Here is a 72,089-nt window from a genome sequence, read left to right as displayed (position 1 = left end):
TTGCTCGAGTGGGGAGAAAACTTCTGGCAAGCTTCGCAAGGCCTCGTGACTCGATTGGCCGCACAGATTATCACGGGCCAATAAAATCCTTGACGGATCACCTTGGCAGCAAGGGCCCTGGGCCCTGAGTGGGAGCCGCAAATTCCGCTGTGGACTTCGCGAAGGATTTGAATGCCTTCAGTTTCGGTCACGCATTTTAGCATGGGTTGACTGATCCCCTTCTTGTATAGCTAGCCCCCAAAAAGTACGAAGTCCCGGCTTCGGTGCTTGAGGCGCTTGGCCTCATTGACGTCGCTTGGGTCGTAATATCCTTGCAGAAATAGGGTTATTGGGGCCTGCCAATCTTCAGTCATGATGAGGTTGACGATTCGATGGCATTCGACATCGTTGGTTACTTGTAAGCCCTCTGGGTTGCGGACGGCTGGTGTGCAGACGACGTGATAGAACACGTCGGAGGGCAAGGTCTCGCCTCTGGCCGCTCCCTTAGCCAACGCGTCGGCCTCTTCGTTCCTGGCGCGGTCCACATGCTGTAAGGTGAAGCCCTTGAACTGTCTCTCGAGGCTGCGAACAACCGTGAGATACTGCATGAGTGCGGGGTCTTTTGCTGAATATTCTTTTTCGACCTGGCCGGCAACTACTTTGGAATCTGTCTTGACTATGCAGGTGGTGACACCGAGCGCTCTCAGCTTGCGAAGGCCCAGGATGACGGCTTCGTATTCTGCTATGTTGTTTGTGCATCTGTCGTACTCCAAAGCGAAGCTAAGGCGTGCTGCGTATTTGTGCTTGACGCCTGTGGGTGACATGATAATTGCAGCTGCGCCTGCCCCCGCATGGCACCATGCGCCGTCGCAGTGGATGGTCCACACCTTCTCTGGAGGTTCTTCTTGTTGCCGTGTCGGCCAGTCCAGTCGACGATGAAGTCTGCTAGGACCTGCGACTTAATTGTTGTCCTGGGTTCGAAGGTGATGTGGTACCCGGAGAGTTCGGCTGCCCATTTGGCAATTCGGACGGACGCCTCCGAGTTTCTGAACAGTTCTCCCAGTCCCCTGTCCGAGGTGACCCACACCTTGAAGGCCTCGAAGTAGTACGCAGCTTGCTCGATGCCATGACGACTGCGTAAGAGATTTTTTCCAATTCAATCATGTTGCACTTGGAGGTCGTGAGGACTTCGGAGACATAGTAGACTGGACACTGGCGGGTCGTGCCCTCTCTGTCTTGCTCTTGGACTAGCGCTGCGCTGACTGCATATGGTGAGGCTGCGATGTAGAGCAGTAGAGGCAGCGTGGGGTCTGGACTGGTGAGAATTGCCATGTCTGACAGGTGTTGCTTGAGTGATGCAAAGGTTGCCGCCTGTTCTGGTCCCCATGCGAAGTCTTTTGCGCCACGTAGTGTCTTGAGGAATGGTAGACTCCACTCTGCGGACTTGGAAATGAATCTATTAAGGGCGGCTAATCTGCCTGTTAGACGCTAGACATCCCTGGTTGACTGCGGGGGTGTCATGTTGATGATTGTTTGAATCTTGGTCGGGTTGGCCTCAATCCTGCGGTGCAACACTAGGTAGCCCAGTATCTTCCCCTGGCGAACTCCAAAGACGCACTTCTCGGTGTTGAGAACGTCTCTGCGAGGTCAGCCAGGTGGTCTTCTTTATTTTTGCTTGCGACAACGATGTCGTCCACGTACGTGAAAATGTTGTGGCCCACTTGGCTCTCAAGCACCGTCTTGGTGAGGCGAGAGAAGGTTGACCCAGCATTCTTGAGTCCCTCCGGCATCCTAATGAAGCAGTACGTGCCGAAGGGTGTGATGAAACTAGTGCTGGCCTTGTCTTCCTCCATGTATATCTAGTGGTAGCCGGAGAAACAGTCGAGAAGTGACATGACTTCGCATCCGGCCGCACTATCGACTATCTTGTCGATCCGTGGTAGCGGAAATTGTCCTTGGGATAGGCCTTATTGAGGCTGGTGATGTCAATGCACATGCGCCACTTGCCGCTTTTCTTTTGTACCATGACTACGTTGGTGAGCCACGTAGGGTAGGCGATTGGTTCAAGGAAATTGGCCTCCAGCAGGCGGTGCACTTCGGCTTTGGCGGCTTCCATTTTTCATTGGACATTTTGCGCAGCCGCTGCTTTTTTGGGTGCATCGAAGGGTCGATGCCTAGACTGTGCTCGATGACGGTGCGACTGACTCCGACCAGGTCGAGGGCGGACCAGGCGAAGACGTCCTTGTTTCTGGAGAGACAGGAGATGAGTTTCTCCTCGTCTTGCGAAGTCAGGTCTTCGCTTATTACGACCGTTTGCTTGGGTGTCGCCGGATCGAGGGGAACTGTCTTCGTTCCATCGTTGCTCTGCAGCTGTGATTTTACTTTTTCGTCGGTGGTTGGGCAGGTCGCCTCGGAGACTTCGCGCTGTGTTGTAAGGCAGTGTACGTTTCGTTGACCTAGAACGAAGTCTCTCTCGATATTGCGCGCAGTCTGCTGGTTACCGTAAACCGTTATCACACCTTGTGGGCCCGGAATTTTCATGCAGAGGTACAATCTGTGAATGGCCGCTTCAAATTTATTGATGGAGCCCCGACCCATTATAGCGTTGTAGGGATAGACCATGTCAATGATGTCGAAGGTGACCTGTTCTCTTCGTGTATTGGGTGCTACGCCGAACGACAGGGGTAGCTCTATCTTGCCCACAGGGAAAGTGCCTTTGCCGCTGAAGCCATATAAGGGCTTGTCCGAAGGCTTGAGTAAGCTGTGGCTGATGCCCATGCGGTCGAAGGCGTGCATGAAGATGATGTCCGCTTGGCTGCCGTTGTCGACTAGGACTTTGTGCAGGTCCCAGCTTGCTATGCTGCAATTGATCACCATAGGGTCGACGTGGGGTGCGCTGTGCAGATCGACATCTCTGGCGTCGAAGGTTAGTGGCACATGTGACCACTACGTTTGTACGACTGGGCCGGTGAGGGCGACGTGGTTGACACTTCGGTAATGATCTCTCTTTTGCCGCTTCGTCTCAAAGTTGACGTTGGACCCTTCGGTGATCATGTGGATGACTCCGCGATATGGCTGATCGGTGAAGTCTTCTTGTTTTGGTGCTTGGGGTGATTTTGGTGGTGTGGATTTGGTTGATGCGGAGGCGGGAGCGGGGGTGGTACAATTTGTACCTCCTGATGGTGCTAATATGCGTGGTTGGGTGGATGTTGGGCATGACCGCCGTTGTATGGTTGTGGGTGGTGTTGGTGATATGTGTGCGTGACAACCCTTTGGTTGTTGGCTGGTTGCGCTCGAGACATCCTGTCCCTGGTGGCCTTTGTTTCCGGGCAATCCCTTGTTGGGTGTGCACAATCCTCGCCATGGAATAGGCAGTAATATCTGCGCGGTTGTTGCGCCCATCCCCGGCCCTGGCCTCGCGCGCCATTGCTGCGGCCCTGGGGGGATATTCTTGGTGGCGAGCGGTCTCGCCGGTGGGGTGCTGGTTGGCTATGTTGTGCACCTGCTGCTGACTGCGGTTGTCCCGTCCGGAGTCTGACTGCGAAGGCCTTGTCCAGGTTCGGCTGGACTGCGGAGGGTCCTTGGGGTTTCTCTGAGACTCGATCTTGCGCTGATGGAGCTCTTTGGATCTGGCGTATTTCTCGAACAGCTGATAGAGCTCTTGGAGATTTTTGGGTGGGTCCCTGATGTAGTGACTGTATAGGACGCCAGCCCGAAGGCCACTGATGGCGTAGTGTACGGCGATGTGGTCGTCGACCGAAGGCAGTTGTGACTTGAGAGTCAGGAACTTGCGGTAGTACTCCCACAGGGTTTCCTTCTCTTGCTGTTTGCAGAGTGATAGCCCGGCCAAAGCATCGGTGTCGGGTCGGTATCCTTGGAAGTTGAGTAGAAACTTGTCTCGGAGTCCTTTCCAGGAGTCGATGAACAATGGGGGCATCCTGGTGTACCAGGTCAAGGCCGGACCCTCGAGGGCGATGATGAAAGACTTGGCCATTGTGGCATCGTCCCCTCCGTATGATGCGACGGCGACTTGGTAGCTCATGATGTATTGTGCTGGGTCAGTGCTGCCATTGTACTTGGGGTAGGTCCCTGCCCTAAAGTTGGCGGGCCACAGTGACACTTGGAGTTGTGGAGCCAGGGGGCTTCGCTCATCAAGGTAGTTGATGCCGTGGAAAGCTGTGGCATGCGGGATGAAGGGCCCGACCTTGGGTATGAATAAGTCTCTAGCTGGCGCGCGCTGTTGGAGGGGCGGGCCATGCTGCACATCATGCTGGCCTTCGCCCTGCATGAGCGCAATCTCTTGCTCGAGTTCCCGGGCTCTCTGCTCCTCGTCTCGTATCATCTGGCGCACCATGGCTTGCACGGTGACACGTTGGCTCTTGGCCTCGAGGAAGTCTTTCTGTTTTTGGAGATTGCTGTTCTTGATGCGCAGGGCCCGTAGTTGTAGCTGTTCTTCGGCTGAGACGCTGATGACTTCGATGTCCTCTGTTGTGTCTTCGCCCTTTGGTGGAGCAAAGCCTGGTGGTGGTACTTGTGGTTGTCCTCCAAAGCTGCAGGTGCGTAGGGTGCCTTCGGGGATGGGTTTCTCGTGGCGCTGTCTCTTGCTGAGAGCTTCGTCTTCGCAGGCTTCTTGGTCGGTGTTGTCTGCAAGGGCCTTGCCTTTTTTCTCGGCTAGCAGTGCTGCCTTCGCTGCTTTGTCGACGGATGGGGCTGCCTTCAAACTAGCTCTCTTGGGTGCCATCGCGGGTGGTTTGTTCGTAGCACGAACAGTGGGCGCCAAATGTTGGAACTTGCTCTCCTGGGCAAGTTGATCCAATGGGGGAATGGAAAGGGTGCAAGCAAAGTTTAGCGTGGGATGGCAGTTGCTCTATTAATCTGGCCTCTCAAGGGCACTGTACGGGGGTATTTATAGGTACTCGAGCAGCCAACGTCTCAAGGCATGTACGTTTATGCACTCGGGTACCCGGGTTATCCCCAGAATATTCCCATAAAGGGAGGTTACAGACCGTTATTACAGAAAAGCTATTACAGATTAGGCCTGTAACATGCTCATCCACGCGGGACCCGTTACAGTGGGCCGAATTCCACGTGGGCCTCTGGGCGAGATGAACACGCGGGATTAGCAGACTTCGCCGGAGTCTGGCCTTCGTCTTGAAGTGGATAGGACGAAGGGCAACCGTGCCGATCATCTCGCCTTCGTTGGTGTAGCAAGGCGACGAAGGCTTCGCGCGAAGGGTAGCATCTTCGCCTTCGCCCCAACAACCATCTCTCCTTCTCGCCAGCCAGTATCTCAAAAGAGGCCCACTCCTTAATCATTTGTTTGAACTCCCCTCCACGATCTCCACTTCCCCTAGCACGGCCCATGACAGTCGTGCGATATTGGAGACAAGTGCGTGTAGAGAAGGGCGAAGGAACCAGTCGAGTTTGAGTGCTTAGAGGAGGGAGAAATTGAGCCACCACGTGCACCCTCGCCACAGCACCGACGCCGACGAGGACGTAGGTGAATGTGAGCGCTGAGAGGACGGGTCGCTCGTCGTTCATCGACCTACAGCTGAAAGGTCTACCTCTCTCACGTGTCACCCAATCCAATTCCCGAGGTACGTCCGCGTGTGTGCCGACATGTCCATAGCTATGTCGTGTTCGGTGAAGGGATGCCGCAGCCCACTCAAACTGCGCACCTCCCACCTCGCTGGACTGACACAGGATGCCGCTCGCCCGCGACTCCGTGGCAAGGTCCCGCCATGCATGTCGCGCTTGTCCGCCACCCATCTCCAACAAGCCTTCGTGCATGCCGCGCCTGGCCGCCACCCCGCTCTAACAAACATATGTGCATGCCTCCACTCTTAGCCATAAGAAGGTCCCCTCCAGCACTAAGATCTTGTTCCACACCCCGCATGGCTCGGACACGCCTTCCCCATCATCGCCTTCTAGCTTAAGCCGGTGGCCAAGGGGGAACTCAAGGAGGCGTAGGGGGGCCGTGGACGTAGACACTACCAACTGATCAACTTAGCTTTTGACGCTAGCGGCGGGGCATGGTCTGCTCGATCTAGCCATGTCATCGCAAGCTCCGATAATTTATGACTATTTTCTCAAGCTCTGCAAGTTTCTGGACGATTCTAGTTTTGGTTCCATCAGTTTTCCTACCTTCATCATTTGTTGATTTAATTTCCATAGATTCACCCAAAATCCTAGATCCTAAAGCCTAGGATTACCGCATTGATGCTCGTCATAACGTCGTGGACAACTGACTTGGTTACTTACATGTAACATGTATATGAATTTCTTGAATGCAAGTGAGAATGGAAATAGTATGTATCATTGGTCGTTGTCAAAGAATTTTTTAGATTGAGATCAATAATATATGTGGTATTTGTTTTTATGTAATCATTGTGCACTAACGTTTTGTTAAATATTTTGTATATCGTCGCTACTCACGGGCACTCCCACTATAATTATTTACAGTTATGTTCTCATCAATGCATGCACAATTATGTTAAATTGATGGACCTAATAGTATCTTTTTTTGCACTGTACTTTGTTTCACCTGGTTACTTATTATTGGATAGATTTGCTATTGCTATATTTGATTATGGAATAACGATTCATGTGAAACATTGATAATGATTTATTATTGTTGAGTTATTTATTATGCATAAGATCAATTTGTTTAATTGAAACTTGGAGGGCTAACCCGAGCAAACATTGCATGATGTTAGTTTAGTCTTAATTTTTCTTTATATATATTATGTTGATGTTTGTCGAAGGTCTATAGGTGGCTACACTTTAAAAAGTGATTAATGTAGTTATATTTGAAAAGCTTTAAAGTTATTGGTTGAAACATTATATTGTCAGGATTATAACAAATTCATTAACTTAGTAATTCAATATTACATCATTTTATTTGTAATGTATGTAGGACTGTTTTACCTTTATGGATTCTTCAGAGGAGAGAAATGAAGTACCAGTTGATGATAGCCAATTGGACAAGCATTCAACAGTTGATAATGAATCACCTCTCGATGCAAAAATAGATAAGCATATCAGACTTCCTATACATCACAATGAAGAAGATATATCTGGAACAAAGATAAAACATCTGGCGCAATTAGATGAATGCAAATTTGAATTGCAGCATAATAAACCAAAAAAGGACATGTCAAGTGTAACTATTCAAAAAGGTATTACAATTGTATAATACTTATCTCTACTATTACTATTTGATCATTTTGTGCGTTTTAAACTAATAATAATAAATTTCGACCATTCTATGTCTGATTGGTTTTATAGATTATATGTGTAATCAAGGTGATCTGGCCCTTATTGAATCAATTAAAAACATTCCTTATGCGATAATGGATGTAGAACTTGTATGGCTTGGCTCTCAAGTAATTTCTAAAACCTTTATGGAATGTCTATTTCAACCAGATACTTATTTGGGTGACAAGGTAACATAATTTTTTGGTACGCATGTGTAAAGCCCAAAATTGATAAATATATTTATAATGGTGTTTTGGGAATTCTTGAAACCTTGGAAAATTTATTAGGATCCTTCGTTTCGTAATCAACCAATGGTATTAAACTAATTAAGTAACTAAGTGTTGGGGGCCTTCTTCTCCACCGAAGGTCCTCTAAGCAAAAACACCTTCGGAAAGATAATATGCAAGCAGGCGTGACATGAAGATGTATGCCGAAGCTGTTACTAAAAGAGCTTCGGCATGATGACACGCTTGAGACGAAGGGTGGCACCGACTTAAAGAGGAAAAGACTACATAGTCCTGATAGTTTGAGTCATAGTCATGATTACTTATCAAGGACATGAATATAATTTTGTCTGGGCTGTGTCTCGTGCCTATAAATAGATGAACAATACCTCGTACTATTCACACTGACTTGTATTCACTCGCACGTCACTCTTGGATTCTTACCTTCTGTCAAGCCGAAGGTACAAATGTAATTTAATGTCATTAGTATTCGTTCATGATCATATAATAAAGAACATAGATAATCTAATGATTTGATATGGTTCTTCATGTTCTTTATATGTCTCATATGTCCCTGCTCTTCATTATATATTGAGATGATGACGGTTTGTCCTTCATAACCTTCGTCTGAGGATCATTATATCCTAAGGGAGATAATTCTTCGAAGGACGAATGTCTTTAACCATTAACATTTGTGTTGCCTTGTTCTTAACTCATAGCATTTGAGAACAAGTGACCAACATTGGCGTCCACCTCCGGTGAACTCACTTCCATTGTTGTGACAATGGCTTCGTACAACGATCAAGCTGTAGCACCTTCGGTCACGAAGCTGGTGCTCCCAATCACAGACGATTCAATCTCAGATCCAGCTAACAAGAAGCAGAAGAAGGAATCACAAAGAAGAGTGCAGCATGTTGGGGTGCAAGGACCCTTCATCAGATCCAAGTGGTCTCACATCCCAATCACCTTCTCCCAGGAGGATCTTCAGCTTAAAGATTATCCTCACAATGATGCCATGGTTATATTTTATGTCATCAAGGGATTTCTGGTCCACAATGTTCTGGTTGATACAGGCAGTGCAACGGACATCATATTTGCAAAGGCTTTCACACAGATGCAAGAACCAGAAGACAAGATTCATGATGCAACACACCCTCTTTGTGGCTTCGGAGGGAGGCAGATTGTGGCACTTGGCAAAATGACAATGTCAGTTACCTTCGGTTACATCCACAACACAAGGTCTGAACAAGTTGTCTTTGACATCGTTGACATGGAATACCCATACAATGCAACCATTGGTCGAGGGACGCTTAATGCCTTCGAAGCCATACTCCACCCAGCGTACTTATGCATGAAGATACCTTCGGAACAAGGGCCCATTGCTGTTCACGGGAGTCAAGAAGCTGCCAGGAGAGCTAAAGGGAGTTGGATGGATTCAAAGGCGATCCATAATATAGATGGAGCCGAAGCTTGTAAACAATATAAGCACAAAAGAGAGAAGGCTGCTTCGGCAGATCAGCTGAAGCCTATGCTCCTGTGTGAAGATATAGCAGATCAAAAGGTACTGTCGGGATCTCAGTTATCTGATGAACAAGAAAAGACTCTGCTAAGATTTTTGTTCAACAACAAAGATGTCTTTGCTTGGACAGCTAACGATCTCTGTGGTGTTAACAGAGATGTCATTGAGCATTCACTCAGCGTGGATCCATCTTTCAGGCCAGGGAAGCAAAGACTTCGGAAAATGTCTGAGGATAAAGCCGAAGGTGCTCGAAATGAAGTAAAGAGACTTCTTAGTGCTGGTGTTATCAGAGAAGCAACATATCCAGAGTGGCTAGCCAACATTGTTATGGTGAAGAAGGCTAATGGGAAATGGAGAATGTGTATTGATTTTATAGATCTCAACAAGGCATGTCTGAAGGATGAGTTCCCTTAACCAAGAATAGACTCCCTTGCAGATGCAGCAGCTTCTTCGGAACTCATGAGCCTATTGGACTGCTACTCGGGCTATCACCAAATTTGGATGAAGAAAAAAGATGAGCCAAAGACAAGCTTCATAACACCCAGTGGTACTTATTGTTACCTTCACATGCCCGAGGGGCTCAAGAATGCTGGAGGAAGCTTCAGCAGAATGACAACCAAGGTTCTTCACTCTCAAATAGGCAGGAATGTGCCGACTTATGTTGATGACATCATAGTAAAAATAACAAAACAATAGAATCATATTGCCGACTTGCAAGAGACGTTTGCCAATTTCTCGCAAGCTAGTCTTAAGTTAAATCCAGAAAAGTGTGTTTTTGGAGTAAAGAAGGGCAAGTTCCTTGGCTGTCTGGTATCAACGAAGGGAATCAAAGCTAACCCAAGTAAGATCGAAGCTATCCTCCGGATGGAGCCACCAAATTCAAAGAAGGGGGCTCAACGATTGGCAGGAAGGCTGGCATCGTTAAATAGATTTATATCAAGATCAGCAGAAAGGAATCTGCCATTCTTTGAAATACTGAAGTCAGCCGAAGTTTTTCAATGGGGTCCGACTCAACAAAAGGCTTTTTAAGAGTTAAAGCAATACTTGATAGACTTGACAACTCTAACTCCACCTTCATCAGGAACTCTGTTACTCCTGTATGTGGCAGCCTCTCATTCCGCAGTCAGTGCGGCACTTGTACAGGAGAAGCAAGATGGCTAAGTAAAAAGACAAGCACCAGTATACTTTGTCTCCAAAGTACTCAGTTTATCAAAGAAAAATTACACAAAATTGGAGAAGGTGCTATATGCTGTGCTAATGGCCTCCAGAAAGCTTCGGCATTACTTTCAAGCCTATCATATAATAGTCCCTTCATCACAACCTCTGAAAGACATAATGAGAAACAGAGAAGCTACAGGAAGAATTGGAAAATGGGCTGCAGAGCTCAATGAATTTACTATTGATTATGTACATAGATCCTCAATTCAGTCTCAGGCGTTAGCAGATTTCATTGCTGATTGGATGCCAGGGGCTTAGGGAGAAGAAGCAACAAAAGACGTCGAAGCCTGGACAGTATTTTGTGACGATTCTTAGGGAATCTTCGGAGTAGGAGCGGCTGCTGTTCTAGTAGCACCCTCTAAAGTCAGGATATGCTACGCAACAAGGCTGGACTTTAGTTGTACAAATAATATTGCTGAATACGAAGCCCTTCTGTTAGGGCTTCGGAAGCTAAAGGCAATGGGAATAAGAAGGGAAGTCCTTAAAATTGATTCTCAAGTTATTTCTGGTCATGTAGACAAAAGCAGCAAAGCAAGGGATCCGAAGCATGAAAAAATATTTGGATACAGTCCGAAGATTGGAGGCCTCTTTTGAAGGATTTTCTGTAAAAAATATTCCAAGAGGGGAAATGAGCATGCACATTGGAGGCCCCTTTGCCTTCGGAAGTGTTTTTTGGGACAATAAAATCACCTTCAGTCGAACTTATGGAGAGGGAAGTGCTTACAATATCACCTATACATAGTAAAGATTGGAGGACTGAAATTATATCTTTCCTCCAAGGTAACTGTCTTTCGGATGATGAAGTTTATAATAAAAGAATGGAAGCAAGGACAAGACCATATGTGATAATAAAAGGGGAGTTATATAAACATGGAGTCTGCTCTCCATTACTCAAGTGTTTATCCAGAACCGAAGGTCAAGAGCTAATGAAGGAAATACATGCAGATTTATGTGGATCTCATATTGGGTCTAGGCCTTTGCTGGGGAAGGTTTTCAGACAAGGATTTTATTGGCCGAAGGCATCTTCGGAAGTAGCAGATCTGGTTCAAAAGTGTGAAAATTGTCAAAGATGTGCAAAAGATCAGAAACAACCTTCATCTCTAACCCATTTAATATAGCCAACTTGGCCACTGCAAAGGTGGGGTCTGGATTTGCTAGGTCCACTTCCACCTGCACAAGGAAATTTGAAATATGTCGTTGTAGCAGTGGAATATTTCTCTAAGTGGATCGAAGCAAAACCTTTTGCCACAATAACTTCAGCCACAATACAAAAATTCTTTTGGCAAAACATTGTTTGCCGCTTCGGCGTGCCTAAGGCAATAACTGTGGACAATGGAACACAATTTGATGCCGAAACATTCAAAGATTTATGTGATCGAATTGGTACAAAAATTCATTTTGCATCAGTAAGGTATCCAGAATCAAATGGGCTAGTAGGAAGAGCAAATGGCATTATAATGACAGGAATAATGAAGTTAATCTTCAACCAGCCCAGAGGAAAGTGGCCAGATGAGTTGACTAAAGTGGTGTGGAGCCACAACACAACTGTGTCAAGGTCAACAGGTTTTACACCCTTCAAGCATCTATTTGGTGATGAAGCAATAACACCAGAAGAAGCAAAGACAGGATCAATAAGAACAACAGCCTCGGCGGAAGACGAAGCTGATTATCAAACATCAAAAGATACTATAGAAGGGACCAGACTTTAGGCCATAGAACACACCAATAAATATCAAGCCAAAACAATAAGATGGCGTGATAGGAAAGTTCGATTGAAAAACATCAAGCAAGGGCTTTGGTGCTTCGGAGAGTGTCCAACTGTAACACCCCGTCCAATCCCTGGACCGGCGGTACTTACTCCTGGCAGCTCTCTAGGATCAAATATTGTCCCCACAGACCAACACAAGTCTTTTGTGCGCGCTTTGTCCTCACTCATGCGCACCCGAGAAAACTTCCCAGTCGGTCACCCATCCCAAATTGCTCTAAGCCAAACACGCTTAACTTGGAGGTTCTTTCGAGATAGGCTTCCGAAAAAGAAGATGCACCTTATTGGTATGGATACTCTATTAATTCTATTAATTCTATTAATTCTTGGGCCAGGATATCCCATCCCAGGGGCTAGGATATCACAATCCACCCCAAGATGCACCTTGTTGGTATGAATACTCTATTAATTTTATTAAGCCTTGGGCCAAGATATCCCATCCCAGGGGCCAGGATATCACAATCCACCCCCCTTAGAAGACCGACGTCCTCGTCGGTCAACCCCAATCAAGGAACCTCCCATCTTAGCCATGTCTGTGTGTCCAGTGTCGTCATATGCCATGCCATGTGACCACTCCGAGCCCACATGCGCCATGCACCATATATCCAAACCCCCTAGCCCACACACGCCCATGAAACCTCGAGGGTCGGCTCTGATACCACTTGTAACACCCCATCCAATCTTTGGACCGGCGGTACTTACTCCTGGCAGCTCTCTAGGATCATATATTTTCCCCACAGACCAACACAAGTCTTTCATGCGCACTTTGTCCTCACTCATGCGCACCCCAGAAAACTTCCCAATCGGTCACTCATCCCAAATTGCTCTAAGCCAAGCACGCTTAACTTGGAGGTTCTTTCGAGATAGGCTTCCGAAAAAGAAGATGCACCTTGTTGGTATGGATACTCTATTAATTCTATTAACCCTTGGGCTAGGATATCCCATCCCAGGGGCTAGGATATCACACCAACTCAGATACAGTGGGCAATTTACAACTGAAGTGGGAAGGTCCTTTTCTAGTAGTATCTTCGTCAAGACCCGGTTCTTACAGATTAAAGGATATGGACGACAACGACATACCCAGATCTTGGAATGCGGATGAGCTTCGACGATACTATGTGTAATTTGATGTAATCTTTTTTCATTCTTTTTCTATGGCACCCTTTTCCTTTCAGGAGGAGAGAAAGGTTTTTAATGGGGCCATAACTTGTAATTTTTTCATTCTTATTTAGCCCTATGCAATACAAGGGCCAAAATCCCCCAAAGATGTAATATGTAAAATCACTGCTTGCACCATCAAGTGCAAAAAGAAAATAGGGAGAAGCTCGAAAGTCATCCCTAAGGGGATGTAGAGCATGACGAAGCTACAAAAAGTCGTTCCTAGGTGAGCGCAACGTAAGTTCCGAAGCTCAGAAGTCGTTCCTAAGGGAATGCAGAGCCAAATACCACTAAAATAGAAGGTGAAGAAGCTCCAAAGTCGTTCCTAAGGAGATGCAGAGCTTAAATACCACCGAAATAGAAGGTGAAGAAGCTCCAAAGTCGTTCCTAAGGGGATGTAGAGCTTAAATGCCACCAAAATATAAGGTGAAGAAGCTCCAAAGTCGTTCCTATGGGGATGCAGAGCTTAAGACTCCAAAGTCGTTCCTAAGGGGATGCAGAGTCTGGGTGTGGCTTCGTGTGTGTTCGGGACATTCATTTGCACATTACATTACATCATTCATTCCATTCATACACATTCATTTGGACATTTGTAGGATCATCATCATCATAACATGAAGCATGAACAGAAATACTCCATCTTCGACGACAGTGCTTCGATGAACACAAAGAAGCTTCGTTTCAAACGTATACATGTGACGCAACAGCATGCTTCATTGTGTACGAAAAGAAGGGAAGGTGTTTTTCGCCTTCGCCTCTAAAAATACAAGTTTCGTCCACAGCAAAGCAACTTGTATATGGATGAAAAGGTAAAAATATATTACAAGGTATGGACAGTTATACATAGCATTGTTCAATCCTAGATTACAGTTTTTTCTACAAAGTTAATACAAATGTTACTAAGCTCTACAAAGGCAGGCCTAAAGAGAAGCTTCAATAGCCTTCGGAACGTGCTTCGGATTATCAATCTTCGGCACCACCATCCTGCAGATAAACAAATGGTATAAGGTAAAACAGAAAAATTACAAGACATAAAGCAAGCATCAGGTATAAGTTCTATACCGACTTAAGAAAGTTTCAGGCTTCGTCACCAGCCAACTCTCGCCCACCCTTAGCCCAAATCTGAGTTATGAACATGTTCCCGATGCTTCGGGCTTCACTGGGATATCAACCAAATCTGTTGGAGATAGACTGAAGGTTGGTCTATTTACCGTTTTTGCGTGCGTGCAATAGCCTTCATAAATAATGCTGTTGTGCCGCGAGAAGCTAGCAAGGCACAGAAGTCACTGTGTCCGGCTATCACTTCATCAAGCGCCTCAACTTCATTTTCAATATGTTCGAAGGTGTTTGGTATGTCTTCAGCCGAAGGGGTAATGTCTTCGGAGCTGGCCCCAACCGAGCTGAAGACCTTTTTCAACAGTTGCACGCAACGGCTACCGAATTCTAGACACTTATTCTGAAGCTCTTTCAAAGACTACTGCAGCTTCATATTTTTATCAGCTTCGACTTTGCATTTTGTTTGCAGTTCTTGTTTCTCTTGCTCGAAGCGTTCTGAATTTTTCTTTAAAGTTTCTTGAGCCTGGAGAAGCTCCTCGTTTAATCTGGCATTTTCAGTATGAAGTTACACGAGGGAACCCTCTGTTGCCTGAAGCAGGAAGTCTTTCTTCTCAAAAGAAGCTTCATAGTCTTCAATTTTGTTTTCCAAGCCCTCGATTATGATTTTGTTCTTCTTGTCTTCGAGGTCTTATTGCATTCTTAGTGTCTTACTTAGCAGCATACTCTGTAGAAATAAGTCGACATCAGAAAACCATGCTTCATCACAAAAATAAAAGAAATTCAGACAAAAGAATTTTACCTTGAAGTTGGAATAAAACAAACTGCCCACGATATGTTGTTGCCGGTAGCCGCTGATATCATCTTCAAGCTTCGGGAAACCTACACTCTTCGATAGAGTGCCGATTATCTTTGCCCCGACGCGGTCGTGAATGCATCCTAAGGCTCCTTCGTCGATTCCACCAAAGAGCATAGCTCCTGGCTGGTAGGCACAGGATATCCCATACTCCTGTAGCTCCTTATTTTCAGCCTCGGATAATTCTTGACCAACCAGGTTCCGAAGGTCGAAGTCCTTTTCTTCTGAAGCAGCATTGGCAATCTTTTTCCCTTTGTTAGGCACTGTGGCCATGACCTTCTCTGCAGCCGCAGCTGTTTCTTCTGCAGCCATATCCGAGAGCATTTTATGAAATCTAGACAGTGTACTCTCAAGGTTGGCATCTTCGGCAGAGGTATTAGCTTCGGCAATGGCCTCGGCGCTTACAATGGGTGTTATTTTGGATGCCGAGGCTAACGGTGGAGTCCGTTCAATGGCTTGCATAACAGTAATGATTCTTCATTTTTCTGCCCATCCGCCTTCTTTGTAGCCGAAGGCTCATCCTTCTTCTGTAAAAGTTTTGTCAGTTCTAGCCCTAGAGGACTTAGCAGCTTGATGGGTAAAGATTCAGTCATTACCTTTAAAATTTCTAATATTTCGATAGCAGGAGGCGTCGAAGGAGTCTCCTCTGCTGCCTCGGTTATCTTCGACTCTAGACTTTCAGCCTTCCTCTTCTTCGAAGCAGCAGCCTTCGGCTCAGGAGTGGATTTTCTTTTCTTTGAAGCTTTTTCATCCTCCTTTACCATTCTAGCAGCTTGCCTACTCAGAATACTGACAATTCTCTTTCTTTTCACACCTTCGACACCTTTATCAAGCCTTTCATAATCAGGATATTCAAATTTCAAGGCATCCATCACCCAGTTCAACCTTTGTTTGGGTCGGGTGCCGAAGGCTGCGGTCATCAGTTGGTCTTCCTTTTTGGTATAATTTCCAAGTATTTCATTACACATCATCTCGATCATGTCCAGCCACTCTTTGCACGGCTTTTTGAATTGTTTTTCAAACTTGAAACGATAAGCTAGTCGAACAAGTTCATGCTTCTGCTTCGTTTCTTTCATCTTCGGCATTCCCCAGCCACTTGACGTTGGATATGTCCGGTTGGCCAGATATTTCTGCACCAGGTCCCTGGTACTGATTGGCTCGGCCACCACTCAGAACTCTACTTCGGCCAGCTGGCATGGCGACCCCAGTTGCATGTTGCACAGGGGCCTGGTCATTTCGAAGTTTAAAGACAGCGCGCTCATGACCATGGTCATCAGCTTCTCTCTCTTTTTCTCATGAGCCTTAATATAGAACCATTCATTTTTTCAGCCGGTTGGCCACTTTGTACGGTAGCTCAGGACTGGTGCCTTCGTATCCTTGCAATACGTAAAATTGTAACAACCAAAATTTTTGTGAAGACCATCTGCCCTGGCCTTTGTCTGATAGTGCAGCTCGTGCACTCGGCAGAACGCTTCGGCATCTGGGCTCATTCCTTGGCTTCGGAGGGCCCAGATGAAGACACTGAGCCTAATGGTAGCGTTAGGAGTCAGCTGATGAATGTATATTTCGAAATTTTTTAGGACTTCCCCTATCATCTCATTCAGGGGAATCACAACCCCGCTCTGAAGAAGCTCTTGAAAACCGCAACTTCATCCTTCTTCGGCACTGGGGTAGTTTCTTCTCCAGCGAATCGAACAAGTTTGCTTTCAGCTTCTCCAAAATAGCCCAGTTTCATCATCATGGGCATGTCGTCTTCGGACACAGTAGATTTCTCAAAATCTAAATGGCTGGGCTTTGTGGGGATCAAAATACTATAATCTTCTTCATCTTCATCAACATTTTCTCCTTCAATAACAGTCTGTTCAGCTTCGGCATCAGGAGTACCTTCGTCAATAGTTCCCTCTTTCACAACTAGACCTGATCGTTCCATGACTTCTGAAATTGGTGTTGTCCCAGCGACCACGGTTTCTTCTCCCTCACGAGACACCCTTGCAGTTGATCGCATTTTGGCCATTTTGATGGATTTTTCTGCAGTTTGACGAAGCTAACCCGTTTGACGAAGTTAACCTTAAACGATGAAAACGTTCGCTTCAAGGCGCAGCACACAAAGCTTCGGCTATGGTTAAATTTTTTAACAACACAACTGTGCAATGACAATGAATGTTGTGGTAACTCTTCACCAACCTGTCTGTTTATATAGTGCTGCAGGTGGGAAGGCGAACCGACACTTCGCCTGCACTGGCTGAACGGTGTTCCACTCAGCGCCTGGAATATTATAATCGTTTCTCGGCAACGAGCTCAGGGAAGGTGTTTTTCGGACCTTCGGCATTCCGAAGCCTTCGAGTTTTTTGCGGATCGAGCTCGTTACGAAAAACAATCTAGCACCACGAAGGGGCTACTATTAGGGGCCTTCTTCTCCATCGAAGGTCCTCTAAGCAAAAACACCTTCGGAAAGATACTATGCAAGCAGGCGTGACATGAAGATGTATGCCGAAGCTGTTACTAAAAGAGCTTCGGCATGATGACACGCTTGAGACGAAGGTGGCACCGACTTAAAGAGGAAAATACTACATAGTCCGTGATAGTTTGAGTCATAGTCATTGTTGGGGACTTGTTCTCAAATGCTATGAATTAAGAACAAGGCAACACAAAAGTTAATGATTAAAGACCTTTCGTCCTTCGAAGCATTATTTCCCTTAGGATATAATGATCTTCAGACGAAAGTCATGAAGGACGTACCTTCATCATCTCAATATACAATGGAAAGCATGATCATATGACACATAAAAACATGAATAATCATATGATATTATTCAGACATTTTTATTATATAATCATGAATAAACATGAATAATATTGAATTACATTTATACCTTCGGCTTGACAGAAGGTGTGAATCCGAGTGTGACGTGTGAGTGAATACAAGCCAGCGTGAACAGTACGGGGGTACTGTTCATCTATTTATAGGCATAGGGCACAGCCTGTGAGATATTACATTCATGCCCTTTACAAAAGATTACAATTATGACACATACTCTCATGGATCAATCGGTCATTTCATCTTTAAGTCGGTGCAGTCCTTCGTCTTGAGACATGCCACTATGCCGAAGCTTTATGGATGATAGCTTCGGCACTGCTTTTGAGAGGATCTGCCGAAGGTGTTTCTTCTTACAGGATCTTCGGCAACGAAGCATACCCCCAACAGTAGCCCCTTCGTGGTGCTAGATCGTTTTTCGTAACGAGCTTGATCCGTGAAAAAAAATCCTAGGCTTCGGAATGCCGAAGGTCCGAAAAACACCTTCCCTAAGCTCGTTGCTGAGAAACGATTAAAATATTCCAAGCGTGAGGTGGCCCCACTATGAGGCGGGTACACGCGTCCTGGCGATTCACCTTCTCGGGTTCTGTGGCCCACCATTCAGTGGGTGCGGGCGACTGTTCGTCCGTTGCGGAAGACTTAGCGATTCACCTTCCCACCTGCAGCACTTTATAAACAGACAGGTAGGTGTGAAATTACCACAACATTCATTGCTATTGCACTATTTTGCTACCAAAAATTTGACCATAGCCGAAGCTTGTTCATCGCACTCAACCAAAGCACCGCTGTTGGTTTTGCTTCGTCACAAGAGGAAGAGCTTCGGGAAAATTAAAAAAGTTAACAACTTCATCAAAAATTGTGAGGAATTCATCATCAAATGGCAAGGGTACGTTCCACTGCTAGGGTTACACGTGACGGAGAAGAAGCCAAAGCCCTGAAACCACTCCGATTTCTGAAGTGATGAAACGGTCGGGGCTGGTAGTGTCGGAGGATGTTTCTGACGAAGGTGCACCTGCCACTGAAGCTGAGCAGGTTGATGCTGAGGAAGGTGAATCTGAAGATCATTACAGTGCCATGCCATCTAAACCCAGCCACCTAGAGTTTGGGAGGTCCACTGTTATCGATGATGATATGCCTAAGTTGATGAAGTTAGGCTATTTCAGTGAAGCCAAAAAGAAGCTGATTCGCTTTGGCGGAGATGAAATTACTCCGAAGCCAGAAAAGGATGAGGTTGTAGTCTTTAAAAGCTTCTTTAAAGTAGGATTAAGATTTCCTTTGAATGAGATAATTGTGTATGTTTTAGAGAAGTTTGGGATTTATCTTCATCAGCTAACTCTTAACGCCATCGCTAGGCTTAGCGTCTACATCTGGGCTCTCTGAAGCCAGGGGCAGAACCGCTTGCCGAAGGCTTCTGCCAGGCACATGAGCTTCATTATCAGACAAAAGCTAGAGAAGATGGGCTGCACGAGAACTTCGGCTGCTACAATTTTGCTTAACGCAAAGATGCAAAGTCTCCTGTTATCAGCTACCATACCAAATGGTCTGCTGGCTGGAAGATTGAATGGTTTTATGTCAAAGTTGATGAGAAAAAGGAGAAACTGGTTCAAAGCCCATTAGAATTAATCTTCGGAGAGACTAGGCCCCGGTGCGACATGAAACCGAAGAGTCCATGCCAAGTTGCACTAGGCGAATTTCGAGTTATGGCGGAGCACATTGGTACTAGGGATCTGGTGCAAGAATTCTTAGCTTTTAGAGTATTCCCAACTTTGAAAGAAACTTGCCAAGAATGGTTAGACACGATTGAAGTTATGTGCAACGAGATCCTTGGCAACTATTCTAAAAAGACAATCAATTAATGACTGCAGCCTTCGGCACACGACCGAAGCGAAGGTTGAACCGGGTGATGGATGCCTTGAATTTTGAGTATCCTGACTATGAGTGATTGGACAGAGGTGCCGAAGGAGAAAAGAGGAAAAGAGTTGCTAGCGTCCTGGATAAAGAAGCTGCTAAATTGGTGAAAAAGGATGAAGAAACTTTGAAGAAAAGAAAATTAAGCCCTGAGCCAAAGATAGCTGCTTCGAAGAAAAAGAAAGCTGCGGCTTCGAAGCAAAAAACGACTGATACTGAGGATGAAGCTCCTTCAACACCTCCTGCTGCCGATGTGGAAGAAATTTTAAAGGTAATGACTGAATCTTTGCCTGTCAAGCTAAGTCCACTAGGGCCACATCTGACGAAGCTTTTTCAGAAGGAAAAGGAGCCTTCGGTGGCGAAGAAGCCAGATGAGCCAAAAAAACGAAGAATTATTCATGTAGTTGAAGTTATCGAGCAGACACCGCCGCTGGTATCGGCATCAAAAACTCCAGCTATTGAGAGCACTGCTGCTGCCGAAGCTGCACCCGCTGAAGCCGAAAGTGCTGAAGGTGAAACCGCTGAAGATGTAAAGCTAGAGGCCACACTCTCTGAAATTGATACCATGATTCTGGATGCGGCCACAGAAGAAGCTGCTGCAGCTGCTGAAGAGATCCCAGGCACAGTGGCTGGAAAAGGAAAGGAGAAAGCCGAGGATATTTCGGAAGAAGAGGACTTCAATTTCCAAGATATACTTGGGCAAGAATTGTCAAAGGCTGAAAAAGAAGAACTGAAAGAGTATGCTATATCTTGCGGGTACAGACCAGGTGCGTTACTCTTCGGGGGAGTCAACGAAGAAAGCTTAGGATGCCTTCGGGATCACACTGGGGCGAAGGTTGTCGGCACTCTATCGAAGAGTGTTGGCTTCCCGAAGGTTGAGGCAGACCTCAGCAGGTACCGGTGGCAGCATATCGCCGGTAGCCTATTTTATGCTAACTTTAAAGTAAAATTCTTAACTTTTTATTGCTTTGATATGGAGATTGTTTTCTGATGAAGCTTATTTTATCAGAGCTTACTGCTGAGCAAAGTCCTGAAGATGCAACAAGACCTCGAGGACAAAAAGAACAAAATTATAATTGAGGGCCTGGAGAAAATGATTAAAGACCATGAGGCTACCCTCGAGAAAAAAAGACTTCGTACTTCAAACCATGGAAGGTTCACTGGTGGAGGCCCAGGCTGAAATTGCTAGATTGAATAGTGAACTCTCCATGGAGAAGAAAAATTTTGAAGCCAAACTCGAAGCTGAAGCTGAGAAAAATTCAAATTTGCGGAAATCGCTGAAAGAACTTCAAGAAAAATGCGTAGACTTCGGCAACCAGTGCCTGCAGCGGCTAAAGCAGGTTTCAACTCGATTGGAGCCAGCACTGAGAAATTCAGTCCTTCGGTTGAAAACCTGCCGGAAACCTTCGAACACATTGAGGGCGAAGTTGATGCACTTGACGAAGTTATAGCTGGAACGTAGATTTCTGCGCTCTGCTAGCTTCTCGGGGCACAGCTGCTGCCTTCATGAAATCTGGCTGCACACATGGAAATATTGTTAACAGACCCAATTTTAGCTTATCACTGGTAGATTTAATTGATATCCCTAGCCTAGCTCGGAGTATAGGAAATAGATTCATAACTCAAATATGGGTAAAAGGCGGGCGAAAAATGGCTGGCGACGAAGCTCGAAGCCACCTTAAGCCGGTAAAAAAATTGTGCCTGTTACTTTACCTTCTTCTTGAACTCTGCACTTCTCTCATACCGTTTTAATATGTACAGGATGACGATGCTGAGAAACAAGAGTCGAAGCTTGACAGGTGATCCGAAGCTCAGATGATCCGAAGCTCAATGATGTCAAAGCTGAAGACCTTGCTAAAAAAGTTCTAGAGAAAATCTTGTAATATCGTTGTAAAAATATTTGTAATTTAAGAATCAAATACTAATTCTGTAAATTTGTACATACTTTGTAATATATTTTTACCTTTTTGTCCATGTATAAGCTGCTTTGATGTGGACGAAACTAGTATTTTTTGAGCCGAAGGCGAAAAACACCTTCCCTTCTTTTCGTACACAACGAAGCATGAAACTGCTTCTTTTTCCTTTTTGCCGAAGCCTTATCTTTATAGCCGAAGCATCTGCCTGTGTCTGTATGTTATGATGATGATGATCCTATGTATGTCTAAATGAATGTTTATGAATGCAAATGTATGATGTAATGTGTCGTGCGAATGAATGCCCAAACACACACACATCTGAAGCTTCATCCACAACCTTCATTCCCTAAGGAATGACTGGAATCTCTTTGTCGTTTATTTTTCGGCTACACCGTTTATTTTTCGGTGTAAGTTCTGCATTCCCTAAGGAACATCTTTTGAACTTCTTCGCCTTCTATTTTGGTGGTATTCGCGTTGACTTTTCGCGCTTCGCCTTATATTTCGGCGGTATCAGCGTTGACTTTTCGCTGTAAGCTCTGCATTCCCTTGGCAACGACTTTTGAGCAGAAAACTTACGCTGCGCTCCCTTAGGAACGACTTTTTGTAGCTTCGTCGTGCTCTGCATCCCCTTAGGGACGACTTTCGAGCTTCTCCCAGTTTTTTCCTTTTTCCCTGCACTCGATGGTGCATGCTCAACTTTTACATTTACATTTGGGATTTTGCTCTCGTAGAGCTGAATAAGAAAAAGAGAAATTACATGCTATGGCCCCATTAAAAACCTTTCTCCCCCTTTGGAAAGGAAAAGGGTGCCATAGGAAAAATAAAAAGATTACATCAAACTAGACATAATATCGTCGAAGCTCATCCGCATTCCAAGATCTAGGAATGTCGTTGCCATCCATATCCTTCAATCTGTAAGAACCGGGTCTTGACGAAGATACTACTAGAAAAGGTCCTTCCCACTTCAGTTGTAGCTTGCCTACTGTATCTGGGCTGGCCACTCTCCGAAGTACCAAATGCCCTGGCTTAATGTTCTTTAGCCGAACTTTTCTGTCATGTCATTTTATTGTTTTGGCTTGGTATTTATTGATATTCTCCACGGCCTGAAGCCTGATCCCTTCTATAGCATCTTTTGCCACAGAATAATCAGCTTCGTCCTCTGCCGAAGCCACTGTTCTTATTGATCCTGCCTTAGCTTCTTCTGGGTTATTGCTTCATCACCAAACAATAGTTTGAATGGTGTAAAACCTATTGACCTTGATTTTATTGTGTTGTGGCTCCACACCACTTTGATCAATTCATCTAGCCACTTTCCTCTAGGCTGATTGAAGATTAACTTCATTATTCCCGTCATTATAATGCCATTAGCTCTTTCAACAAGTCCATTTGACTCCGGATGTCTGACCGATGCAAAATGAATCTTTGTGCCAATTTGTTCACAGAATTCCTCGAAAGCTTCAGCATCGAACTGTGTTCCGTTGTCTACAGTAATATCCTTCGGCACTCTTAAACGACAAACAATGTTTTGCCAGAAGAATTTCTGGACGGTGACCGAAGTTATTGTGGGTAAAGACTTCGCCTCAATCCACTTGGAAAAATACTCTACCGCCACCACAACATATTTTAGATTTCATTGTGCTGGTGGAAGTGGGCCTAGCAAATCGAGGCCCCACCTTTGCAATGGCCAAGTGGGCTGTATTAATTGAGTGAGAGAAGAAGGTTGCTTCTGGTCTTTTGCACATTTTTGACAGCCTTCACATTTTGAACTAATTCTGCTGCATCCAAAGTTGTCTTCGGCCAGTAAAATCCTTGTCGAAAAACTTTTCCCAACAAGGGCCTAGATCTAATGTGAGATCCACACAGACCTGCATGTATCTCTTTCATTAATTCCATACCTTCAGTTCTTGATAAACACTTGAGGAGTGGTGAACAAACTCCATGTTTATACAATTCCCCTTCTATTATCACATATGGTCTTGTTCTTGCCTCCATTCTCTTGTTATAAGCTTCGTCACATGAAAGACAATTGCCTTGGAGGAAAGATATTATTTCAGTTCTCCAGTCTTCATTGTGTACTGGAGAAATAGTAAGCACTGCTCTCTCCATGAGCTCAACCGAAGGTGCTTTTATTGTTTCAAAAAATACTTCCGAGGGTAGGGGGAGCCCCTGAGCCGCTGATTTGGCTAGCAAATCTTCATGATCATTTTTGCCACTTGGAATATTCTTGACAGAAAAACCTTCGAATGAAGCTTCCAACCTTCGAACTGTATCCAGATATCTTTCAAGCTTCGGATCTCATGCCTTGCTACTTTTGTCCATGTGGCCAACAATAACTGGAGAATCAGTCTTTAAGATGGCCCTTCTTATTCCCATTGCCCTTAATTTCCAAAGCCCCAAAAGAAGTGCTTTGTACTCAGCAATATTATTTGTGCAACTGAAATCCAGTTTGACTACATAACATGTTTTGACTTTTGAAGGTGCCACTAGGACCGCAGCTGCTCCTGCACCGAAGGCTCCCCAAGAACCATCGCAAAACACTGTCCAAGCTTTGGCATCTTTGCTTGTCCCCTCTTCGTGAGCCCCTGGCGTCCAATCAGCGATGAAATCTGCTAGCGCTTGGGATTGAATTGAAGATCTGTGCACATAGTCAATAGTGAATTCATTAAGCTCCGTGGCCCACTTTCCAATCCTTCCAGTAGCTTCTCTATTCCTCATGATATCCTTCAGGGGCTGTGATGAAGGAACAATTATGTGATATGCTTGAAAATAATGCCGAAGCTTCCCGGACGCCATTAACACAGCATACAACACCTTCTCCAATTCTGTATAGTTTTTCTTTGATAAACTCAAAACTTCGGAGACAAAGTATACTGGGACTTGCTTTTTAGCTTGTCCTTCAAGCTTCTCTTGTACAAGCATCGCACACACTGCAGAGTGTGAAGCTGCCACATACAATAGCAATGGAGCCACTAGCACAGGTGGAGTTAATGTTGTTAAATCAATCAGGTATTGCTTCAGCTCTTCGAAAGCTTTTTGTTGAGTTGGGCCCCATTGAAAAACTTCAGCTGACTTTAGTACTTCAAAAAATGGTAAATTTCTTTCTGCTGATCTAGATATAAATCGATTCAAAGATGCCAGTCTTCCTGTCAGTCGTTGGGCCCCCTTCTTTGTGCTTGGCGGCTCCATTCGAAGGATAGCTTCGATCTTGCTTGGGTAGACAGCCAAGGAACTTGCCCTTCTTCACTCCGAAGACACATTTTTCTGGATTTAATTTTAGGCCAGCTTGCCTAAAATTAGCACTGCAAATCAGTAATGTGGTTTTCTTGCTTCGTGCTCTTCACTATGATATCATCAACATATGTTAGTACATTTCTGCCTATCTGAGAATGAAGAACCTTGGCTGTCATCCTGCTGAAGCTTCCTCCAGCATTCTTGAGCCCCTCAAGCATCCGAAGATAACAATATGTACCACTGGGGGTTATGAAGCTGGTCTTTGGCTCATCTTCCTTCTTCATCCAGATTTGGTGGTAGCCTGAATAACAATCTAGTAGACTCATGAGCTCTGACGAAGCTGCTGGATCTACTAGAGAATCTATTCTTGGTAATGGGAACTCATCCTTTGGACAAGCCTTGTTCAGATCAGTAAAATCAATGCACATTCTCCATTTACCATTGGCCTTCTTCACCATAATAGTGTTGACTAGCCATTCTGGGTATTTTACTTCTCTAATGACACCAGCACTGAGAAGTCTTTTTACTTCGTTTCGAGCACCTTCGGCTTTATCGTCAGACATTTTCCGAAGCTTTTGCTTCCTGGGTCTGAAGGATGGATCGTCATTGATTGAATGTTCAATGACGTCCCTGTTGACACCATAGAGATCGTTGCCTGACCATGCAAAAACATCTTTGTTGTTGAATAAAAACCTTATCAAGGTTTTCTCCTGCTCTTCAGATAATTGTGACCCCAGCAATACCTTCTGCTCTGCCATGTCTTCACATAGAAGCATGGGCTTCGGCTGATCAGCCGAAGCAGCCTTCTCTCTTCTGTACTTATATTGTTCACAAGCTTTGGCTCCATCTATATTGTGGATTGCTTTTGAGTCTGTCCAATTTCCTTCAGCCTTTCTGGCAGCTTCCTGACTTCCATGAATAGCAATAGGCCCTTGATCCGAAGGTATCTTCATGCATAGATATGCTGGATGAAGAATTGCTTCGAATGCGTTGAGTGTTCCACGACCAATGATTGCATTGTAGGGGTATTCCATGTCAACAATATCAAACACAACCTGTTCAGTTCTTGTATTGTGGACAAATCCGAAGGTCACTGGCATTGTGATCTTGCCAAGTGCTACAATCTACCTTTCTCCGAAACCACAAAGAGGGTGTGTGGCATCATGGATCTTATCCTCTGGCTCTTGCATTTGTCTGAAGGCCTTAGCAAATATGATATCCGCTGCACTGCCTGTATCAACCAGAACATTGTGGACTAGAAATCCCTTGATGACACAAGATATGACCATAGCATCATTGTGAGGGTAATCCTTGAGCTGAAGGTCCTCTTGGGAGAAGGTAATTGGGATGTGGGACCATTTTGACTTGATGAAGGGTCCCTGCACCCCAACATGTTGTACCCTTCTCTGGGCCTCCTTCTTCTGCTTCTTGTTGGCTGGCTCTGAGCATGAACCGCCTGTTATCGGGAGCACCAGCTTCGTAGCCGAAGCAGCTTCGATTTGATTGTTGAACGAAGCCATCAGCTCAAAAAATGGAAGTGAGTTCACCGGAGGTGGGCGCCAAAGTTGGGGACTTGTTCTCAAATGCTATGAATTAAGAACAAGGCAACACAAAAGTTAATGATTAAAGACCTTTCGTCCTTCGAAGCATTATTTCCCTTAGGATATAATGATCTTCAGACGAAAGTCATGAAGGACGTACCTTCATCATCTCAATATACAATGGAAAGCATGATCATATGACACATAAAAACATGAATAATCATATGATATCATTCAAACATTTTTATTATATAATCATGAATAAACATGGATAATATTGAATTACATTTATACCTTCTGCTTGACAGAAGGTGAGAATCTGAGTGTGACGTGCGAGTGAATACAAGCCAGCGTGAACAGTACGGGGGTACTATTCATCTATTTATAGGCACAGGGCATAGCCTTTGAGATATTACATTCATGCCCTTTACAAAAGATTACAATTATGACACAGACTCTCATGGATCAATCGGTCATTTCATCTTTAAGTCGGTGCAGTCCTTCGTCTTGAGACATGCCACTATGCTGAAGCTTTATGGATGATATCTTCGGCACTTCTTTTGAGAGGATCTGTCGACGGTGTTTCTTCTTACAGGATCTTCGACGATGAAGCATACCCCCAACAGCCATGATTAGTTATCAAGGACATGAATGTAATTTTGTTCGGGCTTTGTCTCGTGCCTATAAATAAATGAACAGTACCCCCATACTGTTCACACTAACTTGTATTCACTCGCACGTCACTCTTGGATTCTTACATTCTGTCAAGCCGAAGGTACAAATGTAATTTAATGTCATTAATATTCGTTCATGATCATATAATAAAGAATATAGATAATCTAATGATTTGATATGGTTATTCATGTTCTTTATATGTCTCATATGTCCCTGCTCTTCATTATATATTGAGATGATGAAGGTTTGTCCTTCATAACCTTCGTCTAAGGATCATTATATCCTAAGGGAGATAATGCTTCGAAGGACGAAGGTCTTTAACCATTAACATTTGTGTTGCCTTGTTCTTAACTCATAGCATTTAAGAGCAAGTGGCCAACACCAATAAATAAATAAAGAAATATACATCTCTTGTTGATGATGTTGTTGTAATACATTTTATTGAAAACATAAAAATTGACCTCAAATTATCGATGCAACTATAAAATAGAAAATGAGATAATTAAATGGTAATAGTAATTTGTTACTTCTAGAATTGAAAATTGGAGGGAGGATAAATAATAATATTAAAAATTTGTAGGATTTATATTCACATTATGATGAGGACATCACTCCCATGGATTCAAACAACACTCCCCTAGTTGATGTTCAAGGTCCGATTACTCGCTCACGCGCAAGACAATTGAATTCGCAGGTGAGCTCGTTCCTATGTACTTATTCTTGTGCATTTGAGAATAGTGTGCTACCTAATGAATTAATTGTACTTAGGAATGAAGGAAAGGACCAGCAAGGATATGGTGAAAGACTTAGATGCGTGGAAGGCCAGCAAGGACGTTCGGATCAAGGTGGAGGCCCATAATCTGTCTCGGTGCTGTGACACCGTAATTTGGCCTTTGGGCCATGTATCTTTGTTGAGCCCATTAGGGCATGTCCAGGGAGGGAGTCATGCTCCTAACCCTTATATAATCAATAGCCGCCACCACATTAGGGCTCGGGTTTTGCTTAAGTTAGATCTGTCAAGAAGAGTCGCCGTAGATCGGTTTGTGAGACCCCAACTTGTGAGCTTAATCATTCATCCGCAATATTATAGATTGTGTTCTTGATTGTTGCTATGCCTTGGTTTGCAAAGATGCTTTCTTTTCTATTGATGATATTGCTAGCACTTTGCCTGCATGTGTGACTAACCTTTTGCAGCAGTTCCGAGATGTTTTTCCCTCTAAGTTACCTCTAGGACTTCCTCCCATTCGTGGGATTGAGCACCAGATTGATTTGATTCCTGGAGCGAGCTTGCCCAACCGTGCTGCATATCGAGCAAATCCTGAGGAGACTAAGGAGATTTAGCCTAAGTCCAAGACCTTTTGGACCGCGGGTATGTACGTGAGATCCTTAGTCCTTGTTCTGTTCCTGTCATTTTGGTTCCAAAGAAAGATGGCAGTTGGCACATGTGTGTAGATTGTAGAGCTATTAACAACATCACTATCCGGTACAGTCATCCTATTCCTCGATTAGATGATATGCTTGATGAGTTAAGTGGTTCTAAAATATTTTCTAAGATTGATTTGCGCAGTGGGTACCACCAAATTAGAATGAAATTAGGCGATGAATGGAAAACTACTTTTAAAACCAAGTTCGGCTTGTATGAGTGGTTAGTGATGCCTTTTGGATTAACTAATGCCCCTAGTACTTTTATGCGTTTGATGAACGAGGTTTTGCGTCCATTTATTGGAAAATTTGTGGTGGTTTATTTTGATGATATATTGATCTACAACACTTGTTTATCTCAACATCTTGACCATCTACGAGCTGTTTTTGATGCTTTGCGCGCCGCGCGCTTATTTGCTAACCTTGATAAATGCACCTTTTGCACCCAACAAGTATCGTTTCTTGGCTATGTTGTCACTCCACAGGGTATTGAGGTTGATGAGGCCAAGGTGCATGCTATTCAGAGTTGGCCAACGCCATCGACGGTGACACAAGTGCGGAGTTTTCTTGGACTTGCAGGATTTTATCGTCGTTTCGTGAAGGATTTCAGCACCATCGCTGCCCCATTACATGAGGTGACCAAGAAGGGTGTTTCATTTTATTGGGGGCAGTCACAAGAGGATTCTTTTGCTCTTTTAAAAGAGAAGCTTACTCACGCGCCACTACTCCAACTTCCTGACTTTGGTAAGACTTTTGAACTCGAATGTGATGCAAGTGGAGTTGGCATTCGTGCTATTTTGATGCAAGGAGGTAAACCCCTTGCATATTTTAGTGAGAAATTGAATGGCCCTGTTCTTAATTATTCCACTCATGATAAAGAATTATATGCTCTCATACGATCTTTGCAAACATGGAAACATTATTAGTGGTCTAAGGAATTTGTTATTCATTCTGATCATGAGTCACTTAAGCATCTTCGTAGTCAAACAAATCTGGACCGTAGACATGCTAAGTGGGTAGAATTTCTTGAAACTTTTCCTTACATCATTAAACATAAAAAAGGGAATGATAATGTAATTGCTGATGCTTTGTCTAGACGCTATGCTATGTTGTCTCAACTTGATTGTCGTATTTTTGGACTTGAAACAATTAAGGGACAATATGCTTTTGATGATGATTTTAAGGAGGTTGCATTAAATTGTAAAGAGGGCCATACATGGAATAAATTTGTGCTAAATGATGGATACTTGTTTATAGCTAACCGCCTATGCATTCCAGTTGGTTCGGTTTGTCTTTTGTTGTTGCAGGAAGCGCATGGTGGTGGGTTGATGGGTCACTTCGGTGCCAAGAAGACAGAGGCTGTGCTGTCCACACACTTCTTTTGGCCTCGAATGCGGCGTGATGTTGAGCGCTTTGTAGCAAGATGCACGACGTGTCAAAAAGCTAAGTCACGATTGAACCCACATGGTTTGTATATGCCTCTTCCTATTCCTTCAGTTCCGTGGGCAGATATTTCTAGGACGAAGAGGGGGAGCGATAGTGTTTTTGTTGTGGTTGATCGTTTTTCTAAGATGGCACATTTTATACCTTGTCACAAAACGGATGATGCCATTCATATTGCTAACCTCTTTTTCAAAGTTGATGCACTTGACGTACTCTATGGAACAAATTGGGGATAAATTGGGGACAAAACGTGATGCACTTGATGCCATTCAAAGTTGATGCAATTGATCGTTATTGTTGTGGTTGTTCATTTGCATGGTATGCCTTCTACTATTGTTTCAGATCGTGATGTAAAATTCTTGAGTCATTTTTGGCGTACTCTATGGAACAAATTGGGGACAAAATTGTTGTTTTCTACTACTTGTCATCCCTAAACTGATGGACAAACGGAAGTTGTGAATAGAACATTGTCTGCAATGCTGCGAGCAATATTGAAGAAAAACTTGAAAATGTGGGAAGAGTGTTTGTGGAGTTTGCATATAATTGGGCGGAACACTCCACCACCAAGGTAAGTCCTTTTCAGGTAGTGTATGGCTTTAACCCTCGTGCTCCTATTGATCTTTTGCCTTTACCTACTACCGAGCAAGTACATAGTGATGCTAAGGAGCGTGCTGACTTTATTTTGAAAATTCATGCTTCAACTAAAGCCAACATTGAAAAGATGATTGAAAATATAGAATTGCTGGTAGTTAACGTAGAAACCAGTTAAGCTTGAAGTGGGTGATTTAGTATGGTTGCACTTGAGAAAATATAGATTTCCAGAGTTAAGAAAGTCTAAATTGATGCCACGTGCTGTTGGTCCATATAAGATTTTGGAGAAAATAAATGATAATGCATATAAACTTGAGTTGCCTCCCGAGTTCCGGGTTAGTCCTACATTTAACATTGCAGATTTGAAACTGTATTTGGGGGAAGAGGATGAGCTTGAGTCGAGGACGACTCTACTTCAAGAGGGGGAGGATGATGAGGACATCACTCCCATGGATTCAAACAACACTCCCCTAGTTGATGTTCAAGTTCTGATTACTCGCTCACGCGCAAGACAATTGAATTCGTAGGTGAGCTCGTTCCTATGTACTTATTCTTGTCCATTTGAGAATAGTGTGCTACCTAATGAATTAATTGTACTTAGGAATGAAGGAAAGGACCAGCAAGGACATGGTGAAGGACTTGGAGGCGTGGAAGGCCAACAAGGATGTTCGGATCAAGGTGGAGGCCCATAATCTGTCTCGGTGCTGCGACACCGTAATTTGGCCTTTGGGCCGTGTATCTTTGTTGAGCCCATTAGTGCGTGTCCAGGGAGGGAGTCACGCTCCTAACCCTTATATAATCAATAGCCGCCACCACATTAGGGCTCGGGTTTTTCTTAAGTTAGATCTGTTAAGAACAGTCGTCATAGATTGGTTTATGAGACCCTAACTTGTGAGCTTAATCATTCATCCACAATATTCTAGATTGTGTTCTTTCTTGTTCTTGCTTGTTTCTTTGATTCTCAGGCAGGAATTAGCCCTTGTGGCGAGGTCAATCGCGCAGTGCACGGTTGATAACCAGAGGAGAAGTGGTGCTGCGATTGCGGGGTTCTAGTCGTGTTGATTGAAAGCCGGATCGTCTGTGTGACATCTCCACCAAATCGATAGTTAACTTCACCTGACGGAAGATCGGGCACCCCCGTTCCTATCACATTAGGATTATGTTGAGATTGGAAATCCGAAGTTTAAAACAGAATGGGGAAGAATATATATTGTAATTAAAAATATAAATAGGTAAATATAATTTCTCATGATGGTACTTTTAATTGTGCACTCAATTTGTGAAAGGAGCTCACAAACAAAATTTGCAATCAAATTCAAATCTCAAATTCAAAAAGAAAATAAAAATAAAAAGATAAAGATACAAGCGCACGTGGGCCGATTTTCCCTTCCCCGGCCCACTAACCCTCATCCGCTCGCTCAACCTAGACCCCTCCCGTGTGGTGTGATACTTTGCGCTGACAAGTGGGTCCGCCTGGTCAGTGACTCAGCCAGTGGCCCTGCTACGTACGTGCCTCGCTGACTGTGGGCCCGGGGTGTCGGAGCACTACCCCCTTGCTCTGCGCAGACACCACCGTTGCCCAATGATCTACGCCGACTTCACCGAGAAATCAGGGATCGTTCGCCGACCACCAACGCTGGGTATATAAAGGACCGAGCCCATCGCCCTCCTGCTCATCTAATTTCGTGAGCCACGCAGTGAGAGCCACCAAGCACGCAGGAAATCAAGAAAAAGCGTCGCCACGGGTGAAGTTGTGGAGCGTCGTCGTTTGGGTTGGAACTTGGACTCAGAGAGCTTCGCATTCTCTTGAGGAACGTGCCTACGAGTATTGTTGGGCTCTGGTGGCCGAGATTTGGTGGCAATTTCTTGCCGCACTCCCTCCTCCGGCGTGGTCCTGCCTATTGTCGTGGCGAGGGTTCGACGTTGGGGATTTACCAGTAATTGCGACCTCTATCAATTCGCCCTACTTCAAATTGTGATTTGCACCTATCCGTCTGTGATCTAGTGCACCACTGGTGCCTAGGCTCATCGCGTCGGCAAGCTCGGGGCGGTGCCCTGGTTATCTCTCCGTGTCGTGCTGCTAGGGGTGGACAAAAGGGTGACTATCGTTGGATTTGTGATGAACGGCGAAGATCGAACCTAGTGTAAGTGTTTAGCTCGGGGCTTCCTCGTCGTTGATCGATTGATGATTGGGACGGATTAAACACAGGGATACCTGTTCAGTCCGTGGATCCTCCACCGTTGATGCACGAATCTGTGGATGGGGTTATGAATCCGACCTAATTGAATCTGGACCGAGGATCTGGGATCCAACGGTCCGTTGTGCGCACCGTTTTAGAATCGGCCCGATCTAATCTGGGCCTTACGATCGAGATCGGATGGCTCAGATCGAGCCCTGGTAAAGCCGCCTTAAACTTTTGCTAAAGAAACCCCCAATTTTTGTTGAATGAACCCACCGTCTATTACATGTTTAATAACCTTACAATAAGGTCCTGGAATTTATGCAGAATCGCCTAAACTCTTCTGAAATAGTGTCCCCAGTCCTAGTGCTTGAATTAAGTAAAATAATTATGAGAAATGATTTTTAGGGTACAAATAAATCTAGAATCCTGATTAATTCATAAGTAATTAATTTTAACTCCATATTTATCCATTCCAGTTACATTAAATTCATATATTATTTATCATATGGTAACCTTAGTTTGTTATGAAACCTAGTTTAAAATTATTCGTTTAATTTCTTTTGTATCCAACACTTAAAATCACCAGAAAATCATAACTTGTTAATCGTAACTCTGAATTTAGTGACTCTTGAACCTACGATCTCGATACGACGCGTAGAAAATTATTATGCAGTTTGTGCTTATGTTTGGTGTGATGTTAATTTTGCCTATACCATGTTTGTTTGTATTGCTTCAAATAGCAGCAAGGTCACGAGAATCTTGAAGACCAAGTTGGTACCTGGGAATCTTGAGTCTCATGCAAGTTGTGCCCTTGATCACTCCTTTTTACCTAATAATGTTCCTGTTAATCACTGTGACATGCTGAGGTTAATTTGATGGGACCTAATAGGTTTCCCTAGCATTGTTTATCCCCCACGTTGCAAACAGATGAATTATTGGGTAGATTTGCTATTGCTCTACCTGGTTTTGGGAAACTAATGTTTCATTATAATCATGTTCCAATTATGTTGTTGTTTAATTATTGTTCATGATAAGATAATATTGTTAATTGGAACATGGAGAACCACCCGGGAAAACAGTGCTACCACAAGGGTGGTATGGGACGCCCTTGGCTGACTAATTAAAAAACCTAGTGGAGGACTACCTTACCCGAAAGGGGCAAGGGCAGTAGGGGAGTGGTGGGTATAGGGAGGTTCCCGGGTTGATTTTGCTGCGATGGCTTTTCAGATGGGGGATTCCTAGGCTGCGCTCCCTAGAACTGTAGCGGGTTTTCTGAAGCTAGTGGAACTTTGTAAAGGCCTCGTAGTGGTACCATGCCTCGCTTCCTTGGTAGAGGTGTGTGGGGTCTGATCAACCCCGTGGCAAATGGGTAACATGACTTGTGGGTAAAGATGCGCAACCGCTGTAGAGTGTAAAACTAGTATATAAGGCGTGCTCATGGTCTTGAGCAGCTCGGACACTCACATGATTAACTTATGAAATTAAACTCAATTTGTCATTTGCATTGCATTGTGGGTGTTCTTATTAACCTTGATCTCTTATTTAATTGGGTTGGTATCTACTAATACCTAGTAACTGCTAATAAAATTTTGAACAACTTTAAAAGCTATGCTCAGCTTTAACCATCCTCTTTGGTAAGCCTTACACTTCACATGAACTCCCACCAACGTATGTGGGCTCACCCTTGTTGTATTCACATTCCCCAGGTCAAGAATAGGTACCACAGGATGAGGCGCATGGAGGATGCTGCGATGAGATCATGAGAGGTCTATGCCGTTGTCTCCCAGTCAACTTTGGTTGCTAGATCGTTGTCTTCATATGTTGTAATTATTTAACTATTTTGTACAGAACTCCTATTATATAGTAAAGATGTGACATTCGTTAATGTACCATGAGTCATCATATGTGTGAGACTTGGTCCCAGCACACTTGGTGATTATTTCGCGCCCGGGTTTTGGACCCCTAGAATCCGGATGTGACAGCATGTACACTCGAATTTAGGTATTTTAATTAAATAGTTTTTGTACATGTATTTGAGGTCATAAATTCTTACATTTACTTATTGATAGAACAAAAACATATGAAGCAGCGTCCTGGTAGTAATGTCCACATGGAGATTATATTTGTCTGTGAATTTTTAAAATGAGATGCTGGTGATGATCAAGAATTTAATGATATATACTGTAAAACTAGCGAAAGATCTCAAGTTGAGCGAAAGGTGTTATTATATCTTCAACATGACATGGTAAAAAAATATTTTACTATATATGAGTCTAGTTATAAAGTCATTGTATGATTCTTATAAAACATATTATATATATAGTAGGTGTTCATATCTATAAACATTTGTGAACTTCACTAGTATCTTGTTGTGTTTAACGCCAAAAGGCGAGAGATATAGATACTTGATTCACTAGATTCTTCATTGGGTCATAAAGACCTCGATTGTGTTGTGAGTAAATAAAACTTGTTACTAATTTTGTTTGTGGTTATAAGTAATTTTGTTGATGTGATTTACGATTATATTCTTTAATATATTATAATAATATCTTTGTAGCTAAAAGGTTTTCAAAAACAAATAGATGGTGTGTCGCATTACATGAAACTTAAGTATCATAATTGGCTAGACCTTCAAGTTGCCTCTTGGCCTTGGAAACTTAGAGTTTAAAGAAGCCAAGCAGACAGATAGGTATATATTCGATCTTTCTAAAACCGTTTTATTTAAATTGGAAACATATTTGATTTTATTTTTTAATGTAGTTCTTCGTGTGGACTTTTTCCTACTTAACTATATGGAGTACTGGACAGGAGTCGAACTATCAGATAATTTTACACAGGTATATCAGGAAAAGTTATCATATACATATCTACAATGATATAAAAAATAACACCATATATTTTCTTACTTTGTAGGTCGTTATGAAAAATTTTAGGCCAAAATTGGTCGCTATTTAAGGTCTTCAGATTTAAACAAGAGATAGGGATGTCTGTTGTATAAAAATAATACAAATAAAAGTACAGAAGACAATGAGGCTGACTCCAGTGATGTTGAGGTTTTAGAGCCCTCCCCAAATCCTAACAAGAGGAAACGAAGCCCTCAGATTAGCTCGGAAGATGATCCTATATTATTATATTTTGAAGAAATATGTGCCAAAGAAGAGAATGATGTCACCCCTACTCCAACCTCTTTTGATGGTTGTGGCTATGACTCTTTAATGAGAGGTCTTTCCACCAAGGATATGCTAGTGACAAAAGCAGATATGATAGAGTTTCTATGCGATTATATCATGACAATTCAAGATGGCACAATTTTAGAGAAAGTTCTCATATTTCTTGTGCCATCTTGAATTGTCATGATATAATGGCATAGAAACTCTATCATATATGCTTTGTCACTGGCATATCCTTGGTGGAAAGACATCTCATTAAAGAGTCATTTCCATAGCCATCAAAAGAGGTTGGAGTAGGGGTGACATCATTTTCTTCTTTGGCACATATTTCTTCAAAATATAATAATAGCATCATCTTCCGAGCTAATCTAAGGGCTTTGTTTCCCCTTGTTAGAAATTAGGGATGGTTCTAAAACCTCAACATCATTGGAGTCAGCCTCATTGTCTTTTGTACTTTTATTTGTATTATTTTTATACAATGGGCATCCCTTTCTCTTGTTCAAATCTGAAGACAATAAAATAGCGGCCAATTTTGGCCTAAAGTTTATCATATCGGCCTGCAAAGTAAGAAAATACATGGTGTTATTTTTTATATCATTGTATATATGTATATGATAACTTTTTATGATATACCTGTGTAAAATTATCTAATAGTTCGACTCTTGTCTAGTACTCAAAATAGTTAAGTAGGAAAAGTCAACACGAAGAACTAAATTAAAAAATCAAATCAAATATGTTTCCAATTTAAATAAAACGGTTTTAGAAAAATCGAACATATACCTATCTTCTGCTTGGCTTCATTAAACTATGTAAGTTTCCAAGGCCAAGAGGCAACTTGAAGGTTTGGCCAATTATGATCTTTAAGTTTCATGTAATGCGACACACCATCTATTTGCTTTTGCAAACCCTCTAGCTACAAATATATTATTATAATATATTAAAGAATATAATCGTAAATCACATCAACAAAATTACTCATAACCACAAACAAAATTAGTAACAGGTTTTATTTACTCACAACACAATCGAGATCTTTATGACCCAATGAAGAACCCAGTGAATTGAGTATGTATATATCTCGTCTTTTGACGTTAAGCACAACAACATACCAGTGAAGTTGACGAATGTTTATAGGTATGAACACCTACAATATATATATATATATATGTTTTATAAGAATCATACGATGACTTTATAACTAAACTGATATATAGTAAAATATTTTTTACCATGTCATGTTGAAGATATAATAACACCTTTTAGCTCAAATTGAGATCTTTCACTAGTTCTATAGTATATATCATTAAATTCTTGATCATCACCAGCATCTCGTTTTAAAAATTCCCTAACAAATGTAATCTCCATGTGGACAATACCACCAGGATGCTGCTTCATATGTTCTTGTTCTATCAATAAGTATATGTAAGAATTTATGACCTGCAAATACATGTACAAAAACTATATTTAATTAAAATACCTAAATTCGAGTGCACATGTGTACCAAAAAATTATATTACCTTATCACCCAAATAAGAATCTGGTTGAAATAGACATTCCATAAATTTTCTAGAAATTACTTGAGAGCCAACCCATACAAGTTATACATCCATTGTCGCCTAAGGAATGTTTTTAATTGATTCAATAAAGTCCAGATCACCTTGATTACACATGGTGATAAAATAGTAATAGTAGAGATAACTAATATACAATGGTAATACCTTCTCGAAGAATTACACTTGAATACGTCTGGTATGCTCATCTATTTTTGCATCGAGAGGTGATTCATTATCAACTGTTGAATGCTTGTCCAATTGGCTATCATCAACTGGTACTTCATTTGTCTCCTCTGAAGAATCCATAAAGGAAAAACAGCCCTACATACATTACAAATAAAATGATGTAATATTAAATTCCTAAGTTAATGAATTTGTTATAATCTTGACAATATAATGTTTCAACCAATAACTTTAAAGCTTTGCAAATAGAACTACATTAATCACTTTTTAAAGTGTGGCCACTTAAAGACGTGTTGGACACCAAAATGAGCGGACGGTCCGGCCCATGGGCCCGGACGGTCCGCGTGTCCCGAGATTAGATTAACTCGGATGTTTATCCTTATCTCGTGCGTGGTTATCCATCTAATCACGTGGGAGTTTGTTGGCTATCTCTTAGAAAAAGGTCCAGACCTCCTCCCCTATAAATATAAAGGGGTACGGCCGATTGAGAACCCCCGAACACATTCCAATCGAAACAATTACCTTATTTACTTTTCCTGCCCTAGGAGTAGATGTAGCATAGTTCTAGTTGTAGTCTTCCACATATCCACCTCCATCCCTATTCGACTCTACGACGTCTAGATCCGTCTTGGGTGGCCTGCCGATCCTAAGACAACCCTAGGATCTCACCCCTCCCAGGGGGCAAGATCTAGCTGTCCATCCAAGACCTCTTCCTTGAATTGATCTCTTAATTCCTAGGCGGCTCCACGTCATCTGGGGACGCCCCGGGTGACCTATCGACCCAGAGCACCTTAAGGTCTTTTCCCCTCCAGGGGACGAGATCTAGATTCCAGCAAGGAGGAGGAAGACGACACTGTCGCCAGGTCGCGGATCGTCCAGCCCTAGGGCGCGGACTGTCCGGCCGTCAGGCAGGGAACCCTAGCCTCGCGCCAGGTCGCGGACCGTCTGGCCCTGTACCGCGGACCATCCGCGCCTGACCAGAGAGCACCCTCGCCGGTTCGTATTGAGTGATTGGCGCCCCCAAAAAGGCACCAACATACTTTTTGGCGACTCCGCTAGGGACCAGGTTGCAGATCTACAAAATCAGGCTTACATGGCCGATTCTAAAGATCTCAACGGTGCTTCTCCAAACAGCAACACTTGGCTGACTAATTTATCGGCCGCTGAGCGTGAAAGATTAAAAGATGACATGAAGAAAATAGACGAGGAGGCCCAGCGATAAACAGAGCAGGTGTTCAAGGTGGCGGATAAGTGGTCCCTCTCGCACTTCAGGGTAGATTGCCACCAGAAGACCGTCCAAGAGAGGGAGATAAACGCCGAGTACATGTCAGCCGTGCTGCAACAGCTCCCCACGATAGGTGATGCCAGGTCAGCCGATGATATTCCATTTAATAAAATTTCTTTTGATAATCGGATTAAAAGTATCACAGAGGATATAGAAAGGATGGCACATGCATTAGGAAAAACACACATGCCTAGTTTTTTATCACATAAATTAGGCGCCAAAACAATTGCGCCAAACACATCGGCAACAAATGGGTTTCCCCAGCCATATTCTGGTATGACGATGGACTCATATCCAAGACGACTGTCACCACCATCTTCGCTAAACGGTGAGTAAACTCTGAGCATGGCCGGACCGTCCGCACACAATCGCGGACCGTCTGGCCCTCCGTCAGACCGTCCGGCACCCTACGCCGGACAGTCCGGAGTTACACAGAGCCCACCACAAGGGTCACAGGTGTTGCCTAACGTGACCGGACAGTCCGAGGATAGTACCGGACCGTCCGATCCACCCGCATACCGTCCGACTGTGCAGGTCGGACCGTCCGGAGCACCAGAAGTCACCTGTGATCCGCCTAGTGCGGAAGGCCGACATAAATATAATCGGCCACCCAAGCCCCAAGAACTAAAAAAGTCACATGTCCCTGAGCTTGTTTGGCCCACTAAGGCCAAACCTTCTGTTCGCTCTCACCCGCACTCGACACAAAAGGAAAAAGTTAAGTTCACATTTAATATTACTAAATGTGATAAAATGTTTGATGAGTTGCTTAAACATGGTAATATTAAATTGTCACATATAATTCCTCCGATTGAACAATTAAAAGGGCGCGTTTATTGCAAATGGCATGGCTCCTTTCTCCACAACACCAATGATTGTGCCGTCTTCCGTCGGCAAATACAATCGGCTATAAACGAAGGCCGGTTGAGGTTTCAAAAAGAGGTGAAAATTGACAGACCACCTGTTCCTGTCACCACATTAGAGCCAACGAGCAAAAAGGCCATAATTCGGCCTTGTGCGGCCGATAAAAGTAAAATTTAAAATATCGTCATTGGTGATCCTCGCACACCAAATATGTCACGCAGAATGGTTACTCTGAAGGCTCCGGACAAAAGAAAGACCGGAGGCACCGGGGGGCAAGCACGATCGGACACCCGATCACGGTCACCTGTCCTGCGTACGCCGGATGATCCGGGTACTAAGGCCGAACAGTCCAAGACAGGCGCGGACAGTCCGGCTATGATGGCCGGACGGTCTGCAGATGGTCAGAAGCAGCAACCTCAGACCATCGGACCACAACGTTCCAACACAAGTGTTAGGAAACAAAACACTACTAAGACGTCTGGACGACTCAGTAGAGTCGGCCCTACATTTGGTCAGTTGCTTGCCAAATATATGAAGAAGGTCGTTCCACACAACCGGCCAATAAAACAAACGAAGTCAAAAGGGCGGCCTGTGCGAAAGCAAAAGCCGACTAAACGGACCCAAAGGGTAGCACAACCAAGATCGCCTTGTCATCCTCCTCCAGGGATAGCATGGTGCGTCCCGTTCTATCCATCGCCGATGTGTTGTCCTGCTCATGTGTGGGGTGGTACGGCGATGAATTCGTATTACTGGCCCAATCTGTTTGCTTATTTGGGTTGGGGGGCACAACAAGTTTTTGCCTATTGACAGGTTGATCAGGTAGACATGGCCGAAGAGGATGCGATCCGAAACGGCCTCTGTGCATTAAAGTCCCATCAAGTATTTATATTATCTGATCGCAAGAGCCGATGACTTGCATTGAGTTGAGTCCTTACTTCGGGAACAAAACCTCATGAGGTCAATTGTTTCCGAAGTTTTCGCTGATGCTTTTGGTTCGCCAAGCTCCACCAAAAGGCAGGGGGGCATATGTTGGACACCAAAATGAGCGGACGGTCCGGCCCATGGGCCCGGACGGTCCGCGTGTCCCGAGATTAGATTAACTCGGATGTTTATCCTTATCTCGTGATGGTTATCCATCTAATCACGTGGGAGTTTGTTGGCTATCTCTTAGGAAAAGGTCCAGACCTCCTCCCCTATAAATATAAAGGGGTACGGCCGATTGAGAACCCCCGAACACATTCCAATCGAAACAATTACCTTATTTAGTTTTCCTGCCCTAGGAGTAGATGTAGCATAGTTCTAGTTGTAGTCTTCCACATATCCACCTCCATCCCTATTCGACTCTACGTCGTCTAGATCCGTCTTGGGTGGCCTGCCGATCCCAAGACAACCCTAGGATCTCACCCCTCCCGGGGGGCAAGATCTAGTTGTCCATCCAAGACCTCTTCCTCGAATTGATCTCTTAATTCCTAGGCGGCTCCACGTCGTCTGGGGACGCCCCGGGTGACCTATCGACCCAGAGCACCTTAAGGTCTTTCCCCCCAGGGGATGAGATCTAGATTCCAGCAAGGAGGAGGAAGATGACCCTGTCGCCAGGTCGCGGACCGTCCGGCCCTAGGGCGCGGATTGTCCGGCTGTCAGGCAGGGAACCCTAGCCTCGCGCCAGGTCTTGGACCGTCTGGCCCTGTACCGCGGACCGTCCGCGCCTGACCAGAGTGCACCGCCGCCGGTTCGTATTGAGTGATTGGCGCCCCCAAAAAGGCACCAACAAGACGTTCTACAAACATCCACATAATATATATAAAGAAAAATTAAGACTAAACTAACATCATGTAATGTTTGCTTGGGTTAGCCCTCCAAATGTCAATTAAATAAAGTGATCTTATCATGCATAGTAAATAACTCAACAATAATAAATTGTTATCAATGTTTCACATGTATCGTTATTCCATAATCAACTATAGCAATAGCAAATCTATCCAATAATAAGTAACCAGGTGAAACAAAGTATATGACAAACAAAGATACTATTAGGTCCATCAATTTAACATAATTGTGCATGCATTGATGGGAACATAACAGTAAATAATTATAGTGCAAGTGCCCGTGTGTTGCGACGATTACAAAATATCTAACAAAATGTTAGTGCACAACGATTACATAAAAACAAATACCACGTATATTATCGATCTCAATCTAACAAATTCTTTGACAACGACCAATGATACATACTATTGGCATTCTCACTTGCATTCAAGAAATTCATATACAGGTTACCACGGCGTCTGACCACAGTGTCACGACAAGAAGCAATGCGGTAATCCTAGGCTTCAGGATCCAGGATTTTGGGTGAATCTGTGGAAATTAAACCAACAAATGATGAAGGTAGGCACACTGATAGAACCAAACCTGAAATCATCCAGAAACTTGCAGAGCTTGAGAAAATAGTCATAAATTATCGGATCTCGTGACGACGTGGCTAGATCGACAGCCCACGCTCGGCCGCTGGCGCCGAAAGCTAAGTTGATCAGTTGGTGGCGTCTACGGCCATGCCCACCTACACCTCCTTGCGGTCCCCCTTGCCCACTGGCTTAGGCTAGAAGGCGACGTTGGGGAAGGCGCGTCCGAGCCATGCGGGGGTGTGGAACACAATCTTGGTGCCGGAGTGGACCTTCTTATGGCTGAGAGGGGAGGCATGCATGGATGTTTGTTGGAGTGGATGGCGGCCAGGCACGGCATGCACGGAGGCTAGTTGGAGATGGGTGGCGGACGAGCGCGACATGCATGGCGGGACCTTGCCGCGGAGTCACGGGCGAGCTACATCCTGTGTCAGTCTGGTGAGGTGGGAGGCGCGCGGCTTGAGGTGGCCTGTGTGTCCCTTAACCGAACACGACATAGCTACAGACCTATTGGCGCACACATGGACGTGCGTTGGGCATTGATTTGGGTGACGCGCGAGAGAGGCGGACCTTTTCAGCTGTAGGTCGATGAACGGCGGGCGACCCCTCCTCTCGGCGCTCACGTTCACCTGCGTCCTCGTCGGCGTCGGCGTAGCGGTGAGGGTGCACGTGGTGGATCTATTTCTCCCTCCTCTGGGCACACGAACTCGACTGGTTCCTTCGCCCTTCTCTACGTGCATGTCAGCAATGCTCCATCGCGGGGTCACAACACAGCCACCGACACTGGTCCGGTGCTGTCGCCGCGCTTGGTGGGCCGTAGAGTAAAAAGGCTGAATGCTCGGTACTCTGGTCCGGAGTGGACTGTGTAAGCGGATGGGTATTAACCCTACGCAAGAAGTCTGTAACCTGAGGGGAAAAACAAATGCTAAACTCCAGTTAAACTTCCTTCCTCGCCTATCCTCTTCTTCTTCCTCGATCTGTTCTTCCCCATTCGAGTAGGCTGCTAACAAATTGGTATCAAAGACTACCGATCTTGGCACTGGAGATTCCCCCTTACTTCACTCGCTCGGCAAAAATGGCGGGCGCCTTCGATCCCAATCTGGCGGCTGCTCTGAATGCCCAATCCAAACAGATCGAAGCCCAATCCAAGAGCCTAACCACCCAATCCAAGCTACTTCAGCAGTTATGCGACCGATTGGAAACCCAGGATGCACGGTGGCGCCATCTGGAGAAGTCTGTGGCCGCCAATTCCGACGACATCGCCGCGATCCAGGTGCAGGTCGCAAATCGCGACACCACGCCGGAGACCACAGGGGCGCTCGGCTGGGCTCCTCTCGAGGAGTTCACGGCGGACGCCATGACCCGGGTGGCCGCGCTGGAGAACGTCACTTCCCTCTTCGAATCATGGAGGTCGCGCGTCGAGGCATCAGTTGACGGCGTGAAGGACTCTGTCGACGCCGTTCGCGCGGAGCTGTCTAGGGTAGCGCGCTTCCTCGAACGCGGTGCCATCCATGACTCGCCAGATCTACGCGGCGTACTCGGTCCTCACCAGTCGACGGCGGAGCGCGTGCCTCCTCCCTCGTGGAACACCGACGGCCCAATCGGGCAACGCATCGACAATCAACCACGTGAGACGGGTTTTGGGGGTTTTTACCCCCATCACTCCCTCCCGGCCATGGGTATGCACTCTCATCCTCAGGGAGCTCCTTCATTTGCTTCAGATATCCACACTGGGGGCGCGTCGGGCACTGGTCTCAACCCACCTCCCGCACCGTTCGACGGTCGTGCTTATGGCGCCCAGTTCACCAATTACTTAGGCCAGTTGCCCAAGCTGAATTTTCCTGAGTGCGACGGTTCCTACCCCAAACTATGGCAAACACGTTGTGAATCATATTTTCGCATGTACTCCGTAGACCCATCCGTCTGGATTGAAGTAGCCACAATGAGTTTCACCGGTCCTGCAGCCAGATGGTTACAGTCGATCGAACACAGCCTTCACCAGGTCACTTGGCACGAGTTTGGGCTATTAATTCGTGAGAGATTTGGCAAAAACCAGCACGAAACTCTTCTTAGACAACTCCTGCACATCCGTCAATATTCCAGTGTCTCTGATTATATTGAACAATTTGCACAACTAGTTGACCAGTTAAAGGCTTATCAACCCCATGCTGACCCACTTTACTATATCACTAAGTTTGTCGATGGGTTGCGTGATGATGTATGCTCTATTGTGTTAGTGCAACGCCCATGAGATCTCGATACTGCCTATGTTCTTGCTCAGTTGCAGGAGGAGGTGCGCGAGGGTACCCGACAGCGGGAGGGCAAGTTCACTCCAAGAACATTCAGCAAACCAGCGGCCTCAGGCACCAACCTTACACATGACAGTAAAGCAACTCATTCCCTCAAGTTGGATCATGCGCCTGCTGCCATTCCTTCTCGACAAGCTCAGTCCGAGGACAAATTGGCTACATTATATGCATATCGGAAGGCCAAAGGACTTTGTTACAAATGTGGACTCCAATATAATCGAGGTCACAAGTGCCCTGACACCGTGCAGTTACACCTGGTCGAAGAAATGTGGCAGTCCTTTCAGTTACCGGAAGATGAGGAACCTGTTACTGATGTTACAGCTGAAGAGTTGCTTCTGTTACATATGTCGCAGGCTGCTGTTCTCAGTGCAGATACCCCCAAGACCATGCGGTTTATTAGCCACATTGGTGGTATGGATATGTTGGTACTCTTGGATTCGGGCAGCTCTACTTCATTTATCAGCCACCGAGTTGCTTCGCAATTGCCCAATTGGACTCCCTTACCAGCTTCACTTCGCGTACAGGTGGCCAATGGCTCCTAATTACCCAGTGACCATGAATTGACTAATGTCACATGGTACCTCAATGAGTATGCCTTCTCATCAAGCTTGAAGATTATTCAGCTCACTCACTACGACCTCATCTTAGGTATGGACTGGTTGAGTTCCCACAACCCTATGTGGGTACACTAGGAAGATAAGTGGCTGATTATACCGTACCAAGGCTCTACTATCAAATTGTGTGGTATGGGGGTTCAGGACATGCAGTGTACTGTTATGGAGGTATCTTCCTTGGAATCCCTCACTGACAAGGATCAAGCCATTGTTCACAAGTTGCCCGCAGAACTGCAGCAACTACTCACTCAATATGCTGATATATTTGAAGTTCCACAGGGTCTTCCTCCCCCACGCGAGTGCGACCATCGTATTCCATTGCTGACCGGTGTAAGCCCAGTACAACTCAGGTCGTATCGTTATGCACCAGCTCTGAAATCAGAAATTGAGAAACAAGTAGCGGACATGCTCCAGACAGGAATTATTTAGAACAGCAGCAGTGCATTCTCATCTCCAGTCATTCTAGTAAAGAAAAAAGAAAACACATACCAGTTTTATGTCGATTACAGACATCTAAATGCACTGACCATCAAAACCAAGTTTCCGGTACCCATTATTGACGAGTTTTTGGATGAGCTTCACAGCGCAGCCTGGTTCTCCACTCTCGACCTGCGAGCGGGGTTCCATCAGATCCGAATGGCTTCCGAGGACCAACACAAAACGGCATTTCAAACCCACCATGGTCATTTCAAGTTTAAAGTCATGGCCTTCGGATTGTCTGGCGCACCCGCAACATTTCAGGGAGCGATGAACATGACTCTTTCCCCACTGCTCCGGAAATGTGCCCTTGTTTTCTTTGATGACATATTGATCTACAACCATACATGGTCTGATCATATTCAGCATTTGGAGTTAGTATTCAGTCTTCTTCGAGCCGATCAGTGGCAGATTAAGTTGTCCAAATGCTCCTTTGCACAACAAGAAATTGCATATTTGGGCCACGTCATTTCAGCGCGAGGGGTGGCAACAGATCCCTCAAAAGTGGACGCCGTTACCTCATGGCCAGTACCTGCAAACTGTCGAGAGTTGCGGGGATTTCTCGGCCTCGCGGGATATTACCGGAAATTTGTATGACACTTCGCGGTGATCTCTAAACCCCTAACTCAGTTACTGAAGAAGAACACACATTTTGTATGGACTCAAGACCATGATCATGCTTTTCGTACACTCAAGACAGCACTGTCCTCTGCCCCAGTCTTGCAACTGCCTGACTTCTCGTCCCCGTTTGCCATTGAAACTGATGCGTCGGGATCAGGCATTGGTGCGGTTCTCAGTCAGAACAGCCACCCTCTCTCTTTTGTCAGTAAAGCTCTGGGTCCAAAGAATAGAGGATTATCGACCTATGAAAAGGAGTACCTAGCTATTCTGATGGCTGTCGACCACTGGAGACCCTACCTCCTGCACGATGAGTTCATAATTTACACTGATCAGCATAGTCTCTCACACTTGACAAAGCAAAAGCTTAATACGCCGTGGCAGCAAAAAGTTTTCACCAAACTCTTGGGTCTCCAATACAAAATATTATACAAGAAAGGAATTGAAAATGGTGCGGCGGACGCCCTGTCACGTCACCCCCATGAATCCTTAGAGCTTTATCATATTTCTAGCAGTAGCCCCCAGTGGCTTTCAGAAATTATGGACGGTTATCAACAGGATCCTCACGCCCAGCAGCTGCTATCGGAGCTGGCCGTGACTGCTTCACCTGCTGGCCATTACAAACTTCAGAATGGGATCATCAAATACAAAGGTCGTTTCTGGCTAGGTGCTAATTCAAATCTGCAGCGTAAGGTCATATCTGCATTTCATGACAGTCCTATGGGAGGGCACTCTGGATTTCCAGTTACCTACCGCCGGATTCATCAACTGTTTGCATGGCCTTACATGAAACAACAGGTGAAAGATTATGTGGCAGCTTGCTCCATTTGCCAACAGTCCAAGCCCGATAGATCCAAGTATCCTGGACTGCTCCAGCCACTCCCCGTGCCAGAACAAGCTTGGCAGGTAGTGTCGATGGACTTCATCGAAGGTCTGCCGCGTTCTGCTCATGCTAATAGCATCTTAGTGGTCGTGGATAAGTTTTCTCGCTATGCCCATTTTATTCCACTCTTGCATCCCTACACAGCTTTCAAAGTGGCTCAGCTGTTTATGTCATCTGTTTACAAGCTACACGGCATGCCAGAAGCTATCATTTCCGACCGTGATCGCATTTTCACCAGCTCTCTGTGGCAGGAATTGTTCAAGCTGGCTGGTACACAGCTGCGTATGGGGTCAGCCTACCATCCTCAGTCGGACGGCCAGACTTAGCGCGTCAATCAGTGTTTGGAGACCTATTTACGCTGTTTCGTCCATGCCTGTCCGCACAAGTGGAACCTGTGGTTGTCTCTTGCAGAATTCTGGTACAACACGTCCTTTCACTCGGCTCTTGGTCGCTCTCCATTTGAAGTCCTCTACGGTCGACCTCCATGACATTTTGACGCGCTGGCGACATGGGAAGACCTGGACGCCATTCGCCAACAGTTTCCCCGATCCGCTGCTTGGGGGCAAGCAGCATCGCAAGAGGGAGGGAATGTCAGCAACGCTCCATCGCTGGGTCACAACACAGCCACCGACACTGGTCCGGTGCTGTCGCCGCGCTTGGTGGGCAGTAAAAAGGCCGAATGTTCGGTACTCTGGTCCGGAGTGGACTGTGTAAGCGGATGGGTATTAACCCTACGCAGGAGGGAAAAACAAATGCTAAACTCCAGTTAAACTTCCTTCCTCGCCTATCCTCTTCTTCTTCCTCGATCTGTTCTTCCCCATTCGAGTAGGCTGCTAACAGTGCACTCGTCTCCAATATCGCACGGCTGTGTCATGGGCCGTGCTAGGGGAAGTGGCGATCATGGAGGGGATTTCTAACAAATGACTGATGAGCGGGATTTTTCCAAGATACTGGCTGTCGAGGAGAGGTCGTTATGCGCGCAGCATGTTTGGAGGAACGTGTGCAGGCATCTACTGAAGCCCAAAGGCATCTACTCGTACTTCAACGGCCTTTGCGGCGACAACGCGTTCTTCCACACCGTGTATTGCCAGCTCGTCGCACTAGAGCTCGTGAACCTTGGGTACTCGACACAGTTCATCCCTCTCCCGGTCAAAGATTGTCTGGCGAAGGAGGTCTAGAAGGGCATGAAGCGGAAGTACTGGCAACTGGACAACTACAACCTCCCTGCTTGCTAGTCAGAATCAGAACTGGAGATTTTCTACTATCAAGTAGTGATGGGTTATTTCTAGTCTGCGTCTGAAGTCTATATATTGTCTGTTTTGAGCTACGTACATTTTTTTCCAGGCATGTTTTGTTATGAATGTTAACCATTTCACTTTTAGGAGCTGAACTTTCTTTGGGCATGTGGTGATTTGACCTCTCTTGTATGTTCCCGACGCGTGCATTCGTGGTCAAAAAATAGAATTGTCATGGAAATTTGGTTCCCTGACTATCATTTTCCTTGCCATGTTGGACTGCGTGGCTCAGAATAGGCTTCCAGATCACTCACCTAGTGCCCGCCTGGTGCTGTTCGCATCAAAGTGGTCGGGCATTATAAATACCATGACTCAAATAGACAACGCAACTCCAAGAGACTAGTATATGGTTTTGTAAAGATAAATTTAGCTAATATTAAAAGAAAATTGTATCCAATAGACTCTGTAAACGACTCTTCAAATTTAGTGGCTCTCTATTTCTTCATCTTCGCTCTCTAATTTTGGATTGCCCTGCTTCACTCTCTATTCAGTCAGTAGGTTTACCGAGTCTGTTGATTAGCCTACACTTTTTCTCTAAAACATATTTTAGAGAGTAGCTAAATCAGTAAACTTGGCTAGTCTTTTTAGCTAATCTCTTAGAGTTGCTCTAAAAATTATTTTACACGTGCATTGCTACAATTTCTATATATCATCTAGGTAGACCTCGTTTAAATGAGATAGTCATTCAAAAAAAAGACGTTGATCCTCCAGATTTTGTTTTTTGTTTTCCTATTTTTGTGTATTACAATAACTCACTTGAAAAGTTGCACTGATTCCAAGAAAACTATGAGTTAATATGAAAAAGGCTGAAGCCACAAAATCAAAAATAGAATGGTTCAATTTAATTTCTACTCTATTTCCATTAGGCAAGTTTCGATGATGATGTCTGTTAAAAGATGACAACGGGGTGTGCTTTATGCGCCATGCAATGACCCAAAACAACCTAAAATAGATCATATATAGTGTCCTAGTACTTTAATCACTTTCGTATCAAATATTCAACCCTAAAAAGGGTTCAGCAAACAGAAGCCGAAAACAGCCGCTCCCACGAGTCTAACCACCAAACAAGAATGCAGCAACTTGCTCCTCGTTCTCGTTGAATAGTTTGAGTGCTTGTGTTACAGATGCCCTGTCAAAACCAAGCTCCATAAACTTCATGTATTTCGCTTCAAAATCTCCTCCCTGTCAAGAGGAGTTCCAGAGATAATTAGGATAAAAGCTAATTCATTAAGACACAAATGTGACCAACGTGAAAACAATATAGAAAGTTGTTTTTAGCTTCACCTATGGGGGGTTTGCAACTTGAGATCTTGTGAGTAAAATGAATGGTAGTGTAATTAAAGTGAGTTCATAGTTACCGGTTTTAAATTAGTTCGCAGTTATCAGGAGCTTACAAGTGCTTGGAACATATAGAAGCAATAATAATAGTGGGAAAAGCGTTAAACTGGAAGAGGGGTTTGTTGTGGCGCAATGGGAGTACCCTCACATGTCCTCGATGATTCCTTAACTATTCAAAGAAAATAAAGGTATGGCAATGCTAAATACAATAGTTGGATGAAAAACAATGAAGTTGCAGCTTGCAAAGGTGAGTTTGCTTATCACCCTCCTCCACTCAGTTTACATGACATTTATGCTATATGCCACGTCCATTCTGTACCCTAATTACAATTACAGCTACAGTTTATGCCTGAAAATTCAGTCCAAACATGTTATTTGTCCTGACACTACAAATGCATGTCACTTTGCTACATTGGCACTTGCAGTACCAAAAGACTTCGATACTATATGCCTAGCTAAATAAATAAATATGTTCATAAAATTATGTAAGTGAGATGCAGTTATCTATATCTAGTTAAGTTGGGAACAAAGACCCAAGACTATTTACTAAACATTACATGAAACATAATGAACAAATATCGACAACAAATATGCAATGCACATCTGATTTCTTTATTGTATCAACCAAATGACCACTAAACAATAGAAAGCTAAAAAGGAGCCAAATAGATAAATAAAAGACAAAAACATATGTTCATCTAAAAAAACAAAATAATTAAGTGCATTACAAGTTGTTAATTGCCATTCATTCATCAATGTCACCTATGCCATAAGGACCTCCTTATACACGATATTCTTTGTGTATGTTGCGCCATTTATCGTTGAGTTCTTTTCCACCACCTTCTTATTCTCATTAGTGACTGGAATGGAGCCTCATAATGGATCCCTAGCCATTCACCTCAGTAGTGGTTAAGGCTCGATGGGATACATGGCTTGTGGGTAAAGTTGTACCAGCTCTGCAGAGTGTAAAACTGATATGTCAGTTGTGCTCACGGTTAAGAGCAACCTGGACCCTCACATGATAACTGAACTTAAAGATGAAAAATAAATCATGATCCGATGATTTATAAATGGTTTGCTTAAGTTGTTTCACTTAAGTGTTTTGAGATATGATCATATACTTATGATTAATTGGGAATTTTGGGATAACTTACAATTAGTAAGTTAGGCGTTGTTAATAAAATATTGACCAACTAAAATGCTTACCGCTTAACCATAGTCTACCTTGGTAACCTTGCATAACTCTTCCCATTTGCTGAGCCCCCACCATAAGTGAGCTCACCCCTTGCTAAATTTTTTATCAGAAGTTGATGAGGAAGACTGTGATGATGAGTACTGCGAACACAAGGTTGACTTGTCCCTTGTGGTTCGGATTGATCATGAGTGATTGTCAACGGGTAGCACTATGGGGTAGTCAGTGGACTGACCAAAGTGTGAGATTATGCTTGTGCAACCATGTCGGTCGACTTGTTGTGTGCAGGTGTGGAGCACAGGAAAAATGGTCGATGGCTGAGGTGAAGGTCATGCGGCCTCGTGCTGATGGACTGGGAGCGGGAACGGCGAGCGTTGGGTCTTGACTGACGGATCAGAGCAGCCAGGTGACCAACCATGGTGGCTGACACCTAGGACAAGCACTTGTGCGAAGACATGGTGGAGTGGACCGTGTTGCCGGCGTGGTCAAGGACTGGTGGGACACGCATCTGATCGTGGAGGACGTGCACGAGGTGCGGTGCTCATGGCAGGTTTGGTGGTTTAGGCCTCAAAACCACCCAGCGCTACAGATGGTGGGTTTTGCTGAGTTTGGGCCTCAACTCGGTGGTGGTTGTTCCGGAGGGAAGCGGTGGTGGCACGCAGTGTGACCGCGGAGGGTGCGTCAAGGCGAAGCAACTCCGTGTGAAGGACGTAGCCGTCGGATCGAAAACCTAGGAGTTGGTCCATTTCGCCCCGGTGGAGTGGATAGACTCTATGTAAATAGGGGTAGTTTAGGAAGTGAGAATAACCCTCTATAAATAGAGGGGAGGGCTGGTTAGTTTAGCATCCCTTGGATGCCATTTATTTTGAGCACTCATTCTAGAGCTCCTAGTTTTCTCTCTAGGTGGACATCAATTGAGCCAAGGGTTCCACAACGATTTTGTACTTCGACTGTGTTCTTGATTTTCAAGTTTAATCAGAGGAAGGGTCGCCGGTCCGGCCCACAGGGCTCTTTGGCTTCAAATCTCAGTTTGTACCCTTGTTGGAATTTCTGAAGTTTTATAGTCTTGGTTTTTCATTTTGCTCGATCTTGTGTTATTGGTGAAAAACCTTTGGTACCAATTGTAGGACCGGTAAGGCGACCAGAGGGGGGGGGGTGAATGGGAGCCAATCAGATTTTGCTTCCAAACACTGAAAATGAACACTTCACTTCAATTGAGATAAATCAAGTGCTCAAACCATGAACACATCAGCGAACGAGTGATCTCATGATTACAAAACGTTCCTAATACTCACATGAGACCAGCAAAATAAACGGATCGCAAATCGGACACCAAAAAGTCCAAAACGGTCCAATACAATATCGTCAACAAGTGTTGTTTTCAGTAGTACGAAATTATGTTCTTGAATTCAAAACTGGACTAAACGAACTCCGATTGAGATGAAATTTTACACACACTTGAGCAAATACGTTTCCAAGATCTCCCCACAATCAAAAAGATCGATATGGGTTTGTATTTATCACTACATCACTGTATCAAGACTTCTTTGCACTTTTGGATGAACTTGAGCAGTGTAGTGGACGATCGAAACCGGTGTTTTTAGCTTCTAATTGCTTGTCTGCATAGGCTACACCCAGTTGAAAAAGTCAGACAAAGACAATGCTTACAACCTCTCACACTCACATGCTTTTCATTGAAATTTGGAATCCGCTGCAACATCCATTCAATCTTGAAAATTTCAAATGGTATCTATTTCAGATATATTTCTAGCATGATGAGTGATCACTGTTTGGAGTAGTTCACCTTGTTCACTTGTGACTGACACTTAGTTGATTTCCTGCTTACTATATACGTAGTGTTGTCTTTGTGGTGAACATCTCTTTGAAATGCTTAAAACTGAATCATAATACTTACACTTCACATATGTTGTGCATATGCCCAGTTTAGGAGGTTCTCTTGTCAAGGGGGAGTTTTTCTTTCTACCCCTGTTTGTGCTTGATGAGTTCACTTGTGAACAAGGGGGATAGATTTTGAGATTTCCCGTTTCCTCTATCTAGGGGGAGAATTTTGTCTTTCAGGCTTCCTCTCATTCAAGAGGGTGAGATATGTTATTTGGAGCTATTGATAGTTGTGTTGAGTCGTTTGCCTCCTTCTAGAGGAACTAGCTTTGATTTTAGCTTTTGTGCTGATCTTATGCTCTGAATTGGTTTTTTATGCTCTGATAAAGCCTTTTGTGCTCCGATGAGATTTTGGCTTCTAGCTAGTGGTGTTGAATCCTGCTTTTGCCTCTTATTGAGGGCTAGCCCTTTCTTGCTTGGTCGTGTTGAGTCGGTGCCCATTTCTTTAGGGACCAAGTTTTGCTTACTCTAAATGACTTGTCTGGCTTTTATCTGGATTATGGTCATTTGAGTGAGTTTCTCTTCTTCTTCCTCTTTATGTTTACATATGCTCAAATGGTGGTGTTGACAATGCACTCATCAAGGGGGAGATTGCGAACACAAGGTTGACTTGTCCCTTGTGGTTTGGGTTGATGATGAGTGATTGTCAACGAGTAGCACTCTGGGGTAGTTAGTGGACTGACCAGAGTGTGAGATTATGCTTGTCAACCATGTCGGTCGACTTGTGGTGTGTAGGTGTGGAGCACATGAAAGGTGGTCGATGGCTGAGGTGAAGGTCATGCGGGCTTGTGCTGATGGACCGGGAGCAGTGAAGGGGCGAGTGTTGGGTCTAGACTGACGGATCAGAGCAGCCATGTGACCAACCGCGGTGGCTGATACCTGGGACATGCACTTGTGCGAGGACGTGGTGGAGTGGACCGTGTTGCCGGCGTGGTCGAGGACTAGCGGGACACACATCTGATCAACGAGGACGTGCACGAGGTGTAGTGCTCACGCCAGGTTTGGTGGTTTGGGCCTCAAAATCACCCAGCGCTACGGATGGTGGGTTTTGCTGGGTTTGGGCCTCAAAACTCGGCGGTGGCGGTTCTGGAAGGAACCAGTGACGGCATGCGGCGTGATCGCGGAGGGTGCGTCAACGCGAAGCAACTCCGTGTGAAGGATGTGGTCGTCAGATCGAAAACCTAGAAGTTGGTCCATTTTGCCACCGGTGGAGTGGGTAGACTCTATGTAAACAGGGGTAGTTTAGAAAGTGAGAATAACCATCTATAAATAGAGGGGAGGGTTGGTTAGTTCAGCATCCCTTGTCTTCCATTTGTTTTGAGCACTCATTCTAGAGCTCCTAGTTTTCTCTCTAGGTATACACCAGTTGAGCTAAGGGTTCCGCAGCGATTTTGTACTTCAACTATGTTCTTGATTTTCATGTTTAATCAGAGGAAGGGTCGTCGGTCTGGCCCACAGGGATCTTTGGCTTCAAATCTCAGTTTGTACCCTTGCTGGAATTTCTGAAGTTTTATAGTCTTGCTTTCTCCTTTTCCTCAATCTTGTGTTGTTGGTGAAAAACCTTTGATTCCTTTGAGAGGATTTGGTTTGGGGATTGATTGGTGGTGAGTTGCACTCTTCAGACCACTGCATACACCTAGTTGTTGCAGATTTTGGTCGCGATTTGAGAAAAACTCAGTTTGAACTCGTTCTAGAAAACCCCAAAACCCGAATTTCTGACTGTATTTTTAAATCTGCAGGTGATTCACAAGTCTGATTGAGCTCAAAACTTGGGAAGATGTCCGAAACATATTTGCTCAGGTGTGTGTAAAATTTCATCTCAATCGGAGTTCGTTTGGTTCAGTTTTGAATTCAAGAACATAATTTCGTACTGCTTAAAACAACACTTGTTGACGATACTGTATTGGACCGTTTTGGACTTTTTGGTGTCCGATTTGCGATCTGTTTGTTTTGCTGGTCTCATGTAAGTATTAGGAACATTTTGTAATCATGAGATCACTTGTTCACTGATGTGTTCATGGTTTGAGTACTTGATTTATCTCAATTGAAGTGAAGTGTTCATTTTCAGTGTTTGGAAGCACAATCTGATTGGCTCCCATTCACCCCCCCCCTCTAGTCGCCTTACCAGTCCTACAAGTACTGAGTCTAGCGACGCGCCAATCATCTTCTTGTGGAAGATTATCCATGCTATTTCCATTGTACTTTGATGATGATACTATTTAAGACTTTTAAGTCTGGATGATGTAATAAAGTTATTATACTCTCTTTGTGACTTTATTGCATTGTATTTTGATATATTATACTTGTGACGTCAACATATGTGTGGAAAATGGATCCTGGCACACATATGCTATGCATTCGGTTTTGCCCCTAAAACCGGGTGTGACAGAAGTGGTATCAGAGGTATGCTGACTCTATGTTGTTAGACTAGTTAGAAATAGAAAGCCCAATCTATTCAAAATATGCTTATTTTGCTCATACAAATTTATTTTATTAATATTGCCTCTTTAAACTTCAACTAAGCTAACACTTTCTTTTGCAGATTGTGTGCACTCTCCAAACCACCCATGTAAACACTAATTGTATCCCTCTGCCACGGCAGGCTCCTTTCTACCCAGTTGTGGTGGAAGAAGTCCCTGTGGAGCTACACCACCTTCAAGTGAGGAATGGTGTAATCTTGGAGGATAGTTCTGAGGAGATTTTGGCAACACCCACTCCGTTGTCAGAATCTCATGCCTTTGCTGCGGGAGCTTCATCTTCAGCACCACCTGTACCAGTAGTTCAAGCCTCGGCTCCTAGAGGTGATGACCTACATGATTCTGGTGAGGATGAAGATGATAAAGAATAAGAAGAAGAAGAGGAAAACAATGACAACATTGAGGATGCCAACAATGAACAAGAAGACAACTTTGTTGGATTGAGGCCTATCGTAGAACTTTACACTTCAATGTTCGAGATGGGACACTTTCCAAACTTGTTGCAGGATGTGCTCCATGCACTAAGAACCTACGTTCGGCCTCTATATGACACATGGCGAGTGTCTGAGCCCCCTCGGGCTTGTTACTACATCACTCGCGTACATATCAGAGTGATGGATGTAGGAGATAGAGGTTTCAGGACTCTATCATCCCATGAGTCTCTGACGTCGCTTTCCACCTATGCTGCTTCGGTCAGCAACGCTGCTCGGAGAGCTCTATGGTCCCTCAGCCACACCTATCGGCAGCAGCTGCACGACACGGCGTACATGCATCTTCCCCTATGTCCTCGTGGAGAGAACTAGACAGGTGTTGTTCCAGGTGAAGTTGGAGAAGATCACCTCAACACCCTTGTAGGAGTGGTGGCAGGTCTTAACACCGACCTGGATAGTGCTACCCTAGACCTCTCAAGGGTACATGAGGTGCTTGAGGATGCACATGCAAGGTTTGCAGCCCTTGAAGCTCAGCTTGAAGGAAGGAACCCCCCTTGAAGCTCAAGTCCCGCCCTTAGTGGTGTCCCCACCTCGCAAGAGGATACACTATGGAGCCCCAGGATCAATCACTAGGCTGCTTTAGGGCATTATGGGTTATAATGTAATAAGTTCTATTTGCATTAGACGATGAAACTCTTGATGATACTATTATTATAGTAACAACAATGTGATAGTGATGTTTGCATAATGTTTGATTTGGATTTTTGCTTGAGTGCAATAATCTTATGGAATAATGGCCATAAGAACATTAAACTAACAAATAATTCTTCAACTTGTGTTCAAGGGCTATTCCCCCTAGAATTTTTCTCTATTCTTCAATTATCTAAAAGGATGCACTTTCTAACTAACCAGATGGTGAACGCTCGTCAGGTCCCAGAAACACCTGCAATCAGCGTGCTATCAGCAGTTGTCACCATCGCCACCTAATCCAACAATGGAGCAATTTATCGTGGCACAGATGCAACTTCTGCAAGGTCTTACTGTTTCAGTGCAATAGATTCAACAAAACCAGCAGAACCAACAGCAACAAAATGCACCCAAGCCATGGATAAGCATAGGGATTTCATGAGCCATCACCCACCTGCTTTTTCTCACTCAGTTGATCCCTTGGATGCCGATGACTGGCTCAAGGTCATAAGCAAGAAGCTGGAAATTACACAATGCACTGACTGAAAAAAGGTCTTATATGCTTCTGGAAGACTTGAAGGAGTTGCGTCTGACTGGTGGGGTGCCTACACTACAGCCCATGCAGATGCTAACACTATCACTTGGCAAGAATTTGAGGAGAACTTCCGTGCTCATCACATTCCCTCAGGAATAATGAAGCTTAAGAAGAAAGAATTCTTATCTGTTACTCAAGGAAACATGTCCGTTAGTGAATTCCGTGATCGCTTCACTTAGCTTTCGCGTTACGCACCAGAGGAAGTGGACACTGATGGAAAGCGCCAAGAGCGTTTCTTGGAAGGTTGATTGGACCTTTGAACTATTAGCTGCAGAGCCACAGTTTTCCGAACTTTTAGACCCTGTTCAACAAAGCAATTGTCTTGGAAAGAAAAAGAAGAGAATTGTTAGATCATAAAAGGAAGTTCCAATCACAGGGACAGCCCAGCAGGAATACTCAACAACACAACTCTCAAGGTTCTCAGTTTCGCTCTGGAAATTAGAGTGGGAATAGCAATTATCAAATGCAACGCTCTGAATAATAAGGTCAGAGAAGAAACCAATACCAGAACCAACAGAGGAACAGTTCTCAAACCAGACAAAGGTCTAGTGGTTACCAGCAGAATCGTAAAGGCAACGCCGTGAACACACCGGCCAGGAATAATAATCAAATCACCCGAGTTCGTCCCAATGGATGCTTCAAGTGTGGAGAAATTGGTCATTATGCCAACAATTGCATGAAGCGCAATCCACAGACACCCCAAAAGAACAACAACCAAAGGTTTAACCAGAATACGTTTGCCCGTGGTAGTGTGCAGAATAAAAATCAGTAGAACCAGAGTAAAGGCAGTGTGAACCATGTGACTACAGAATCTGTTCTAGAGGATGCTGACGTGGTGTTTGGTATGTTCCTTATTAACTCCATACTTGCATCAGTTATATTTGATTTTGGAGCATCTCATTCTTTTGTAACAAAGTCATTTGTGGAAGAGCATAATATATCAAACTATCATTTGAAGAGGAAATTGTTAATTATATCACGAGGAGGTGGAATTAGAGCCACTCACTCATGCCCTCAAACTAAGCTTGAGATTAGAGGAATAAGCTTCCTAGTAGAGCTGATAATTTTGGAGTCAAGTGGAATCGATGTGATACTTGGAATAGATTACTTGACCAAGTATGATGGAGTAATATCTTGTGCTAAGAGAATGGTTACATTAACAAGTCCGCAAGGAGAAAGAGTGGAAGTCAATGTTAGTATGCCAGCAGAAGCAGAAGCCATGGTAAATCAATTGGAGAAGAAATCTTTGGAAACATTAGAATAGTATGTGAATACCTAGATGTATTTCCAGAAGAATTACTAGGTATGCCACCTAATCGTGATATAGATTTCTCTATTGAATTATTACCCGGAATTGCACCTATATCAAAAGGACCTTATAGAATGGATGTCAAGGATTTAGTTGAACTGAAGAAACAAATAGAAGAATTACTAGAAAAAGGTTTTATCCGCCCAAGTTCATCTCCTTGTGGAGCCCCAGTTCTATTTGTGAACAAGAAAGATGGTTCGAGAAGAATTTGTGTCGATTATAGAAGTTTGAATGAAGTGACCATTAAGAACAAATACCCTTTACCTTAGATAGAAGATTTGTTTGATCAGATGAGAGGTGCTAAGATATTCTCGAAAATAGACCTAAGATCAGGATATCATCAGTTGAAGAGTCAAACTGAAGATGTACCTAAGATAGCCTTTACTACAAGATATGGATTATACGAGTTTTTGGTCATGTCATTTGGACTGACTAATGCACCGGCTTACTTTATGAACTTGAAGAATAAATTATTCATGGAGTATCTCGACTAGTTTGTGATTGTATTCATCAACGGTATACTAGTATACTCTCATAATGAAGAAACACATGAATATCATCTAAGACTAGTTCTACAGAAGCTTTGTAACTACCAGTTGTATGCAAAGTTCTTAAAGTATGATTTTTGGCTGAAGGAAGTCGCTTTCCTAGGACATATTATCATAGATGGAGGAATCAAGGTAGACCCCGGTAAAATAAGTGAAATACTAAATTGGAAACAACCAACATATGTGTCCAATGTTGGTCACTTATTCTCAAATGTTGTGAATCGAGAACAAGGCAACACAATTGTTAAGTATTAATGACCTTCGTCCTCTGAAGCATTACCTCATCTTGGATATAATGTTCATCAGACGAAGGCCATGAAGGACATGCCTTCATCATTTCATGGATAATTAAGAATACATAACGATAATGAATATAATTCATTGGTTCATTCACATTCATATTTCATAATATACACATGAACATTAACAAAGTTGTTATTACATTGATACCTTCAGCTTGTTCGAAGCTGCTGACGCGAGAGTGATTACAATCCAAAGTGAACAGTATGGTGCTACTATTCATCTATTTATAGGCACGGGACACAGCCCGGGTAAAAGTATATTTGTGTCCTTGACATTTACTTATGACCATAACATAAATCATTAAGGACTAGTTATTCTTTTTCCCTTCCGGCCAACATCATGTTTAGTATTCATCACCATTTTAAGCCGAAACTATTACTCTTTGACTATAACTTCGGCGTTCATTCTTATCATCTTCGGATTATATCTTCACCTCGTATGCCTTTGCCATGGGAGAAAACTTCCAACCTGAAGCCGAAACTCTCTGTAATAATCCATATCATGCTGAAAACATATGGTTAATCATGTTTTTGAGGACCTTCAGAAGAGGAAGGCCCCCAACAGAAGCCTCTCGCAGTATTAATTTGTTTCTTTGTAACAAATTCAGACTGCGACATGAATGAAGGCCTTTAGCCGAAGGTCCAAAAAAATACCTTCCCTTTGCTAGAATAGCGAATCATTCTGAACCGTGGGACCCACCGAGTTGTGGGGTTCTGAGTATATATATAGAAGGCTGTGTCGTGAATATTTTTCGTGCCATCTAGCTGTTTGCGCTGTGATTGCCATCTTAGTCTTCTTATCTTTTGCGAGCTCGATTGACTCTTGAGCTTCAGCATTTGCCGCAACCATCATCCGAATGCTGAGGACAAGAACATTATAGACCCCACAATGTCTGGGTTTTACGAAGCTATGGAGAAGACCAACATAGAAAAAATCACCAATGAGATGTTGGCTGGGTTGTTTAAGGATTCCAGCGATAGCGACAGTTTTGATGTGGAGAGTGGGAATGAAGATTTCCAAGATCGGTCGGGAGGCCAAGCCATGTTGTTTTTGGGAAATAAACTGTCAAACAAGGGCAAATCGAAGCGATGAAGGGAAATTTTTTTCATGATGTTTCTATAGTGAGGGCCGGGGGGAAGCACTGTTGCCCTTCCCGAAGCTGATAAGGTGGTGGCCTTCAAGAGCTTCATGAAATCTAGGCTTTGCTTTCCACTACATAAGATGTTGGTTGAAGTTCTGAAGACATTCGAAATATACCTTCATCAACTTACCCTCGAATCCCTTATCAAATTGGGGGGGTTTTATATGAGCTATGAGGAGTCAGGGGCTAGAGCTGGATGCTAGGTGCTTCTACAATATTCACGAGTTATCTTACTAGACGAAGGCAACCGGAAATGAGCAATACCATAACAACTTCGGCTGTTACAGCTTCGTACCCTGCTCTGAGGCAAATTATCATGTGCCTACATTTCAAAAGAAGTGGTCGGGCTCTTGGATGAAGCAATGGTTGTACGTAAAGAATGATCTGAATCAGAGGGGGGATGTGAGGGGCATCATTCAACGTCTCATATGGTTGTGTTTCGACATTAGAAGGCCATCAATCACAATTGAGAATGAAGTGCAAGCGTGCCTAATGGCTTTCATTACCGTATGTACCTACATCGGTACTAGAGATTTAGTTCAAGAACACATCGCTTTCAAAGTATGGCCTCTTGCGAATGAATGGGAAATGCTGAAGGAAGCTGCCGCTGGCTCCAGTCAGGGTGGCTTGTTTATCTTAAGTAAACCTTCCGGTATAGACGTCAATTTGATGAGCCAAATGATGATTGGCTAGACGCTATAGAGGCAACGAGTGATGAGCTACTTGGAGCCTACTCGAGGACAGAGGACAAGGCCATGATAGTTGTCTTCGACGCTCGAGGGAAAAGGAGAGTGAACAGAGTTTTCAATGTTATTGGGTTTGTTTACCCTTATTACTGTTTTCCTGTTCGAAGGCAAGGGGGAAAAAGGAAAGTTACTGCTTCAACCTCTTCTAGTGCGTCGAAGCCGAAGAGGGCCAAGGTCTTGACATGTAGGCCGAAGCCTATTGGTATGGCTGAGGTGCCAAAGCTTATTGAAAGTGCAGAGGCTGCCCCTCAACCTTAGAAACAACTCATGTGATGTCGATCGAAGCTAGTACAGGCCTGGTAAAAGAGCCGGAATCAGAAAAGGCAGTAGAATAGCGAAAGGTGCTGAGCTCTCCAGCTGTAACAGGGTTGTCGAAGCCATTGAGTACTACAACAGCAACTCCAAAGAAGAGAAGAATGGCTAGCATTTTAGATGTTGTTTAGAATCCATGAAAGCGCTAGTTCTTGCTTCTGCCGAAGCATCTGGTGAAAAATCTGAAGATGCAAGAGAAGCGATTGCTGCAAGCATGGCTAATGTTATCGCCGAAGCCGGACCTTCGAAAGCTGCGCCAATAGGGCTGGTGGAAAAGAACATTCCTAAAAAATCTACATCTCCTGCTCCCGAAGCACCTCCCCATGGTGACTTGGAATACATTGTTTGACACGCTTCGGGAAAGCAGTTGTCATTAGAACAAATCGCCGAAGTGGAACACTATGCCAAGGACTTGAAATACCCTCGGGGTCCTTGGTATATGGAGGGGGTGACGAAAACGACTTCCTCTACTATCTGCCCGACAGTAAGGAGGTTAATGATTGTCGCGAGGTGATGAACTGTTGGAACTTGCTCTTCTAGGCAAGTTGATCCAACAGGGGAGTGGAAAGAGTGCAAGCAAGGTTTAACTCGAGATGGCAATTGCTTTGTTAATCTAGCCTCTCAAGGGCACTGTATGAGGGTATTTATAGGTGCCCGAGTGCCCAACATCCCAATGTAAGGACGTTTATGCCCTCAGGCACCTGGACTATCCCCAGAATATTCGCATAAGGGAGGGTTACAGACTGTCATTACAGAAAAGCTATTACAAATCGGGCCCGTAACACGCTTCTCCGTGCGGGGCCTGTTACAGTGGGCCGAATCCCACGTGGGCCTCCAGGTTGGGTGAGGACGTGGGATGGAGAGACTCTGTTGTAGGCCTTCATCTTGCGGTGAGGAGGATGAAGGGTGGGCCGCACCGGTCGTCCTACCTCTTTTGGTGCAGCGAGGTGACGAAGGCCTGGAGCGAAGGGTAGCGTCTTCGCCTTCGCCCCAACATTTGCCCTCCGAGGGACCAGTTCGACTAAGTCATCTGGTGCCGAAGACGTCGCTAGATGGTGGAGACGCTGCCCTCGCTCGAAGTGGTTCCGCAGGGGGGGTTTTGATGTGACCGTTGATGGACGTGGTACTGTTGGACTGCGGGCTTCCTGAAGCGTCGCGCCCTGTGTATAAAAGGGGGGCGGCGTGGCCCTGGCTCTCTTACCTTTCTGTGCACCGCAAAACCCTAACATTTTGAAACCGTTCGCCTGCTCGCCTTGTGTCCTTGTTCCTCTTCATCAGAGATCTGGCCCACGTCAAGCAAACCGCGCGCCACCGCCGACGGTACGTAGCAATGTCGACTTCTTCTTCGTCTGCTTCAACAGCGCCGTTGGGCGAATCGTCGTTCAAGGATACCAAGAGCGATTTGGCAGCGGTGGAGTTACACCCGGGCCACATGGTGGAATTCGGCGTTTCGAGGATCTCCTCGGTTCGCGTGCAAGACATGCAGCATTTGGGGTATTTTGGGAATGGAGTTGGACGAGTTCTGGGGCGGAAGAGATTCCTGAGCCAGAGGGTGAGATAGTTGTGTTCGAGGCATTTTTTATCGCCGGCCTTCGCCTACCTGCGCATCGTTTTGTGGCGGAGGTCTTGCAAAGGTATGACGTGCAGATCCACCAATTGACACCTAATGTCGTGGTGGCCCTGGCAAAGTATGTCTGGGCGGTGACTTCGTATGGCGGTCAGCCCTCCATGGAGGTCTTCGCCAAGAATTACTGTCTGCACTGGCAGAAGAGAAAAATTGGGGGCAATATTGCATAGTTTGGATCGTGCACCTTTACGCCGAGGACTGGGAAGACTTTGGCGGAAGTTGTGGAACTAGTTCCCTACGCCCGCAACAAGTGGGGCAATTGGTATGATTATTGGTTTTATGTGTCGGGAGGCGAAGTCGAAGACCTCCCAGGACTCCTGGTGGCCGTGATGTGCTCCCACTGTTATGTGGCGTTCCCACCGTTTGAGGTGGTGGAGGATGATAGGGACGAAGGGGCCCTTCGGTGTGCTGCCCGCATGAGTAGCAGACGCGATTTGGTTGAGGAATTCATCGGTTATGGGGTGTGGCCCTTGGCGCATGGCTAGGCGCTGGGTGAAGTATGCCCTCGCCAGATGCCCTCCCTGGGCGAGCAGCAAGTGCGAAGTCCGGCCTTCGCGTTGGATCTGCGCGGCCGGGACCCAGCCGCATTCGTGCGTGAAGTGGAGGACAGAGCTGTGAGGATTGTGGGGCGGTATGTGCCACGAACGGAGGCTCTGTGGAGTTGGGATATTCGTGGATCCAACGTTCGCCTGAATAGGGTCTTTGAGTTGAATCGTTTGCCATACGGCGACTATCCCGGGGATGACGCTGTTGTGGCCGTCGATCGCCACGGGAAGAAACCGGTGGCTGCGGCTGGGAAAGGTTCTTCACGGGAGGCTGCGCCGGCCATGAAGAAGAGAAAATTAGGTACTACAGCTGAAGGGTTGGGGGTCTTCGATCGTTTTGCTGTGGAGTTAATGGGTACTTGTGCGGCCTTCGGGGGAAGGATGTCTTCGCCCGAGCTTTGGGAGTCTTCGGCGCGAATGCTGAGGGTTACCGGGGGTCGATGGCCAAGGAACGTTCCGATCCCCCGCGCGGCCGGCGAAGACATATTTACGTCTCGTATGGCTCGTGAGTTGAAGATTTTTCCTTATGGATGGAATATTGCTGCTGTTGTATCGGCATTGATGGAGAAGGATCGTCAAGATGTGGCGCGGAAGCGCCGAGCGGTCACTAGGGTCGGGGACCCTTTCCGTGAGGCGAAGAAGGTGCGTGGAGTCACGAAGTCTGCCACCCTTGGCAGTAGCAAACCACCGTCGGCTGCGAGGTCGGCCGCCCTCGGGCCCAGCAAGTCTTCGGCGGGTGCGAAGGCTGCTGCCTCTGGTGCGGGAAAGGTGCCCTCGGCCGAGCCCGCGATGGAGCAAAGGCTACCGTCGCCGGCGCACACTGACGTTGCGGCAGCCATGTTGCTGACTTTGACACGGACATCTGTGTGGGGGATTATCTCGTTGGTAATCTTTTTTTAAACGAGGACTAGGTCTTAAACGAGATCATGGTGCAGGGTCGGATGTGGGATAGCTGGCTGTTGTCCCGACTCCGGTGGCGGCCACTTCGCCGACGGCGGCGGTTGGTGTGAAGGGTGCTTCGCAGGACCCGTGGTCCACCTTCTATGCGAGCGGCGAGATTTCGTCGGCCGCCGCCGCTAAAGATGTGGCGAGCTCTATATCCCATCAGCTGAGGCATGCGTCGCAGCAGTTGAAGCATGTAAGTCGTGTTGGACTTCGATAGTTCATTGTTTTTATGTGATTGTGAATCTCATGGGTTTTTGTGGCAGGCGACCGACTTTGCTGACCATGTTGCGTCGGGTGCTCTGACTTTGGAGTTTGCTGCCGAAACCGAGCGTCTCCGGGCGCAGCATACGGATGCTGTTCAAGAGAAGCCAGCTGCGAAAAACAAAAGCCGCAAGCTGACGGAGAGGTTGGCTGCTGCGGAGGCCGATAAGGGGGATCTCTGGCGTCACCTGGTGGAGGAGAGGAGGGACGCGAACAAGGCCATTGCCGATGCACAGGTTGCTCAAGCGGAGGCCAAACTTGCGCGGGCGGAGGCCAGTCTCGCCCGCCAACGCGCCAAGGAGCTGGAGGCGAGGCTCAACAGCCTGCGCAATCGCGTGGACAAAGCCGAGGCCTCAACGCGCGCGGAGGTCGAGCGGATGCATGCGCAGCTCATGGACGCATATTGGGAGCTAGGTGCGCGGACCGCCGCCTTCAAAGCGCCTGGCCAAGAGGTGGGCCTCCGCTTCCTCAAGTGGCTACAGGAGGAGCTGGGGGTGCTCCCGACAATCGTGACGGGCCTCATGTCCTTTGCCTCCCTCGTCACCTACGAGGGGCCGTGAATGCTCTGTCCCACGAGGGGTGCGGGCACTTCGAGGTCTTCGACCAGTCGGACGAAGGCTTCGAACGCGAAATCTTCTAGGTCGAGGACCTGGCTCTGAAGTGGTCGGTGGGAGCGCTCTTCGACAGGATGTGGGGCCCTCACGACCGAGAGACGGTCCGGGAGAGGTCCGACCGGGCGATTGATCAGGTAAAGGCTCGTCTTTGTGTGGTTATATGTGTGGTATGTTTGGGTATGTGTGGTTTTGCTGAAGGAATGTGCTATTGCTGTAGATGGCGCACGACGAAGAGGTGGAGGATCTTGGCGATCTGGACGGCACGCTGCCCGACAGCACGCTCCCCGAGGCATCAGGGGTGGAGCTGGCGCCACCATCCAATGCGGGCAAGGGCCCCTCGATGGCCCCCGCACCGACCACGCCGACTGGAGCTGGCGAAGACCCCGCGGTAGCCCCTGCGCTGACGGGTGGGGACGCTTCGAAGGCGATGAGCGAACCAGCTGCCGAACACCCCACGGCGGTGGCTGGGCCTTCGCAGGTGGCAGAATAGGGTTTGGAGATTTTAAGTGTAAACTGTTGTCTCTGTGATACTGAACCTCGGTTGCTGCGCAGGTTTCGACGTTTGGGACTGCGCAAGCAACCGCTGCTGACAATACTAATTTTGTGGCGGCCTCAACCGTAGTGCCTGCCGATGATAGTTTGTTTGGTTCTGTCTCTGAGTGTTTTGAGTCCGATGGTGAACCTGGGAGTTCGTTTCCTTGGACGGAGTCCTCGGATGAAGGCTTGGATTATTTTGTTGCGTTGGATGTGGCTGCAGCAGAGACTTTGCCCCGTGTGGAGGGTGCCAGGGATCTTCCTAGTGCGAGTACTGGGTGTAGGAGGCGAAGGGTGGTGGGAAAACATAGTGTGGGTGAATTTTCGCGGAGTGGCAGGCGCCGTCGTATGGGGATGGAGCGTGGCCGTCTTCGAGTAGACCGGGTTGGTAAACGAGAATTGGTGTCCTCGCTGACTGGGGCGAGCATAGGCGAGGGGGATCTTCGGAAGCTTTTTGAGGGTGAGGAATTGAGGATAATCCTGTTTAATTATAGGGAGATGGGTATCATCCCGAAGGTTGAGCCGATGTAATATGTGATGCCCTCGCCATGTGTATGTAATTGTAATATGTATGGTAATGTGGCCTGTTTGCCGTATTCGTACGCCTGTGTTGGTTCGGCTGCGCCCATGGGCGAATTTGCGTGGAGTGTCTTTTTAATGAGAGACTTCGATTAACGCACTTGTTGTGCTATTCCGGCTGCACCCTTAGGCGACTTTTGCGAGGAGTGTCTTTTAGATAAAAGACTTCGATTAACGCACTTGTTGTGCTATTCTAGCAGCACCCTTAGGTGACTTTTGTGCGGAGTGTCTTTTAGATAAAAGACTTCGATTAACACACTTGTTGTGCTATTCTGGCTGCACCCTTAGGCGACTTTTGCGTGGAGTGTCTTTTAGATAAAAGACTTCGATTAACGCACTTGTTGTGCTATTCCGGCTGCACCCTTAGGCGACTTTTGCGCGGAGTGTCTTTAAATAAAAGACTGATTAACACACTTGTTGTGTTATTCCCGCTGCACCCTTAGGCGACTTTTGCGTGGAATGTCGCACGTGAGGGTAGTCTGCGCTGTCTCTCGCGGTGACTTCGGAGTGGTCGAATGCCGAAGACCGTCGATGCGGTCTTTTTCGACATGTTGCGTCAGAGTTTTTGCAGGGGATATTTGCAGGTATATTACATGGCTCCGCCTCGTTAAAAACCTCACCCCTCGGGAGGAAAAGAGTGCGGGCCAGAATAGTATTGTTTGGTGGATTACAAGGGCGCGTGGGCCCTGAGGGTTTAAACAAAAAATTTATGGAGATTGTCAATATTCGAGGAATGCTCTAGGTCTCCTCCGGATGGCGTTGTCAGCCTGTACGCGCTGGGGGACGCCTTCGATTTGACGATGAATGGACCCTCCCACTTCGGCTCTAGTTTGCCCCGTGACTCTGTCCGTGTGGTCCGGACGAGTACGAGGTCTCCTTCGTTGAACTCTCTTGGGACAACCACGTGGTCGCGCCAGGCCTTGGTTTGAGCTTGGTATTTGTTGAGGGCCTGCAGGTCTTTAGATGTTGGTTCGTCTACGTCGGGGACTGCTGATGTGCTTGTTCGGGGCGACCCATGCTTTATCTCCTGCGGCGTCATGGCCTCCGATCCATATAGTAGACGAAAAGGTGTGAATCCGGTCGCCCGACATTTGGTCGTGTTTAGGGCCCAGACTACTTCGGGTAGCTGGTCGGCCCATTTACCCTTCTTGTCGTCGAGAAGCCTTTTCTTGATTGCAGTGAAAATCTTGCCATTGGCGCGCTCAACGACGCGTATACCGAGGCGAAGGCAAGCTTGGTGCCGATGGAGAAGCAGAAGTCCCTGAAGTCCTGGCTGTCAAACTGTTTGCCATTGTCGACTATGAGCTCGGACGGGACTCTGAATCGGCAAACAATGTTTTGCCAGAAGAACTTCTGGGCAGTCTTCGACGTTATTGTGGATACCGCCCTGGCTTCGATCCACTTGGTAAAATATTCGACGGCGACGAAGGTGAACTTGAGGTTCCCTTGAGCCGTAGGTAGTGGCCCGACGATATCCAGCCCCCAGCGTTGAAGTGGCCATGTGTGGGCAATCAGCTTGGTGAACTGCGAAGGGTTGCCCGAGCGGGGAGAAAACTTCTAGCAAGCTTCGCACGACCGCGTGACTCGATTCGTGGCGCAGATTATTGTGGGCCAGTAAAATCCTTGACGGATCACCTTGGCAGTGAGGGCCCTAGGCCCTGAGTGGGAGCCGTAAGTTCCACTATGGACTTCGCGAAGGATTTGAATGCCTTCAGTTTCTGTTACACATTTAAGCATGGGTTGACTGACCCCCTTCTTGTATAGCCGGCCCTCAATAAGTACGAAGTCCCGGCTTCGGTGCTTGAGGCGCTTGGCCTCGTTGACGTCACTTGGGTGGTAATATCCTTGCAGGAACAGGGTTATTGGGGCCCGCCAATCTTCAGTCATGATGAGGTTGACGATGTGATGGCCCTCGGCGTCGTTGGTTACTTGTAGACCCTCTGGACTGCGGACGGCTGGCGTGCCAATGATATGGTAGAACACGTCGGAGGGCAGGGCTTCGCCTCTAGCCGCTGCCTTAGCCAACGCATCGGCCTCTTCGTTCCTAGCGCGGTCCACATGCTGCAAGGTGAAGCCCTTGAATTGTCTCTCAAGACTACGAACAGCCGTGAGATACTGCATGAGTGCGAGGTCTTTTGCTGAATATTCTTTTTCGACCTGGCCGACAACCACTTTGGAATCTGAAATTGATTATGTAGGTGGTGACACCAAGCGCTCTTAGCTTGCGAAGGCCCAGGATGACAGCTTCGTATTCTACTACGTTGTTGGTGCATCTGTCGGACTCCAGAGCAAAGCTGAGGCGTGCTGCATATCTGTGCTTGACGCCTGTGGGTGACGTGATAATTGCAGCTACGCCTGCCCCCGCATGGCACCTTGCGCCGTCTCAGTGGATGGTCCACACCTTCTCTGTAGGCTCATCTTGCTGCCTTGTTTGCCCTGTCCAGTTAACGATGAAGTCTGCCAGGACCTGCGACTTGATTGTTGTCCTGGGTTCGAAGGTAATATGGTAGTCGGAGAGCTCGGCTGCCCATTTCGCGATCCGGACGAACGCCTCTGGGTTGCGGAACAGTTCTCCCAGTCCCCTGTCCGAAGGGACCCGCACCTTGAATGTCTTGAAGTAGTGGCGCAGCTTGCGCAATGCCATGACGACTGCGTAGGAGATTTTTTCTAGTTCGGTCATGTTGCACTTGGAGGCCGTGAGGACCTCGGAAACGTAGTAGACTGGATACTGCTGGGTCGTGCCTTCCCTATCTTGCTCTTGGACTAGGGCTACGATGAATGCATATGGCGAGGCGGCGATGTAGAGCAGCAGAGGTAGCAAGGGGTCTAGACTGGTGAGAATGGCCAAGTCTGACAGGTGCTGCTTGAGTGATGCGAAGGCTGCCACCTGTTCTGGTCCCCACGCGAAGTCTTTCGCGCCACGCAGTGTCTTGAGGAAAGGTAGACTCTGCTCTACATACTTGGAGATGAATCTATTCAGCGTGGCTAATCTGCCTGTCAGACGCTGGACGTCCCTGGTTGACTGCGGGGGTGTCATGTTGGTGATTGCTTGAATCTTGGTTGGGTTGGCCTCGATCCCGCGGTGCGACACTAGGTAGCCCAGTATCTTCCCCTGGCGAACTCTGAAGACGCACTTCTCGGGGTTGAGGCAAAGTCGTGCGTCCCGCATATTTGCGAACGTCTCTGCGAGGTCGGCCAGGTGATCCTCTTTATTTTTGCTGGCGACGACGATGTCATCCACATACGTGAAAATGTTCCGGTCTACTTGGCTCTCGAGCACCGTCTTGGTGAGGCAAGAGAACATTGACCCAGCGTTCTTGAGTCCCTCCGGCATTCTGATGAAGCAGTACGTGCCGAAGGGTGTGATGAAACTGGGACTGGCCTTGTCTTCCTCCTTCATGTATATTTGGTGGTAGCTGGAGAAGCAGTGGAGAAGTGACATGACTTCGCATCAGGCTGCACTATCGACTATCTTGTCGATCCGTGGCAGAGGGAAATTATCCTTGGGGCAGGCCTTGTTGCGGCTGGTGAAATCGATGCACATCCGCCACTTGCCGCTTTTCTTTTGCACCATGACTACGTTGGCGAGCCACGTAGGGTAGGCGACTGGTTCGATGAAATTGGCCTCCAGCAGGCAGTGTACTTCGGCTTTGGCGGCTTCTGTTTTTTCATCGGACATTTTGCGCAACCGCTGCTTCTTTGGGCGCACCGAAGGGTCGATGCCCAGAATGTGCTCGATGACGGTGCGACTGACTCCGACCAGGTCGAGGGCAGACCAGGCGAAGACGTCCTTATTTCTGGAGAGACAGGAGATGAGTTTCTCCTTGTCTTGAGAAGTTAGGTCTTTGCTTATAATGACTGTTTGCTTGGGCGTCACCGGGTCGAGGGGAACTGTCTTCGTTTCGTCGTTGCTCTGCAGCTGTGCCTTTTCATGTTCGTTGGCGGCTGGGCGGGTAGCCTCGGAGACTTCACGCTGCGTCGTAAGGTAGTGTACGTTCCGTTGACCTGGAACGAAGTCTCTCTCAATGTTACGCGCAGTCTGCTGGTTACCGTAAACTGTTATTGCGCCTTGCGGACCTAGAATTTTCATGCAGAGGTATAATCTGTGAATGGCCGCTTCAAATTTATTGATAGAGCCCTGACCCATTATGGCGTTGTAGGGATAGACCATGTCGACGATGTCAAAGGTGCTCTTCGCTTCGCGCATTGGGTGCTACGTCGAAGGACAGGGGTAGCTCTATCTTGCCCACAGGGAAGGTGCCCTTACCACCAAAGCCATATAGGGGATTGTCCGAAGGCTTGAGTAAGCTGTGGCTGATGCCCATGCGGTCGAAGGCGTGGAGGAAGATAATGTCCGCCTGGCTGCCGTTGTCAACGAGGACTTTGTGCAGGTCCCAGCCTGCCACACTGCAGTTGATTACCATGGCGTTGATGTGGGGTGCGCTGCGCAGATCAACATCTCTGGCGTCAAAGGTCAGTGGCACATGTGACCACTTCGTTTGCTCGACTGGGCTGGTGATGGCAACATGGTTGACGCTTCGGTAGTGATCCCTCTTTTGCCGCTTTGTGTCGAAGTCAACACTGGACCCTCCGGTGATCATGTGAATGACTCCACGATACGACTGATCGGCGAAGTCTTCTTGTTTTGGTGCTTGGGGGTGATTTTGGTGGTGTAGGTTTGGTTGATGCGGAGGCGGGAGTGGGGGTGGTACGACTTGTACCTTCTAGTGGTGCTGATATGCGTGGTTGGGTAGATGCTGGGCGTGGCCGTGGTTGTATGGTTGTGGGTGGTGGTGTTGATATGTGTGCGCAACAACTCTTTGGTTGTCGGCGGGCTGTGCCCGAGACATCCTGTCCCTGGTGGCCTTCGTTTCCGGGCAATCCCTCGTTGGGTGCGCGCAGTCTTCGTCGTGAAACAGGCAGTAATATCTGCACGGTTGCTGCGCCTGTCCCTGGCCCCGGCCATGTGTGCCATTGCCGCGGCCTTGGGGGGATAATCTTGACGGCGAGCGGCCTCGCCGGTGGGGTGCTGGTTGGTTATGTTATGCACCTGCTGCTGACTGCGATTGTCCCGACCGGAGTCTGACTGTGAAGGCCTTGTCCAGGTTTGGCTGGACTATGGAGGGTCCTTGGGCTTTCTCTGAGACTCGACCTTGCGCTGATGGAGCTCTTCGGATCTGGCGTATTTCTCAAACAACTGATAGAGCTCTTGGAGGTTTTTGGGTGGGTCCCTGATGCAGTGACTGTATAGGATGCCTGCCCGGAGGCCACTGATGGCGTAGTGTATGGCGATTTGGTCGTCGACCGAACGCAGTTGTGACTTGAGAGTCAGGAACTTGCGGTAGTACTCCCGTAGGTTTTCCTTCTCTTGCTGTTTACAGAGTGATAGCTCAGCCAAGGCATCGGTGTCTGGGTGGTACCCTTGGAAGTTAGGCAGAAACTTGTCTCGGAGACTTCTCCAGGAGTCGATGGACAGTGGGGGCAACCTGGTGCACCAGGTCAAGGCCGGACCCTCGAGGGCGATGATGAAGGATTTGGCCATTGTGGCGTCGTCCCCTCCGGATGATGCGACGACGACTTGATAGCTCATGATGTATTGTGCTGG

General features: G+C 45.8%; 1 long non-coding RNA gene across 1 annotated transcript; it reads right to left on the bottom strand.

The window, feature by feature from the left end:
• Positions 1-37,462: 37,462 nt before the first annotated feature.
• LOC103626982 (uncharacterized) lies at positions 37,463-42,463 on the bottom strand. Its single transcript, XR_002262012.1, has 2 exons — positions 42,216-42,463; positions 37,463-37,798 (listed from the first exon to the last, which is right to left on the bottom strand). It is a non-coding gene; the product is annotated as an uncharacterized lncRNA (long non-coding RNA).
• Between the last annotated feature and the right edge of the window lie 29,626 nt (positions 42,464-72,089).

The sequence above is a fragment of the Zea mays genome, chromosome 5 (genome assembly GCF_902167145.1).
Source record: "Zea mays cultivar B73 chromosome 5, Zm-B73-REFERENCE-NAM-5.0, whole genome shotgun sequence".
NCBI classification, from domain to species: Eukaryota; Viridiplantae; Streptophyta; class Magnoliopsida; order Poales; family Poaceae; genus Zea; species Zea mays.
This window is presented reverse-complemented; position numbering and strand designations above follow the sequence as displayed.